The sequence below is a fragment of the Hemibagrus wyckioides genome, linkage group LG17 (assembly GCF_019097595.1).
Source record: "Hemibagrus wyckioides isolate EC202008001 linkage group LG17, SWU_Hwy_1.0, whole genome shotgun sequence".
NCBI classification, from domain to species: domain Eukaryota; kingdom Metazoa; phylum Chordata; class Actinopteri; order Siluriformes; family Bagridae; genus Hemibagrus; species Hemibagrus wyckioides.
The window spans coordinates 3826132-3898220 of record NC_080726.1 but is presented as its reverse complement, the minus strand read 5'-3'; the positions used below and the strand labels follow the sequence as shown (position 1 = coordinate 3898220).

Below are 72089 nucleotides of genomic sequence, written 5' to 3'. Positions count from 1 at the left end.
AACACTGTATTGTTATTTCAGCTGCCATATTATTTTGCACATCTCAGATTATCACTCTTCTTCTTGCCCCACCTCTCGTACATTTTTTTTTCAAACTGTTTTTATTTTGTTTAGTATTTATAATATAAATTTTTATAATATACAATATTGTATAATACCTTTTTCATTTCCCTGGCCAACATTTATCCTAAATAAGTAAATAAAATTAATTAATTAATTAAAATAATAATAAAAATACATATAGATATAATGAATAATAAAAAGGTTGAAATAAATAATCACTTTACATTGACAGTTGTTGTGAATGATGGTACGATCCCCATCATTTGTACGATTCACATCAGACTGGGATTTACAGTCATTTTTTAAATGATTTGGAATTCCCGGCAGTGTCCAGCATCACCTGACCCATGTTTCTGAAGGACCGGGTTTGCTTTGAGATAGAATTTTATTACACCTGCTAGATTTATAATACTAGTGTTTTGTCAGTATCACGTCTTGTTCCGGACATCTGCTCTCATCTCTGCTGTATGTGGCTCTTAAATCTAGATTTAGAAAGTCTCCTGTATTGACGTCCTGATGAGAAGGAAAGTTCCCTCACCTTTCTGTGTCAGTGACCGGGACTTCCTGTTGAGTGACAGCACCTGTTTGACCTGTCATGTGATGTTTCTCTCTCTCTATCTATGTCTGTCTGTCTGTCTGTCTCTCTCACTATCTATCTATCTATCTATCTATCTATCTATCTATCTATCTGTCTGTCTGTCTGTCTGTCTGTCTGTCTGTCTGTCTGTCTGTCTGTCTGTCTATCTATCTATCTATCTATCTATCTGTCTGTCTGTCTGTCTGTCTGTCTGTCTATCTATCTATGTCTGTCTCTCTCTCTTTATCTCTCTCTCTCTCTCTTACTCTCTTGCACTCTCTCTTTCTCTCTCTCTCTGTTTCTCTCTGTCTCTCTCTGTCTATCTGTCTGTCCATCTCTCACTCTCTGTCTGTCTCTCTCTCTCTCTCTCTCTCTCTCTCTCTCTCCTCGGTCTCGTGAACCTGAGCAGTGTGAGGATGTGGGTGGATGGATGGATCTCAACGGCTGCTCGTCTTCTCCCTGTGTGTTCTGCCCTCGCTGGGTTGTAGGTTGTTCTCTGGCCTTGGAGGTGGTCTTGAGCTCAGCTCTGCTCTGCGCTGGGTCCTAAACTCCTGCTGTGTACATTGTGTGTCTGGGAGCATGGGGACTGGACGTGACTCTGGGTGAATGTAGTTTGTAAAAGCAAACAGATCTGAGAACTTTTAGAGGAATCGACAGACCAGTTTGGTTTATTTACAGACATGACAATGAAAAGTCTCCTGTTTTTATTATTTGTTAAAGTTCTTCCTCTTCTTCTCCATCTTCCTCTTGTCTTGCAGTTCTATTCTTGTTTTGTCTTTTTCTTTTTCTATCTTTTCTTCTTTTTGTCTTCTTTCCTTTTTTCTGTCATCAAATTATCTTCATCATGTTGTTTAACATTTCTTCTGAGTTCTTCATCATCTTTCTGTTCTGTCATTTTCTTTCTTTAGATTTAAATTATCTTTGTTTTCCTCATCTTCATCATCTTCTCCATTTTTTTTCTTTATCTTGTTAATTTTTTTTCTTTTCTCATATTATCATCATATTGTTCAACTTTTCATCTTTTGTTTTTCTTCTTTTCTTTTTGTTTTCTTCAACATCTCCATTTTCTTCTCCTTTTTTTCTTCTTTTTTTCTTCTTCTTCATTTTTTTTTTATTTTTATTTATTTTTGTTTTTTCCTTCCTCTTCTACTACTTCTTTTTTTCTTCTTCATCTTTTTTTTCCCTAGTTTTTTGTTCTTCAACATCTTCTTTTCCTATTTTTTTCTTTAACGCCATTATCTTCTTCATCTTAGTTTTTTGTTTGTTTTTTGTCTTCTAACTCTGTTTTTTTTCCTTCTTTGTCTAAGTTTTCTTCTTCTTCTTCTTCTTCTTCTTCTTCTTTTTCTTCTTGCCCAAGCTCAGACGTGTTGAGTCGGTGTACAGAGACTGTTGGATTCTGCTGGATTCAGATTAGTCGGTGGTTCAGTAATTGCACTGTTGAGGTTAATTACCGGTGCTTGGACCCCTGCGCTCGCTGCTTGCCACTGTGTTATTAGTGGTTGTAGCGGTAGGTAGCTGTTATTAGCAGTAGCTAGCATGTGCTGTTATTATGTGATGAGTGTGAAGCTGTAGTTACTCTCTTCAGCACTCTTTCCAGGATACCGAGGAAGATTCAGAGCTTCATGCTTCTGTGGACACGTTGTGGGGAAACGTTAGGTTATGATCTGATAACAGCATTTTTCCTCAAGTTTCCGATTCTGTAGTAGATTTGAATTGTCTGGTTGTACGCTGTTACGTCTTTACTTATGTCTTGTGGTTTATAGAAAGATTTATATATGTGAAGGAAGAAAGGCTCCTTGCCTGCTAAATCAGCTGGAGAATTATCTTCAGATTTGTGATTTTAAAATGAATTGTGGTTATTTTAGTCATTATTGTGCAGCACTTTGGGGCTGCTTTCTATTGATTTTATGGTTAGAATGTCCTAGAATGGATTGTGTAGTGTGTGTGTGTGTGTGTGTGTGTGTGTGTGTTTAGTGCTGGGTGTTGGCTCTGCAGTCCTCAGCAGCCTGCACAAAGAAAGCGATATGGAAGAACAGTAACTGCAGAGCAAGCACTACGGCCCTCCACTTCCTGTCTTGCATCGACCCACCGCATGGCCCTCGGACTAGCAGCACGTCTCTCTCTCTCTCACACACACACACACACAAATGAATGTGCATTAATCTTATCCGTTTGCTAAACTGGTGATTGTCATCAGAGCTAGACTAGGCCATTTTACCCCACCCTTTTTCCTCATGTAACCACACACACACACACACACACACACACTGACATTTGGCTGACCTTGTCATCTGACTCTCTCTCTCTCTGTCTCTCTCTCTGGTGTGTGTGAGCTTGGCAGGCCTCAGTGCAGGATGTTTTAATCACATCTATCGACTGCTGCTCTATTTACAGGCGTTGTTCTAGTGGGCAGGGTGGCACAGGCAAAATGGGCGGGGCTTCCGATGGTTAACTCCACCTTGTCACCTGAGACACACACACACATGGAATGACAAGGTTAATGGATGTCTCTGTGGTAACAAACTTCATCTGTGAGGTGAAAATTGCACATTTTATAAAATTCCTGAAGGATTTGTTAGGATGAATCATGGTTCAAACTCTCTACTTAGGTTCTACCTGGAACTTTTTTCACAGGTTTAAATTAATATAAAAGCAAGAGACAGTTTACGACTGATGACCAGAATTGACCTTGACATCTAATTGGAATGATTGTATTCCTGAATAAATGGTCTCAGTTACTTAAACTGTCACTTCAATCACCGCAGATTTGGACTTAATTTAACAAAATGGCTTCCACATGGATTCATTCCACACGCTCAGCTAATAAAATACACACCATTCAGTCACATGATACTAAACTCATGAATTAGTATAATGTTATGCAGGCTGTTTTGTTGTGTTGTACTTCTTGTGGATGAAATTTACTATTTTGGGTAAAACAATGCTAATGGTTTTGTTGATTCGGTGCATTTGTAAAAAAAAAAAAAACGTCTGAAGGATTAGCTGACTCGGCCAAAAAAATATTTGAATTTATAAATAAAAAAAATCTATTAATATATAATTAAATTTTATATATAATTTATATAAATTTAAATTATATAATTTATATCTATTTATATATAATTAAAAACAATTATTAAATTTCTATATTAAAAAAAATTATTCTGTCTGCATTTTCTATCCATTTTCTATCCTTTTTTTTTTTTATTTTATTTTATTTCTCACTCCTATAGGCAAGTGCTGTGTTTAAAGCTGGTGGTTTCCATCACCATGGTCTAGATTTTTTGGGAAAATCTGAAAGATGCAGCCGGACTTCAGCAGGTGTATAACCTGACTCTGAAAACACAGACGTTTCCTCAACATGAATAATGCCAGACTTTAAATTTCGCAGACTCTAAATACCTCATCAGTTCTAGCAACATTTTAATGCAAGTAAGCTCTCAGTGTGTCAACATGATGTATTTTGTCATATGTTTTAACAAAAACATTAGACTGGCTGTTTATTTTGAAGTGTGTCCAATTAAAGGAAATTGAACATGCTGCAGGTTCAGGAAGTGGTATATTTTTCTTTGAGATTTGTGTTGGACATGTGACAGCGTGTAGAGGAACAGGACAGTCTCTATCGATCATAAAAGAACGTCTGCTGCTTCTCTGTGAGACGTCCATCGACAAGATTGCTGAGAGAAAGGAAAGAAAAGAGCCTTAATATGATCCATATCGTGTCTGTCATTCCTGGTCTTGGAGAACGGACTAAAGAGGAGTGGACGAGTAGAAGTAGGAATAGAGGAAGAGTTCCTGTTGGAGTTCTCGAGGTTTCTGGCTTGGTCTTCAGGGATCCAAATCAACATCTAGATTTCTATAAAGCTGCTTTGTGACAGTGTCTGTGGTTAATAGTGTCATCCTGACTGTTCAAACTGAATCGAATTGAACTGAGAGGAGGATACGAAGAGAAAGAGGAGTGAGGAAATGAAAAGAGGGACTGGAACATCTCAGTCCACTGGGAGCTTGTTACAAGCTATTAATTTTGCAGCGCTCTTAGGATCAGTCGAGATAGAGCGAAAGAGAGAGAGAGAGAGAGTAGGCTTTTAGGTTTTATAGCCTCTCGTGAACTGCAGCACAGATAGAAATGAGAGCGAGGTTGAATCGTGTAGCTTGTGAATTCCCAAATCCACCTTATCTGCTCCACCACCTGGTTTTTGTGTGTGGAAAAGCTGGTAAGTTATCCAGAGACAGATGTATGCGTGAGGCCTTGTTGTTTTTCTCTAAGAGGCGATGGCGTGATCAGATTTCCACCCACACACACAGCATCCCTCGTCCGCACCAGAGGGTAGGCTGATGGTCAGAAGGTGGACCGGACTATCCAACTCCGGCGGGTACGGAAAGCGGGGGATTGTTGGGTGTCCGTGTTCAGAACCGGGGCAGATGTGGCCTCCCAGGTGGAACCGGTGTGTGTGGCCTCGTCTTTTCATGTTTTTCACAGCTATAAGGCGCAGATGGCTGCCTGACCTTTTCCTCAACCCACAGCAGTGCTTCGGTGTAACTAGCCACGTTTGCACAGTGCAATATGGCCACGCTGGTCATTCAGGACATACAGAAGATTTCCCTCTGTACTGGAAATTAGATTGTCAGCAAAAAAAACCAAACATGCCTTCTGCTTTTATTCCTTTTATTTAATATATTATTCATAAAGTACAGCTTTATTACTACACTACTCTCTCTCCAAAGAAGGGAAGGAGTCTGCTTTTAGAGTCTGAAAAATCACCTTTTCAATGCTTTTCAGATGTTCACAGTAGCCAAATGTGATGTTTCAATAAATTGAGTCCACATTTATTTACTTAATTTTTTTCCCCAGAGGTCAAAAATGGAGTTTGTTTTTGTTGTGTCTATGTTGATGATTGAGTGTCTTTGTCATGGTCCACTCCACAGTGTTGGTTAATATGAAGCTCATATGAAAGTAGACACTCAGGACTTTAAGAATTTGTAGCATTTCAGAAGGATTTCTGTTCCGTTTTTAGCCTGCTAAGGGTTAATATATTCATAGAAAAGGTCCAGAAAAACAAAAACAGTTATTTTCTCCCACGCAAATGTTTGTATCTTCAAAGTAAATGTTGATATCAAACCCATTTCTGCTCCATAAGATGCTCTGAGTTGCTTGTTCATCTAAAAAGCAGCTCGAATTTCATCTTCAACCAGTAAAATCCTGTGTAAGGTTCTCCAACAGAGGGAAAAACACACGTCTAAAACACACTGAAAGCCAACAGACTCGTTTTAGATCAGACTCACAGCCATTCATTCAGTCCGTAAAGATAAATTCCATACATACTAAACATACTGATTGTTGATGTAGGGGCGTGGCTATACCAGTTGTACTTCATCATTCATAGGTCACATGACCACATTTCTACAGGTATGTAGAAATACCTGTACTAGGAATCCAGTAAAACACCAAAAATAGTGATCTAGTCATAACTTCTCTGACATTTTTTAACGCCTGTCATATATTTTCATTTTATTTCAGTCAGTGAAAGCTGTTTGGAAAGACTCAACCCACGATACCATCTCTACCTCAGCATGCGTTCAAAAGCTAGGCGATTTTTGGGGTGTTTTTCTGTTGACAGATTGGTGGTGTGGGTGGTCTGTTCTATTTTTATCCCAAGCTTGGTGGCACGACTTCCTGTGAGGAGCCTTGACATGGAATGCTTGGCTTGGGTCAGTTCTTTGTAAGCAGCCATACAGTTTACATACGCTTCGTATTGGTCATATTGCTCATATTTTTGGGCGGCTGGAACGGATTATCTGCATTTACATTATTTCTTATAGGAAAATTTGTTTTTCAGTATACATATTCACCTTAAGAACTCACCTCCAGAACCAATTAAATTTGTACGCCAAGGTTCCACTGTAATCTAAAGCACCATCTGGGATGCAGCTATAATGTGGTGCTAAGGTCTGCTGCAGTGTAAAGCTACACACTCACTGATATTCAGATAACTGTAACATATTATGTAGAATTAAAAGGAATTTGATAAGCCAGGGCTACAATGTCTGGAACTTTCCGTCACCTTTTAGGCTTTATTGGTTTCAGAGTATGACAGTTATGCTAAATTCTGCCATTTCTGCTAAAACTGTTTGCTAAACTACTTTGGATTCGTGTGTGTGTGTGTGTGTGCTGCTAAATCTTGGCATGACACCTTATCCTGCAAAAACGCCCAAATACCCATCTCCGCCTTTCAGGTCAGATTTCCGTTACACCAGCGTACACACACTCAGGCACTGAGAGCAGCCTGTTAAACCGAACTCACTTCACACTTTAGCAGTTCTGTTGTTTCTGACAGCACACACACACACACACACACACAGGCGAGGACAGTAGGCTTCGCCGATTCTCATTTCCTCAAGTGCTGAGTATCGATGTAACTGAATACACAAATTAGGATTATGTTGTGAAGGGATTCCTGAAAAACCCGCGGGTCTCAACAAAATAGTTGCCGAAGAAACTTTCATGTGGGTTTGAGCGAATCCTTCCAGGCGAACAGTTTACTTTTGCTAACGAACACGACGGCGCTGCAGGATGCGGTTCGGTCATTTATCTTTAGTTTGGTTTCGAAGTAGTACCAACTAACTGCATTAGACAGAAACAAAGCCAGAAATAAATAAATAAACCGAGCCTTCGGGTCTCTCACACACGTCTCTGTCAGAGCCATGCTGAGATTATCATCATCTCCGCGAGGTTTTCTACTAGGTCCAAGCCAAAGAAAGGAGCCAAGAGGATGAAAACCTTTCTGAAGCATCTGAACCTTCCACTTGGTTTAGATATTTGGAGATACACATACTCTCAGGTGGTTTACACACTGAGGTCTGAACCCCAGTGTGTTTGTTTCCGGTTGCTCTGCAGCGTCGCTCTGGTTTCAGACTCGACCCCGGTGTATTTGTTGCTCATCTTGCATCATCTCAAGCATTTATTATTACTGTAGAGCTGTTATATTATGCGCAATGAGGCTTCTCCTCTGTCTCTTCAGTGTTTCACAACGTTTCTGTCTCACTCATGTTACACGTTCAGTAACACACACACACACACAGAGCCTACTTTACTTCCTAAATAAGTGCAGACCCGAGTACAAGTCGTGTTCACGTGAATCATGATACAGTTCCAACTCACAACACATTGTACAGGAAGTCTCGGGTCCGAGCTGCACTTCCTGTTCCACATCACAGCTTTTTGAACCATTACTGATATCGAACCTGTGCTCTGTTTCAGACTAAACTGTAGTGTAAAAGCCTTCTTAGACGCTTAGACCTTTGAATCTTAGCAAAGCATTAACAAACAGATGAGGTGTGTGAGTGTGTGTGAGTGTGTGTGTGAGTGTGTGTGTGCGTGTGTGGTTGAATCTAGTGCTGGAAATCTACAGCCTGCACCTGTTATTAAAGCGTGTTGGGGTTGTGCAGGTCAGCTGGAGGTCACGTGGGCGTTACCACACAGGAAGGTGAAGCTCAGTTGGAACTGTCTGCAAAATAAAACATTCTATTTGGAAATGGAAATTTTTAGATAAAAAAATAATTAAAACTAGACGGCATAGAAAAACTTTAAAAAGGTTATTAATAGCAATCATCGCTGGGGATCTGCACATTTCTGCCCGGGTTTTTGTCCTGTGTGGTGTGTGTTTGTTGCAGTATTACACTACAGTGCTGTTTAATTCTTGATTCTGACTGGTCAGAACTCTGTTCGTTTGTCATAAGAGAATCTGACAGTATGGAAATACGTAGACTTATTTGGAGGATGTTCAGGCTGAGAGTCTGATCTAAAAACGCCTGTTCTTTTTCAGTGTGTTTTAGACGTGTGTTTTTCCCTCTGTTGGATAATCCTACACAGAAGATCAAATTTTGATCAGAAGATCTTGGTTGAAGATTGAATTTGAGCTGCTTTTTAGATGAACAAGCACTTGGAGCATCTCAGAGAGCAGGAATTGGTTTGATATCAACATTTACTTTGAACATACAAACATCTGTGTGGAAGAAAAATAAACTTTAAACTTTTCTATGAATATATTAACCCCTAGCAGGCTAAAATACAGAAATCCTTCTGAAACACTACAAATTCTTAAAGTCCCGAGTGTCTACTTTCATATAAGCTTCATATTAACCTCCACTATGGAGTGGAACATGACAAAGACGCTCAGTCATCAACATGGACACAACAACAACAGGAGGAAACTCCATTTTTTGGTCTCCACAACATTAAATGTCACTATATATATATGATGTGGTGTTTTTTTTACTATATATAAACATGTATTTGTAAGGAAATTGTTGTGGTTTGAAAGAGACCTCACTCCATTGCTGGTTATTTTCGTGTATCGTCCCACCATGGACATACAGTATAAACCCAGCGTGTAAGCTGTGACAGACGGTCAGATGGTTCTAATCACATGCACTAAGTAGCGTTTAGGGTTTGGCTGCCTAACCAGTGAGTAATTCAGCATGGAGGACCACTTTGTTGTAGTGGAGTGTGTGGATGATGAGATGGGTCTGTTGTGCCGGATGACTCCCTCAGCGAGGGTGGAACGTGTCAGAGTGGAGCTGCGCCGATGATGCCATGCGTTGGCTTTCCTGACTCATCATTACTTTAATTGAGCTTTTTCCATCACGAGGTGTGGAGAGCCCCTCAGCCTCCTCTTCAGCTGTCTAAAGCAGCGTCTCGGGTTAATCCCGATCTAATGCCGGTGCGCCATCGCACGCTAACGTTCTCACACACATTCACACTCCGACCTGTTGGCCTGTCGCGCACAAATAAACGACGCTTTCGCTATTTTCATACTTTCCATTCTATCAAGGTCCCGAAGGTGTCCTCTCGGCGTAGAGCACTCGTTCCTTCATCTCCTCTTCGTTTGGTCTTTCCGCTTCGTCAGACTTCTCCCGATGAGCATGAATCACCAGCCAGGGCTTGCATCTGTTCTCTAAACTCCCCACAAAAAAAAAAATCTAATCAGGGAAAACAAACGATTACCACTGGGCTTTTTCAATCAGTGCTGCTGGCGAGCAGGCGCAGGGGTAGTCGGGTGGGCGGAGGAGATAATTAGACAGAGTTAAAAATAACCTCGCTCATTGTTTGTGCTGTCCCACATCCTCCATCACACATCACACACATCGCTGACTGTTAGGACGAACCAAACGAACCAGACAGTCGGGAGCCGCAGCCTCATTCGTAGCCGGCTGAACAACTTCCTTTAACGTTCTCTGTATGTTTTGTGGTAAATAATATTTCGCAGCTGAAGGAGCTTCTTTAGTCGTAATGGCAGGCTGGTAATTGGTAGCAATTATGATGGCCTCAATTTGCAGAGCGCTGCGCAGCAATGCGCTTGGTAATTGTTGGGAAAAGCCGCGTTCATGCGGGCATATTAGGTTTAGTAGAATATAATGCTCACAGATTGTGATGTCTCATAAAGACAGCTGTTTACAGTGATTAACCCCGAGTTAGCCCTTAAACAGTGTGTTATTATCACTCAGCGACATCCAGCTTTGATCATGAGCTTTTAAATGAAATCTGAGAAGCATTTTGTGAACTTGAGTCTTATTTTTTTTCTGTTTCCACAGCCCTCACTTCCTGTCCTTTACACCCTGTCCAGTCAGGCGACTCATGAGGCAGTTCACCTGCTCTGTAGGATGCTGGTCTTTGACCCGGTGAGTGCTTCAATTCAGCCTCATCATGAAAGTCTGTAGCATACAACTATTGTGTTTTTTTTTTGTTTTTTTTTTAAATTTTATTATTATTATGTTTTAATTAATTAATTAATTAAGTAATTTATTTATTTATTTATTTATTTATTTATTTATTTATTTATTTATTTGCTTTAAGGCAAAGCATAACAGTTAAATTGGGTAATATTTTAATATGATTTTATTATTTTATTTTAATCTTATTTATTTATTTATTTTCTTACTTATTAGACTTATTTATTTATTCCTTTATTTATTTATGTGCTTTAAGACGAAGCATAACAGTTAAATTGGGTAATATTTTAATATGATTTTATTATTTTATTTTAATCTTATTTATTTATTCCTTTATTTATTTATGTGCTTTAAGACGAAGCATAACAGTTAAATTGGGTAATATTTTAATATGATTTTATTATTTTATTTTAATCTTATTTTAATATTTTACTTAAATGAAATAAAAATTTAAAAGGAAAAAATAATTATAAAAAAAGTCATTTTTTGTTAGTTGATTGCTGGTGTTTTTCCAACTATTTTATTCTATTAGGCCTTTTTAAACATTATTTTTTTATGCAATTGAGCCAATTTTATTTTTCATTAATTTGAATGCATTTAATTATTTTTTAAGTTGATTTAAAGTTAATTTCTATGTGAAGATCAAGACTTATTTAACCCAGAGAATATACATTTCTTGTCATTTTTTATAGAATAAAATCTAATATAAATCCAAGAGTAACCAATTTTTTTTGAGAAATTCCTTTTAAATTTTATTAGGAACAGGAATGAATATTCATAAAGGCAGGTCGTGTCGAGATTTCTGATTCTAAATATAGATATAGCTGATGTGAAATTAATGTGTATGTGATCATGACACATTGCCATGGATACCAGGAAATGAGCTGTTTGGAGATGTGATTATGTCCAGTTGTCGAATCTGTATACCTGTGTCGTCTTGCTGTAAAGGCAAGGATTATTGGATTTATACGCCTCCTCGCGACTCCAGGTTAAAAATCTGATGTGTTTCCGGCACACTCCGAGAACAAAAAAGTTTTTTATTTATAGGTAAAACTTCACAGCTAACTGAGGTAGACATTTTTTCCTCTTTCCAGTTTTCTAATCCAAAGCTCAGAAGGCAAACCTTCCTACTTACAGACTAATTTAGAGCAATAAAGAATCTGCATTGTGCTTGGAAAAGTTTAAAAATAACACAATTTAATTTCGGATAAATAAATCCAATGTCTTTACACCCCAGGGGAATTTTTCCACATTTTGTTGTGTTATAGCCTGAATCCTAAATCTTTTGATTTCCACAAGATATCTTATACTTATTTTAACACAAAACTCAATTATACAAAATAAAAGCATCAATTTCTTGGATGGATTTTAGGATTAATATTTGCTAGATCCGTCTCTGGCTGTAGTTACAGCTGCAAATCTTCGGGGATATTTCTCTGTCAGCTTCACACATCTGGATCCCGATATTTCTGTTTGTTTTTCTTGGAAAAATTGCTGAAGATCAGACTGGTAATATGATCTTCTACTTTATTATGAAAGTCTGTATCATACAACTATTTACATTTTATTTATTTATTTATTTGCTTTAAGGCAAATCATTACCTTTAAATAGGGTAATATTTTAGTTTGATTTTTTTTTTTATTTTATTAGAATTTTATTTTAATATTTATTTATAGTTTATTTATAAATTAAATAAAAATCAGTCATTTTTGGTCAGATAATTGCTGCTGTTTTTGTTCTAAGTATTTTATTCTTTTAGACCTAATCTTTTTTTTTTCATTAAATATGCATGAATTTAATTATTATACTTTCTTTCTTTCTTTCTTTCTTTCTTTCTTTCTTTCTTTCTTTCTTTCTTTCTTTCTTTCTTTCTTTCTTTCTTTCTTTCTTTCTTTCTTTCTCTTTCTTTCTTTCTTTCTTTCTTTCTGCCTTTGTTTCTGTCTGTCTTTCTTTCTTTCATTCTTTCTGACAATTACATTTTTCCATTAAATATTGTGGCATATTAATCAATTATTTTTTAAGTTGAATTAAAGTTTATTTCCGTGTGAAAACGGAAACAGTTTTTTAATATAAACATCCTGTCAGAGATTCTGGACTGAACCGTTCAGTTTCAGGTTCTTGGTTTTGAAGGTTCTTGGTTTTGTCTACTCCGGTGGATGTTTTGGTAGAACATTTAGACTCGTCGTCTTGTTGGAAGGTGGACGTCTGCCTCTGCAGTCTCATGATGCTCCCACCAGCATGCTTCACAGGAGCTGATGTTCTCACAGTGATGAGTCTTAGCTCTTTGTGGCCAAACTGTTCCATGGTGATGTCATCAGACCAGAGATCCTTTACTAAAGCTCTGTTCATGTCTGAACCTCTTCCTCTGTCCAGTCTAAGAGGATCTCGGCTAAAGATGCTCTGGCTCACCCGTACCTGGATGAAGGACGCCTGCGCTACCACACCTGCATGTGTAAATGCTGCTACACCACGTCGTCTGGCCGAGTTTACACCAGCGACTTCGAACCTGTCACCAACCCCAAGTTCGACGATGGCTTTGAGAAAAATCTGACATCAGTGCGGCAGGTCAAAGGTACGGACTTTTACATCTCAGTTTTTAACTTCTTCTCTTTCTTCCTGTCTTTCTGTCTTTTCAGCATTTATTCCCTTTTTGTTTAATTGATTAAATTATTTATTTATTTATTTATTTATTTATTTATTTATTTTCTAGCATAAATAATAGCATAAATATTTCTCTGTTTTTTTCTTGCAGTGTTTTACTTTCTTGCTTTCTTTCTTCCTTCCATCCCTTTCTTTCTTTCTTTCTTTCTTTCTTTTTTTCTTACATTTTCTGCGATTTTTTGTTTGTCTAAATTTCTGACTTACTCTTCTCTTTCTTCCTGCCTACAAGTTTTCTTTTTTACTTTCCTTTTTTCTTGTTTTGTCTTTTTTCTGTTTTTTACTCTCTATCTTCCATCCTTTCTGCCTTTCCACTACCCTCCCCTTTCTTTCTTTCTTTCTTTCTTTCTTTCTTTCTTTCTTTCTTTCTTTCTTTCTTTCTTTCTTTCTTTCTTTCTTTCTTTCTTTCTTTCTTTCTTTCTTTCTTTCTTTCTTCCTTCCTTCCTTCCTTCCTTCCTTCCTTCCTTCCTTTCTGTCTAATTGGATCAGATCAGGGAGTATGTACCCATCATGCCTCTGTGTGGTCCCTCCTGCTGCTCGCTCTCCCACTGCTGCTGTTTGTTTTTTTCCTCCTCTCGTTTTCCCCCTCCTTCCTCTGCAGCCCCTCCATCAGTGGTGGCCTTTCACTCAGAGCGGCTGTCAGAGGCCTGCAGGTTTAGAAGCAGGCTTACCCTGCGACCGGCCCAAAATAGCCCTGCCCTTCCTCCTCCTTCCTCTTCCTCATGTCCTGCATGCACTGTGTTACTGCTGGAGGATTAGCGAGGGTGGACGTCAGCTGCCTGGAGACTGAAAGCACATTAGGCCATGTAGCCAGGAGAGGAGAGGAAAAGAAAAGAAAGAAGGGAAAGTGGATGTTCAGGGCAGTGTGGGTCTGGAATCAGACATCACTCGCTTCTGCATCTGGCTGAAATCCTGAGGCTCTGACTGATAGAACATGTAGATTTCATCTCCTCAGATTTTCATCTTTAAAAGATGCACAGAAATAAATACATGTAAAAAAATTTACCTAATACTAAACTCTAAAATTTTCTCCTTTTCTTTCTTTCTTTTCTTGCTTCATTACTTCTTTCTTTCTTTCTTTCTTTCTTTCTTTCTTTCTTTCTTTCTTTCTTTCTTTACTGATTCTTTCTTTTTTTCTTTAATGATTCTTCTTCCTTCCTTCCTTCCTTCCTTCCTTCCTTCCTTCCTTCTTTCCATCCTTCCTTCCTTAAGTCCTTTCTTTCTTTCTTTCTTTCTTTCTTTCTTTACTGATTCTTTCTTTTTTTCTTTAATGATTCTTCTTCCTTCCTTCCTTCCTTCCTTCCTTCTTTCCATCCTTCCTTCCTTAAGTCCTTTCTTTCTTTCTTTCTTTCTTTCTTTCTTTCTTTCTTTCTTTCTTTCTTTCTTTCTTTCTTTCTTTCTTTCTTTCTTTCTTTCTTTCTTTCTTTTTCTCCTTCCTTCCTTCCATTTTACTTGCGTTCTTCTATAAATTCTTTTTTAGAAAAGAAAAGAAAACTACTTTTCTTCCCTCCTTTTATGTTCCTTTATAATTTTGGTTATTTGTCACATTTTCAGGCTTCTTGTTTATTGTATTTTGTTTGTTGTTTATATTGTTTCTTTCTTTCTAAAAAATAAATATAAATGCTTTTTTACATAATACTCATGGGACTCATCAGTTTGGTGATGTATCTTTTATATAAACATTATGAAATATATTATGTAGGTATAAAAAGAATAATATTAGTAATAGGTACACTCTTTCTTTCTTTCTTTCTTTCTTCCTTCCTTCCTTCTTTCTTTTTTAAATAATCTCTCCATTCTGTGTTTTTCCTCTCCTCACAGAGATCATTCATCAGTTCATCCTGGAGCAGCAGAAGGGGAATCGGGTTCCTTTATGTATAAATCCCCAGTCCGCTGCTTTCAAAAGCTTTATCAGGTAAGAGGATGAACCAGAGACTCTTTTGTTTTGACCAGAAGAGGGCGCCATTGCCTCTCACTTAAACAGTGTCTGTGTGTGTTCGAGAGAAGGTTAGATGTAGAGATAAACACACAGTGATCTATTTATTTATTAATTTACTTCAAATTCAAATCATTTGGTCGAAAATAATACAGCATTTGATCAGAATTTGAGCTTTCATTTCCTGACATTTAATTTTATTAAAAAGACGGCACCATTGGTGACAAACCACCCTATTTGGGTGAGCAAAAGTATGGGAACAGATTGGATAATAACGCTTATTAATTAGCTGTATATCCTTTGTTGCAATAGCTGCATCCAGACAGTGACCCAGTGACATCACCAAACCGTTGCGTTCTTCTTTAGTGATGCTTTTCCAGGCTTGTAGCAATGCTTCTATTAGTTGTTGTTTGTTTTGGAGAGTTTCTCCCTTCAGTTCTGTCTTCAGGAGGTAAAATGCTGCTCAACTGAGTTAAGGTCTAGTGATTGACCTGGCCAGTCTAAAGCCTTCCATTTCCCCTGATGAAGTCCTTTGTTGTGTTAGCAGTATGTTTTGCTTGATGATGTTTCTCCCAACACATTTCTTTGTAAATCCTCAGACAGAATGTTTCTGTAGACTTCTGAATTCATTCTGCTGCTACCATCATGAGCTCCACCATCAATAAAGATTAGTGAGAATGTTCCAGAAGCAGTCAAGCAAGCCCAAGCCATAATTCCACCACCACCATGTTTCACAGATGAGCTTGTATGTTCTAGATCATAAGCAGATTCTTTTCAATTCATTTCAGTTTTATTTGTATAGTGCTATTAACAACGAACATTGTCTCAAAGCAGCTTTACAGAACATAAAAAAAAAAAACAGTTGTAGATGTTAGACAAAATCATCCCTAGTGAGCAAAAAGGGCCGGTGTAGAAGGTTTCATTCCAACCGAGCAGAAGCCACACCTGAGTCTATTGAAAGCCAGGATCAGTTGATTAAACAGGTGGAGTCAGGTGTGGCTCCTGCTTGATTGGTATGAGAAGCTGCACCCACGCCGGCCGTTTACGGAAAAGACCAGCCACTCCTGCTTTAAACAGTCAATCTAACAGGACACACCTGGACAATAATGAGCACCTGCCAGTTTTGTTAATTATGAACTTGAAATAACTTGAAATGTAGGCGGTGTCAAACAAAATGTGCTTGTTTCAAACTTCTCACTTACAATCTCATTTACATTTAGGGAATTTGGCAGATGCCTTCATCTGGAGCGACATACATTTTTATCTCACTTTATATAACTGAGCAATTGCGGGTTAAGGGCCTTGCTCAGGGGCCCAACAGTGGCAGCTTGGTGGATCTGGGATTTGATCTAACAACCTTCCAATCAGTATTCCAGCATCTTAACCACTAAGCTACCCCACGTCATATTCTTCAGAAGTAGAGAAAACCTTTATTATTGTCACATGTGGTATCTGGATGCGATAGCTTAGTGGTCAAAGTGTTGGATTACTGGTTGTGCATTCAATTCCCAGGTCCACCAAGCTGCCACTTCTGCCAAATGGCAGAAATGTAACTGTACATTACTGCACAGTGAAATTCTCTCTTCTTCGCATATCCCAACTTTGGAGGTTGGGGTCAGAGCACAGGGTCAGCCATGATCTGGAGAGAAGAGGGTTAAGGGCCTTGCTCAGTGGCCCAACAGTGGCTGCTTGGCAGTGCTGGGGCTTGAACCCAGAGCCTTAACCACTTGAGCTACCACTGCCTCTGTCTTTAGTGTCTTTTTAAAAAGGTGTATGAAGAATAATGATATTACAATCTAAAAGGATAATATCGATGCAGTATTAAAAGCAAATACAAGTTAATATTACAGATTTAGAAAGAAAGATGCGAACTGTTAATATTGTTTAGTAATAGCATTTTTTCCATAAGGGTGTACAAACTTTTACACTGCACTTTTTGCCTCTCCCAGAAACGACACTCCATGTGTTTTTGAGGGATGAGATCTTCCAAGCAAGTTTCTGATGAAAGCACAAGACATGACGTAACTCTCTCTCTTTCTTTTTCCTTTCTAGCTCGACAGTAGCTCAGCCCTCCGAGATGCCTCCGTCTCCTCTGGTGTGGGAGTAGCTAACGATGAACCATGAGCATAACGATGACGACGGCGATGATGACGAAGACATGAAGGCGGTGATGGTGGTGGCGGCGGCGGCGTTGGCCGTCCACCCCACACACATACGAACACACACGAACACACACCTCCGGACTACTGATGCCCCTTAAAAAGAAAAAAAAATAATAAAACCCTGCGTAGCATTTCACTGGAGTTAGCACTTAGCCGAGCGGCTGACGTGTGTGTGTACTGTAATACTAACTAAACCTAAATGAAGTTGTAAAGAAGCAACCACTGCTGATCGGGTTGAGGAAGATTTGTGAATAAATATATATAGAGAGAGGGAGAGGGCGGGCGAGCGGCCGGGGCGCGTCACGTACAGTAGAAGTATTTCCACTACTCTGTAGTCTGTACAGTGGTATGTGTAGGTATATGAGAGAGAGAGAAAGAGAGAGAAGTGTGCACACAAACACACAATCGAAACACAATCGCGCGCCGACGGATGAAGACGGACGGCCTCTGTGGACTAGATCGTGTGTCCGATGGAAGGAAGGCTGTTGCCATTCATCTGCTCTGTACGTCATGCTTTATTTATTCACCCATAGAGGGAAACGGGTGCATTCGCTCCATATAGCACAGAGGGCAAAAGCGCACTCTCTACCTCTCTCTCTCACATACACACACACCCCCACCCACATATACACACACCCCTGCCTCCTAGCGCATTTTCCAGCTCATCACTGTTCCATTAATTTATTGAATTATTTACTAGTCATTTATTTCATAGCTTGTTCTTGGTTTTTAATTTTTCTTTATTTTGTGTGTCGTTTTAGGCTCTTTCTCACACTCAATTCGAAGCAGCATAAGAAATCAGTATTTCAGTACATCTGATTGCTTTACAGTGCAGAGATACTAACGGCAAAGCCACTTACGAGACCGCTGTACACGGTGGGCAGTGACAGTAGTTCCTGACAGTAATGCATACTGAAATATAAAAGGAGCGACAGGAATCCGGGCCCAAATAGTGAGGCGTCTCAGATAAACGGGCCAAAATCGAGAGCGGCGTCCCTCAAGGTTCGATGCTGGGGCAAATCGAGAGCCCAGCAGTCACACTAGCAAGCGATAAATCTCTTGTGTCGCTTGTAGTTGGATTCTTGTGGGCTTTTTTAGTTTTGCTGAGAAACAGAGGTGTATATATTTCTATCTTTTAAAGGTAACTAGCTAAATGCAAATAAATAACATGCTAATCGGTGAGGCGTTCGGTCGTCTGATCTACGATACCTGCTAGGATTTGTATCAGCAGGTATTCTTTTGTCAGATTAGATCAAATTAGCTAAGAAAGGTAACTGTACAAGTTACATAGCCTCGCTGGAGAATCCCAACAATCTACTACTTCCTTTCAAGCTTTAATTTTTTTTCATGATGCTTACAAATTGTTTGTTCATTTTTGCATCTCGAACAGTAAATGTGAATGAACTGCAGGTCAGAACTGCAACTGAAGAAACATCGGATCATTCTCTCTTGCTTTTTCTTTCTCTCTCTCTTTCTCTTTCTCCATTTGGTCGGTCTGAGGGATCGTTTGATTCATCTGATCGTTTCAGTTTAGTCGCTTTACTCTCTCTCTATGCTTTGAGGAAATCTCAATTCAGATGTCATTCAGATGCTGAGGGAATCTCGAGCGGTCGCATGTGGCTTTGTCGTTTGCTAGTGTGAACATAGGCATTAAGGTTAAATGCTGAGGTAAATAAAAAAGTCCTGCAAATAACTAAGACGGCATGCTTCAAGGTTCAATGCCGGGGTAAATGTCGTTTCATGAACGAAAGGCGAGACCACGACACCATGGGGTGAAAATACAAAACAAGTGGTTTTCGAGAGACCGAGACTTCTTTCTTTTTTCTTTTTTTTTTACGTGAATAAGCATGAGTAGCGCTGCCGTATATCCTCCATCAGAAAATATGACTGAGCTCCGCAATGCCAGTAGTTACGTAACAGCTGATAGAAAAGGAATATGGATGTCTATTGTTTGTTATTTATGAACTGAGGACAGCAGTGATTTTTTTTTTTCCATAAACACGATGCGATCAACAGCCATTCCATTATAACCACGAGAAAGAAAAAAGCAAACCTTGTTCTTGAAGACAAGAGTGCGAGCGAATGTGCATGTCCGAACCCAAAGCATGTGTTTCCGCCTGCCTGAAGCGTCGCACCGGCGATCGCTGAGGTCAGTGACGTCCTCAACCCTGCAGTCTTTTCTTTTTCTTTCATTTTATTTCTTTTTGTTTTTTGTTGTTGTTGTTGTCGTTGATGTTGTTGAAGAAGAAGAAGAACCCAGGGAAGGAAGGAAGGAAGGAAGGAAGGAAGGCATAGTTTCACTCTTTCACACTGTCCGTAACATAAATCTCTCAGAAAGGAAAAAAATTTTTTTTAAAAATCTCTCAAAAATAAACAATATTTAATATATTTTTTAGAGGACTATTTTGTTAATTTCTTCCTTAAATGTGCTATGGCATGCTTTCCTCATGATCCACTGAATTATGGTATGTAAATAAGTGAGTAGTTGATAGATTTCCATGGCGAATAAATCTACAGTGAAACGAAAGATGTGCCGTACAAAAAAGAAAAATTAAAAAAGAGAAAGAAAGAAAGGATGGAAGGAGACTCAAACACAAAACAGTACTGCTGTATAGAGGTCGGAATTAGCCTGCACATTTTTTAGGGCTGTGAAATTTGATTTTATTTTTGAGACTTGCATAAAATTGTACATATAATTTTTTTTTTCCTTTTTTTTTTTTCCTTGTTTTTCGCTGCACTAAAAAAAAGTGTAGACTTAAAAAAAGAATGAAAAAAAAAAGACATAATCCAGAACAGTATGATTATGGAAACAAAATGACACATAACCAATTATGTTAATTGTCTTGTGTGTACTGCAAAGCTGTGGATATGAGTAGTCTAATGAAGTAGAACCCTTTATTATTATTATTATTATTATTTGATTTTTTTTCTTTAAGGAAACACTGAACTGTTTGTGTATATGTATATAATGAATTCACATTGTTGGTCTCTACCTCTGGAGCTCAGTGACTTGGTTGTTTACCTCCACACATTTTTAATTTCATGTGGAGATTTAAAAACTTGAATGTCCCTTCCAACTTTTATATTCCTAGAAAACCCTGTGCAAAAAAAAAATCACAAAAAAAAAACAATTAAAAGAGCAATTGGTTGGAGGTGGGCCCATATCCTTGTACAAAATTCCATATTTCCACGTTTTTTCCCAACTCAGTGTTTTTCTGACTGTTAGATCACACCAATCATTTCCGTCACGCGATACAAACCCACGCCGATCCGGACGAGACGATCGGGATTCTTTACCGAAAGATTGGAATTCGAAGTACCAATACATGGCAGTGCTAAAAAGAAAAAAATAATTTTTAAGCAGGTATAGCATGTCGTAGATAACCATGCCAGACTAAACGGAGTGTGTTTTCAAGAAAGAGACTAACCTTGTAACATGCTTTTGGGCCAACTCGAGAAAGAAAAAACAAAAGGTACTACTCATGCTGTCAAACATTTTTATAAGATATTTGAAGTTTCTACTCAAAGGTAATGGTATTTGCATACATTTTATGATATATATGCTTAAAATAAGGAGATAGCTTTGGATGGATGGCATGAATACAGAGGTGGGAATCAGAAGGGACCGGAACGACTCCAGATGTATTATGTGTTTGAAAAAAAAAAGAAAAAAAACGAAGAAAAAAAAAATAATAATAAAATGGCCGGTCTCTTAAAAAAAAAAAAAAAAAAAAAAAAGTGTAGATTTGAAGTACAGTGGTGAAGCTCATTAAATGTTGACATTTAAGAAAATGAAACTGTGGTGTCTCTGGGGGGTTTTTTTGTACAACTTTTCATACATTTACAATTTTTCATACATGATATAGTATGTTTTTAAAAGTTTGTGCACCCCTGATTATCACACACATTTGTTTGTTCTTTATCACATTGATGCTGCAATTTACTGGGAAAGGAAACCAAACCAGTTTGGGATTAACGATGCCTCGTGCACAAAGCGAGCCCTGTTTGCTAAGAATGGTGGGATTCTCTCTGGATAATCTCAACAATCTACTACTTCTTTTCAAGCTTTAGGGATCGTTTGATTTGTCTGACAATACCCCTGTGTACGGAGCAAGCTCCATTAAGATCTGGTGTGTTAGGGATGTAATAAAAGAACTGGGGTGTCCTACACAGAGCCCTGACTCTGACCTTTGGGATGACTTTGCCCAACATTCTCACTAATGCTCTTGTAACTGAATGAACCCAAATCCCCAGTCATGCTCCAACGTCTAGTGAAATCCTCTACAGAAGAGAAAAATGGAGTTGTACTCCAGCAAAAAGGAAATAAATCTGGGATGGGATGTTCAATGGATATATGGATGTTATATATAGGGGTACACAAACTTTGCCATATGTCTATACACTGATCAGGCATAACATTCTGAGCAGTGCCAGGTGAAGTGAATAACACTGAGTATCTCCTCATCATGGCACCTGTTAGTGGGTGGGATATATTAGGCAGGAAGTCAACATTTTGTCCTCAAAGTTGATGTTAGAAGCAGGAAAAATGGACAAGCGTAAGGATTTAGTTTGACGAAGGGCCAAATTGTGATGGCTAGGCCACTGGATCAGAGCATCTCCAAAACTGCAGCTCTTGTGGGGTGTTCCCGGTCTGCAGTGGTCAGTATCTATCAAAAGTGGTCCAAGGAAAGAACAGTGGTGAACCGGCGACAGGGTCATGGGCGGTCAAGGCTCATTGATGCACGTGGGGAGTGAAGGCTGACCCGTGTGATCCGATCCAACAGACGAGCTACTGTTACTCAAGTTGCTGAAGAAGTTAATGCTGGTTCTGATACAGAATACACAGTGCAGGACGGGTCAGGGCTGTTTTGGCAGCCAAATGGGGACCAACACAATATTAGGCAGGTGGTCATAATGTTATGCCTGATTGGTGTATATGGGGTGGGTCCCATTGGGTACCCTGGTAGAAATGGGTCAAGAATTGTGGTTTAGTGTCTATACAATCTGGAAAGACCAAACCCAGTAGAGTATAAGGAGATTAAGGAGGATATAAATTGTGCAGGTTATAAATATTATATAAATGTCATGTTTTACATGACATCACCATGTAATATCATTATCATTTCTAGTCTAGTCCTAGGTTTTTATGCATGTAACATGTACCACATAATTCATTCTGGTAGTACTCCATGCTAACATGTTAATCTCTGTAATAATATCTAATAACCTCTGTGACAATGCTGCACACTGTATGCTTTTATCACTTATTCATTCGTGGAAAGCCAAGCGAAGCCAGTTTATGAATTTTACGCATTTGTTTTTCAGTCAGCCTTCCTGCTTTAGCTCAGCTTCACTGAAACCACTTGTTGTTGTTGAGTGTTAGCAAATGGTTTGAATAGACAGAATTAATTACGCACTGGAATTGTTATTCCTAATCACAAGCTTTGACCTGGCTAATGACCTTCCTAATGAGTCGATTAAGACAATCAAGATCATTTAGTTCCAGGACTTTACAACTGGATGGATGTCTAAATAATTATACATGCACAAGTTGCTGCAGCTGTTTTGTTTTACTTCACAAAACCACAAAATCATGTAATTTGATGTATGGGTGTAACACATACTTGTGGTATTTTAAATCCTTCAGCTGCTTTTCCTATAAAACATGGTATAAAATAAAAGATAACAGACAACCTAATAGAATAAATGATTTACTGAATAAGTCTCAAGCAGCTCAAACAACAGTAATATATAAGAAATAAGGCATGTTAAAGGAGTATCATTCAGCCTGCGTCCACTGCAGCCTCAGGTTTCTGTTCTTGGCTGAACGAAGTGGAACACAATGTTCTGCAGTTGCATGAAAGTATAACTCTCCCACTCGCATGACCTTTTTTTTTCCACGTAATTCACACCTCCTGCCTTAAACAGATGTCCTGTGTGGGCAATTTTCTAAGAAATAATAATAATAATAATTATGGTAATAAGGCTCCTGTACTGAAATTACACAAATCATTGTAGGAATTCAGCGAAGCAGAAGTGATTATACATGAGATGAAATTTTTTACTTAAGGCTAATTACAGAAGCTCTGTTGCAACCTATCACTATTCCATCCATCTGAATTCCTTTCCTGGATTGTTTTCAAGTGGGATATGATATGATATGATATAATCATTCATTCATTTATTTATTTATTTATTTATTTTTGCCATAGACATTCATTCCTAATTAACATTTGTACAAATTATTCCTTAAATGGTTTAAAAGAAAAAAATATTACAATGACTCTCATAGTGCTAAATAGTACACATGAATGAGAAGGTGTATTTATTTGGAACTGCATGTGTACAATACTGAATACTGAATTAAAAGAATGTTCAAGATGCTTGGAAGCACAGGAATGTTCCGACACGACAGACAGTTCCATTCACAGGCACACGTTTATAACCTATCATTAACGAGCCTATGACAACAGTGATTGATAAAAAAAACAATCAAGAAAGCTCACCGCATGCGTTAATCCCACTGGTGATGACAGAAATAGTTACACACACACACACACACACAATGTACTCAGTGTCTCCATTATCTCATTTAATATCAAAAGATGATCTTTTTTTTTTTTTTTACTGGTACAAGCAGAACATCGAGTTGCCGTTATTTATAATGGACTTTATCTCTTTCCTTTAATAATATAACATGTTGTTTTGTTTTTTTACAGTAAATTCAGCAGTACAGTTCGATATACATCCTATACCAGTATGTAATATATAAAATATAGACATGGCACCCTTTGTTTATTTCTCAGTAGCATCTAGACCACCATCTCTATCTATAAATCAAAAACCCCTTGATTCATTTTTTATCAGTTAAGCAACTCTTCATCTTTCTTGGCTGATTTTTTTTTACTAGCAGCCATTTAAGTCAACTTCATGCATAGGATCATAAAATAGCATCTGTAAGAGACAGCAACATGAGAAAAAAATCGAAGAGAAGAATGATGGTCCATTGAGCTATAAGGGGATTATAACCTCTGGGCTACACAGTTTCTGCTCTGATTTCACATTGAGGTTTTTAGGTGCGTCAGTTTGTGCAAATCTGATTTCAATCTATGACTCATTTCATGGTATGAGTAAGACATGCACATAGACATGCACAAACATTTGAGACTGTTGAGCATGAAAATCCCAGGTGGTCTGCAATTTCTGAAGTCTGGCACTGAAATGACTTTTCTTTCCCTTCATTCTTCATCATTAACATTTAACTCATGACTTATGAGAATTGACATCATTTTTCACTGCCACCAGATGATCAGCTGATTGGATACACACATACACACACATGTATATACACAGCTCTGGAAAAAAAATAAGAGACCACTGCAAAATAATGAGTTTCTTATGTTTTTTTCTTCCAGGTCCATGTATTGGTGAGATGAACAGTTTTGTTTCATTTTTTGTGAACTGCTGACAATATTTCTCCTAAATTCAGAATATAACTATTTTTATTTAGAGTGAATATTTAAAGGAAATGACAACACATCAAAATAACCCAAGGTCATGCAGTATTTGCAAAGCTTTAATAACTCAAATAAAACAAAATGCAAATCATTTGTAAACAAATTGTGTTAATGCTTTACACCACTCACAAAAAGTTAAGGATATTCGGTTTTCGGGTGAAATTTCAGGATGCACCTAAAATGCACTATAACCTTTCCAGGTGACCTTAATTTGACCTTCTCTACACTTTTGAATGCACATGTCCAACTCTTTAGTGTTTCAGTTCTTTTTGCAGAACTTGCTGTTCTCTAACAAGGTGCTTAACGGCAAAATTCACAACTGGTGCTTGATCCATGAATCGACCAGTACATTTTCTGGTTCAATTAGAATTGGTATTTAAACAGTCCTCTTCATCATGCTGTTCACATTTTGACATCATGAGACCAAGACCACACCTAACAATTGATCAACAGTACCTCACCATTGTGAGACTTCAAACAGGATGTTCTCAGAGGGAAGTGGCCACTGAGCTTAGAGCGTCACAGAGTGTCATCAGCAGGTTGTGAGAGAGATACAGAGAGACTGGAAGAGTCACAGAAAGGCATAGAAGTGGATGTCCTTTAGCCACATTCCACATTGATGACCGCTTCATTGTGAACAGTGCCCTGCGGAACCGGATGATGAATGCCACTCAACTCCAGGCACATTTAAGGGAGATGAGAGGCACCCAAGTGTCACGTCAGACCATTGCAAGGGTACCTGACCACACCACCAGGCATCTTGCATGGGCCAGGGAGCATTTACACTGGACGAGGGACCGGTGGGCCTCAGTGCTGTTCTCTGATGAAAGTCGATTCACGTTAAGCAGAAATGATGGCCGCCAACGATGTTGGAGACGTCAAGGAGAGCGCTATGCATCAGCCACTGTTGTGGTGGTGTTACAGTCTGGGCAGGTGTGTCTACTCAATACAGAACTGCCCTACATCTTGTGAATGATACAGTGACAAGCCAATACTACCTGAATAACATCATTAATCCAGTCATTGTGCCCCTGCATGAACAACACAGGCCTAATTTCATCTTCATGGACGACAATGCTCCTGCTCATCGAGGTCGCCTCATTAGGGAACGGCTGCTGGATGCTGGGTACCTCAAATGGAGTGGCCTGCACTTTCTCCAGACCTGAATCCCATAGAAAACCTATGGGATCAGCTGATTCGCCGTGTAGAGGCTCGTAATCCTGCAGCCCAGAACCTCAATGACCTGAGGGCCGTCCTTCAAGAAGAGTCGACTTGTGAACAGGATGAGATGTCATTGTCAAGCTGTAATTGATGGTCAAGGGCACATGACAAATTATTGAGACACTGACATTTTTTGTTGTGGTATACCCACCACTGTACCAACATGTACTGTACATAACTTGTTTCTGCAACAACAATTTTCATTACATTTTTAAAAGGCGTGAATGATAACAAAAACACTGTACCGCCCCTGGCTCAAAACAGGAGGTCACTTGTCTTGGCTTGCTCTGAAGCATGGCTGACTATCACTTATAGTCTTATATATAGAAATAAAATTATTCCCAGTCTGATTCCTGAGTGTGACAGAACCAGGCACCTTCTGCTTTAATAATAAAAAAAAAAATTGGGAAGCTCAATCAAGAAGGAGTGAAGGAGGTCCCTGTACCCCAAGCAATTAAGGCAAGTAAAGTTTACTATGCAAAAATATCATTTAAGCAATAACAGGGGTTATTAGAAATCAGTCAAGGTAGAAACTTGGTACATATTATAGTATAGTCTTATAAATTCACGCACATTGCATCAGATTGTGTTCTATTTTTTCCCCTCTCTACAGGCTAAAGAGAACAAAATCAGCCAGTGCTCCAAGTCATTACATATCAGGAACTTTGAAAATGGTTCAATTCACCAGGACACACTTTACCACCAAGCGGTCAAGGAGTGTATTTTCATTACATTTAAATCACAGACTGCATCTTACACTAATTCCGAAACGATTAAAAACTGCACTGCGCCTTAAGCTAGCTAGGAATTTTATCTTATCATTGTATTTTACCGCATAAATGTCTTACATAAAACACCATGCAATGTAAACCCTGTAGCTTATCAATCATTCTTAACATATGAATGTGAAAGATGAAAGATAAGATCAAACGTGTAATTAGACGAAAAGTATGCAGCAGGGCACTTAAGTGGATAAACACAGATGATAAACAGATAATTGACGTGGTTAAAAAAAAGAATGAGGTGAGCTAAAGGCAGAGACAGGGCTGACTGGTGAGGTGGAGTGCTGGAAAAGCCTGGGTGGAGCTATACAGAGATTATGATGTCGAAATTATCATTGCATATATTGTGTTTGTTTTAGGAAATTTGTCAAGGACAATACTGATACTTATACTTTTTTCCCTTTTTCTTCAGAGTCAGCTGAGTGAGGGCTCCATATTGACCCCACAGTCTTTAATGCACTCTTTGCATGTTTCTTTGCAATTCCTCCGATGAGCTTCTCAAACAACAACCAGTGCTCCAAGTCCTTTAGGACGTAGGTTCTACTTCAATGACACAAAATGAATTAAACTAAGGCATGTTGTAGATCTAATACCATTTAGTTTCCGCAATTCTGAAATGGACAAGTATCTAGCCCATGTTAATGAGGTGACCCGTGAGATCGATGCCACTGGAACTTATCAGCTCGCCACAGAGGAGCTGAATTTTGGAGCCGAACAAGCTTGGAGGAACACTCCAACGTTAAATATTTTAACTAACATTTAAAAGCTCAATGTTGCAAAATTATGAATCAAATGAAATATTTAGTTAATCAAATAAAACCCATTCTTTCTATTTTCCTTGTTTTTAGCACAAAATTGGATCTAGTTCCAAAATACCAATATCTATTGAGAACCATAGGTCTTTTTTGTTTATTTGTTTGTTTGTTTTTTTTACTTTTGCAATTACAAATTTAACATACTATTTCTCTAATCCATGTTGCACGTTTAAGGGTTTCATTTACCTTTATATGAGATCTTGTTTATCCAGAGGTGTTTGATGCCCGTAAATGCAGCACTACTAAAGAAATTCCAGTTCTTGTGTCCTCACCTTAAGTTTGCTACAAATGGAGGCATTTATTCTATTTTATAACCAGGCATGTAAGCATCATGAAATCTTATAGTCTGGTTAATGCTATATAGTGCTATAATCCATCCATACCATTTGTATGTTTTATGTTCATTTATTTGTTTGATATTTTACAGCCATCACTATGTTCAAACTGACAGCATGATTTCCGGATTTGGAACAGTCGACTCATAAAATATTCAGGCTATCCGATAACAGATGGCAGTGTTATGGGGGACCCTGCGAACCTGGAATTCACAGAGGTTCGCACAATTTTAAGAACAGGTTTAACATCAACTTTAGCAACTTTAACAACTTTAGAATAACTTCAGGATATATTGGCGGGTCAGGAGGCCAAGAGGAGCCACAGGAGCTCACTTACTACTAAAGAGGCTTTATGCGTTATGTGTGAAGTCGGAAACGTGTAGTGATCATCCACAACTGAATTTAATACACAAATAGCATGTTTGGTGTGATCTGTACAGGCTGCTATGTGGTTGCATGCTTCTATCTTGTATGAGCAAGTATTATTCATACCATCTATGATTCTATTTTTTTTTTTTTTTTTTTTTTTTATGAGTGGTTCAAAGACCTGAACTTCAGATGGTATGCTTTGCCTACAGGTCTTATACCTCGGCACTGAGCTTGGTGTGAGGGACTTCTGTGATACACAACACTACAACACTCTTGAGGTAAAACTATTTCATGAGGTATGGGATCCATCTATCCCTTTCTATACTGCTCTTCCTACACAGGGCCTGAGGGGAACCAGGAATCTTAGAATAGTTACTTAAAGCCATATTTCTGTTTCTGATCTACAGCAGGTTGGTTATTGTATGGGGTTGGATACACACAAGCTGTCATCACTGTAGAAATATGAGGCTCTGCTTGCTGTCATTGTTGCTGTGATTCATAGTTTTCAGGTACAAATTTTTTTACAAAAACTCTGAATAAAATCAGGTGATCCAACTGTGAGTAATACTCAAATGTCTCTTTCATCAACTTGCTTTCACTTAACTCTGGTGTTCATCAACATATCCTAGGGTTACTGCTAAGAGAAACACCAGAACCCACAAAGATGATCCAGAACCCAGAAGGTCTAGGTATAGGAGAAGCTTGTGTCAGCTCTGGAAATTTCTTTTCCAGTTTGTGTGCAGAACCTGATAGTTCTGATAGCCATTCTGGTACTAAATACACATAAGAGCATCCATGTATTAGAACAAAGTGTGTTTTATTCTGTTGCTTGCACAGACGTTTAATAATATTTCACTACATGAGTTCAGATCTGGGATGCTACTATTCAGTAGACTACTACTATCCTTTTCTTCCTGATATCTCCATTATGGGGTTAGGACAAGATACCTTCTCGAGCACCTGCTCAACCTTCTCAAAGAAGGCCAAATAATTCATGTTGTTGAATGCAAATACATAAACAACAGTCCTCCCTGAGATTCAAAGTTTTATTGAGGAACCCTTTTGTTCACTGGGAAATACCAAAGTGTAAGGCCCTCATCCTGGGACAGTTGAGTATCACCACAACTGCGTGAAGTTCCTCTTGGTCCTCGAAGTAACAAAGAAACCACTCATATTCAGTGGGTCTGGGACTAGACTATGCATTGTGTGTGGATGTAAAGCTTACTATACCTGACTGCATCTTTATCTTTAAGGTGAATGCCCTGACAAGATCATTCCACAAAGCAATTTTGTGCTCAGCCTAATTTCACTAAGGTTTTTTTGGCTGAATGGGCATAAATACACTTGCCTCTGGCCATTGTAATTAACAGATTAAAAAGTTTCTTTTATATGTAGGATTTTATTGCTGGGTTTGGCTTGTCCCTCCCATGTCAGGCTCTCTGACTCCTGTGTTCCACCTAGAGATGATCAACAACATTGTTTCACCCTTCTTTTACTACGAGGTATCACACACTATGCACCTCTTACCAAAACAGTCAATAAATGAAAAAATATCTTTTTTTTCTCTTTTATGCTTTTTGTTTAACAAGTAACACAGAAATTAAATATTGAAGATCATAGCTCTATAAAAGATTCAATTCTACAGTTGCACCAAAATTTGTTGAAACACATACAGTGCTTTCCTTCTTCTAACACACTTTTGCTGTTGTTTCAAACCAGATCCCTGGTTAACACGTTTGTAAAGATGTGACAAAGGAACTAAGGAGACATAAAAACGAATGAGTTTTAAAGCGCTAACAAAGTAAGACTATTTCACACTTCTCTGCTTCTTAAAATTATGCTTATTTCAGTACTTCTTCTACATCACATTTTATTTTTTACATGGAATATGTTAGGGAACAATGAGATGCTGACCAAGTGAATTCTGATTCTCCAAGGCAGTGGTCTTCTCTCAAGATTATCTTTGCTACTGAAACTGGCAAAGCTCAAACCTTTGCTAAGAAGCTCAATTCAATGTTCAGTTGTGCCTTTCAATTCAATTTTATTTGTATAGCGCTTTTAACAAAGAGCATTGTCTCAAAGCAGCTTTACATGAGAAACAACATAAGAAAACAACAAACATATAAACAGACAAACAGTACTAGGTATTATCCCAAGTGAGCAAGCCTGAGGTGACTGAGGCGACTGTGGCAAGGAAAAACTCCCTTAGATGGTATGAGGAAGAAATCTTGAGAGGAACCAGACTCAAAAGTGAACTCATCCTAATTTGGATGAGATACAGCATGTGTAGAATGTTATGTAAATCAATAAGGAGGTTGTCATCCACAGCGCTGCTTTGAATACCCCAATGCTCACAAAGCAGAACCCGGCTGGAACAGTAAAATTCTTTTCTTCGCATATCTCATCCTTGGTGGTTGGGGTTAGAGTGCAGGGTCAGCCATGATACAGTGCCTCTAGAGCAGGGTGGGTTGTTGGCCTTGCTCAAGGGCCCAACTGTGGCAGCAGGTGTTAGGGCTTGAACCCCGATCTTCCAGTCAACAACCCAGAGCCTTAACCACTTGAGCTACCACCACCACCTCTCATTTGGGACCCTCTCAGAAATTGAGTGCAACCTGACAGCAGCATCACAGATAAAATCTCAGGTACCTTGTCTAATGAGTTATTAACATTTTAGCTCTTGCAGTTCTAATGAACATTACCATGCTCAACAGCCTACATGTTTTGTTTTTACAGCTCTCTCAGCATTCCATTCTAAAACCGTGTTTCCGATGAAGTTGAAGGGGAGAAAGAGTCTCCAGAGTGCTGAGTCAAGGTACGTTCTTGGTCTGATTACATCAGACTCTATTGATGTATGAATAGACTTTTCTTGCTTTAAAGTTCAGTATGTAATCTTGTTTTTCAGACACTCTACTTTATTAATAGAACTTCAGGGGAATGATGAAAAAGAGGCCTTGAATTATGAATCAGGCGACCATGTAGGCGTTTTCCCAGGGAATCCACCTGAGCTGGTGATGGGCATTCTGAAACATCTCACCAACACTCCTCCCATCAATCAGACTATCTAACTTGAATACCTTCCTGAGTCCTGCTCTGGTAACATTCCTACTAAATCCCAGCATATAACTAAAGGATAAAACACATCTTGTAGGTCATCATTAAAAAAGATTATGTTGTCTATCCTGTTAGGGTTTAATTTTGCAATACTGACTGTAGTAACTGTTGGTTCCTGTTACCAGAACTGAGCAAATCATTAAGCCATTTAATATTATTTTATGTGGTTGTGCAGCAGTAAATGGATGGAAGAAAGATTCTCGTCTCCCGGCTCGTTCTCTAACCCATGCTCTAACTCACCTCCTGGATATTTCCACACCATCTTCCCAAAGCTTCTTATGCAAGCTGTCACAATTGACTAAGAAAGAAGATGACCATCTGCACCTGCTAGAATTGGCAACAGTATGGTAAGTCTATATTTAATGTCTATGAACACAAACAATTTTCATATGTTATTCTTAATGATGTTTAAATGGGGTATACAGCAAATTATTAAAAGTAAATGATTTTGACTTTTGAAATCGATGTGTAGGACTTATTCAGAATGGAAAGCATTTAGTAGGCCTAACTTCCTGGAGGTTCTGAAGGAGTTTCCTTGCCTGGAGCTCTCGGCAGCCTTTCTCCTCAGCCAGCTACCCCTGCTGAAGCCCCGCCTCTACTCGGTTAGCTCCTCCCCTGAGCTATACCCTCATGAGCTTCACCTCACTGTGTCTGTAGTCAACTACCACACCCAAGGTAAAGGACAAACTGTAACAGTGTTAACCAATATGATAACTGTATGCTGTGAAGAAATTTAAGCCACCTGGTGGTCCAGTGGCCAGATCCCATGCTCACATTGCCACGGCCCAGGTTAGATTTCTTGGCAGGGAGGTAACCCAGCCACTGAAGAGTTAACTCTCAGTTCTGGTCCTGAGCCCGGATAAAATAGGAGGGTTGCATCAGAAAGGGCATCTGGCGTAAAAACCTGTGCCAAATCAATACATGTGGATTAATAATGGTTTTTGGTTTCATCTTCCTCCAGATCCCACAATCCCAACTATCTTAATTGGAGCAGGCAGTGGCATTGCTCCTTTCTGCAGCTTCTGGCAACAACACTTCCATGAAATTAAACATACAGGTACTCCCAGATCCACACCTGAACAAGTTATATGTTATTTGTTTGGTACTATGTCTAAAGCAAAGTGTCTTATTGCAGGTCTTGAAAAGAGTCCAAGGATGCTAGTGTTTGGATGTTGTGGTGCAGTCATGGTTCACCTCTACAAAGAGGAGACTTTTAACATGAAAGAAAATGGCATGCTGAAGAGCATCACTCCTGCATACTCTCATCAGCCTGGTCACTCCAAGATATGACTCATATTGTACATTTCATGTCCTAGAAGTGACTTGTCAATCCTTATATTTAAGGACCTTAGACTTTAAGCTTAATATAATATCATTATGCAGGTATACAGCTTGTTATTGTAACTGGAAACTAGCACATTTGCACACTTGTACAGGAAATACCTAGTGAAATTTACTGTAGTTTAGCCAATAATCCACTGATAGGATTTTAGGAGATGGGAGTAAACAGGAGAAACCAGAGGAAAACTACGCATAGGGAAAATATGTGAAACTTCACACAGACATTAACATGAGTTTAGGGTTAAACCAGATACGTTTTTTCAGGTACTTATGAATAAAAATGTGATTGTTAGTTAATTAAGGCTGTGATAACGTAAAACATAAAGCCAGTTTTTAATCGTTTCTTCTACCATGACCACACTTTTCACCTAATTTGACACACTATCCTAAACCTGTCTTTCTCTTTGACTAGATGTCCTAATAGAAGCAGCTTAGTGAAGAGGTTCAGGAGGTCTTGAACCAAAATTCTGGTCATGTTTAAGTGTGTGGGAGCATAAATATGGCCCTGGATGTCAAACATGAAATACAGGAGATCCTGGCTAGCCATCTGGATATAACACGTACACAGGCTGGGGAATATCTGGAACAGTTATAGGTGAAAGATCTATTATTTACTTAATGTGGTGTTGAGATACACTGATGTCAAAATCAAGCCAAAGTAAAACAATAAGTCTTTAAACGTAATTGTGATTTTGTTGTTCTAAAGGCTGAGAAGAGATACAATGAGGACATCTTTGGAGCTTAATTCATCCTATCTGTGAAATAACTCCAGAGAAGATTTGCAGTTTGCAGGTCATGACAACTTCATCAATAAATGAAGGCAAAGCATTAGTCTGACTTTTTAGGCTTATCAGTAATGGTGGCATATCTACTGTATAGCCCAGCTATGTGGGGGCATTATATTGTTTTTATACTTTAGACTCAAATTTCTGCCTCTTTCATCTACCTGATTTATCTTCCATCCTTATAAACTTCATAGAGCTTTATTAAGTTATATCTAGCCTTATCATATATGGTATATTAAAAATCTAACGTTTAACTAGAATGAGCGAAGGAATCATCATTTTAAAGATATACTTTTGCTTAAATTGGTTAAAATGGTGTGAAAAATTTGTAAAAAATGTGGGTCATAATTAAAATGATGTTATAATACTACATATATACTTAAATAGATTAAATTTGTTTTGGAATGTTGTCAACCTGAGTGTATATAATTGCTAAGTGCTGTTAAAACCTATATTATAGCGAGTTAGAGGCATCTTTGCTAACTAAACAATGTATTAACATGAGCTAACTAGCTTAAACCTAGCAAGCTACAGAAACCCCAACAGCATTGGGGCTAAGATAAGCAGGCAGTTAATATCTTTATACACTGTAGGTAATCAAGGTGGTGTTCCCTTGAGCATAGTTCACAGGGATACTTAACACGATTCTTCAAAACTGACTTAAAGAATATTACTTAAGAATATTTTTGGATTACTCGTGTCAATTTCCAGACCTAAAATAGCACAGTAGGCTGAAGGTTGTGCGCTTTGTGTCCTGCTAATAGTGTGATCTTAACAGGTCTTTGTGACCTGTTAATGTGTTTCTTAAGGATATGGTCTCTTTGCACTTTATGGAAGTGTGAGTCACTGTTGTGTCTGACGAATGGTTTTGTTCAAAAAATAACTATGTTTCTTCAACTGTTTATGATTTTCTTGCCACCTAAGGAAATATCTTAAATGTCACAGACTGCAAAATGTTCCAGTAGCTGAGCTCTGGTCAAGACAACTATATATTTCACTCATCAAACCTGTCATTATGAGACCTGATGAAAGCAGACAAATTTTTAAAAAAATCTTCAGAACCAAACAAATAAGCTTTGTTTCATGTAAATCCCATGTGAGCTAAAGTTTCTTAAGTACACAGTGCATAATATGTAAAATATTGCTATGTTAAACATCTTATGGTATGTACAGTAATATACAATATTATTGCTCTGTTTCTTAATAGAAGGCACTGGTGGCTCAGTGGTACTGTAGGTTTCTCGCCTGCCATGCGGAAGGCCTGGGTTTGATTTCCAGCCAGTGCCCAAACCACAGCTACTGGATACAGTGCCAGTCCCAAGCCCGGATAAAAAGGGGAGGGTTGCGTCAGAAAGGGCATCCAGCATAAAACCTGTGCCAAGTTGTTGTGTGGACCAGTTGGTCCACTGTGGTGACCCCTCACACACACACAGGGAGCAGCCGAAAGAACAACAACATTGCTATGTTTCTTAATCATTTTCACTGCCTGTCAAAGAACACAAAAAAACAACAAATGACACCTACATGAATGAACAACCTGTCTATCCAGGCCGACACGGGTGACAATAAACCAAATCTAGCCTTTACTTCACAAATGATTGATTTTGCTCCATACTGATCATGCCTGATTGTTATGGCATGGAGAGAAGCTATGTTTTGTTACATAAATGTTTTTAAATGACCTGGCAGTGTGCTAGATGTCTATAATGATAGCAAGCAGCTATATTACATCTACAGCAGGGTCCAAATATTTGAGTCTTCATTCAAAATACAAATTTTTAGTATTTAAGATACAGCACTATTTTAGATCCCTATTTAAATCTTAGCAAATATGTGATATTGATCTTGATAATCTCTTTAATCTCTTCTTTGGAAGCAATTGAATTTCTAAAATGAATCATGAGGTTTGGAAGAAATGTGTAGAGTCTGTGCCAGCTCACATACTTAATACTAAGGAACTGAAAGTGTTGTTTAAAGTAACTTGTAATGAGAATTGTTGTATTAAGCTTGAAATGGTGTCAGATTTTTGGTCCCCTGTGTCACATATACTGTATAATGTATTGGAAAAACTAACTAACTAACTAAAATCTCAACCAGATGTGCTTCCTTTTCCCAAAAACATTGGTATTAAAATTTCCACCCTTTGATGCTATGACAGCCTCCACTTTCCTCAAAAGACTTTGGATGATAGCGATTTGTTCCTTTTCAGCCACACGTGCATTAGCGAGGTTGGGCAATGATGTTGGGTGAGAAATCCTGGTTAAGAAAGTGGTTGATGTTCTAATTCAATTCAGATGATTCATCTATAGCTTGGACACCAACATTGGTGTTTGTGAAGGTGGGGCAAGAAGAAATCCATTACTTTAAATAAAAAAAAATGGCATGTGAAATCCTGTGTGAGGCTCAAAAATGTTCTCTGGACTGATGAGCCTGAAAGTACCAGAAAGTGTGTTAGAAACCCAACACCTGAAAGCTCACTGTTCTCACTATGAAGCATGGTGGTGGTAGCATCATGTTTTGAAGAGTGAAGAGTTTTCATTAACAGGGACTGGGACAACACAAGACAGACAGAGCCGAATCTCGGAAGAAAACCTGGAGAAATCCTCTTTCTGTTCAAAATGTAATTCTTTACAATGATCTATTATGTATTATTTAGTGATTCTCAAACTTTTTAACTTTTCTTCAATTGTACACATCATTTCCCGTATGCCCTCAGCGTGGATTTATTATACGAGTGTTAAGTACAATTCTATTAAGTCTTTTTATTATAGCTGTAGAGCTCTCAGTTCTTAAGTCCATTTATTCATAGGCTCATATTTTAAGATTTGGATTAAAACCCATTTGATTCAACAAACCATTCAGAACAATAACTTTCAATAACAAGAACTCAGCTATCATTATAACGGTGGGTTGTTATTTTTATTGCTGTAATGAAATTAAAAAATCACAGACACCCTGGATATGCTTCGTAGACCCCATTTTGGGAACCGCTGCTTAAAGTAAAGTGAATGCGGAACGTTATCAGTGAGAAATAACATACTGTTGCATTGTCCTCTAGCTGTAAAAGTTGGGATTTCTGCCTTGATTTAAACACTGATACTTTCTACCATATATTCATATAAAATATATGCATCAGGAAAAGCTTACCTCATAACAAACTCTCCTCTTTAAGGTGTAAATTATTGTATGTCTTCTTGACTTCATGAATATGCCTCACTCTGGTGTTTAGACTGATCAACTGCAAGGTCTCAGATTTCCGAATATTTCATCTGACCTGTCTGAGAAGGAAACTCGGGTCATATATCTTTTCGTGAAATCTTACAGTTCCATTGTAAGGACATGTGATTAAAATCTGCAGTTTTGTTTTGCTTTTATTTTCCTCCAGTTTCGTTCCCTAGTCACACTTAAGGCACCAATTTGAAGTAAAATGCACAGCAAAATAAATACAGTAGTTCTCTTCAATCAGCACTTATTATTTATCGTCGAATGTAACATGGTAAAGCATACTTACTGCAATAAAATTCATAGATCAAACCAATTTCAGTAATAAATTTAAAAATATTATTTCTCACATACACATATTTCTCATCATACACAGTACAACATGCAGTGAAATGCTTTTATGACTGTCCTTTAAAAATACAGCTAATTAACGCAAGGTAAAAATAATAATAATTAGGTAAAGGAATAAAAATAAGACACTAATAAATACCGTGAAGTAGAATATATAGGGCATATAGGGGAAAATACGGTGGAAAAACTTTAATAGAAATATTAATATATCAAAAATAGGGAAGGTAGTAATTGAAGTATTCCAGTATTCCAGTAAATGGATCTAAATATGTTACAGTGCATGAATTAAAGTATAGCATGTTATATTTATTGGAATGTTATTTATATTACCATATGTTTGTCTATCAGGTGTAACGATAAAGTAATGACCATTAAGTCGTATCAGTCATAAAAATATAATAAAGAATTTATTCCTCATGTATAATTCCTGTGATTTCTGTGAAAGATTTTTTTCATTCCCATCTGTCAACAAAGGCTTCAAACTGTCAACCTGTTTTAGTAGTCGAATCATAGCGAAGGCGTGGCATGCTAAAATCAAAACAAACGTGAACTATGCACTACTTCCTTTAAATGCTCCATCAAAAAAGTTAATAGGAACAAGGATATTATTATTAACCAGCAGAAAACACTATTCAGCTCACATCCTCTTTCTCATATATACAATCTATTTTTAAACCTTTTCTCAACATATTTTCTTACAGTTCTGACTTAACCAGGAAAACTTTGTGGGTAAATACTGTACTGGACTGTAAAAAATCAGACAGAAGGAACTACAGAAATATATGAGCTGTCCTATAAACTCCATTGACCTGGGTTGTTTTTTTTTTTTTTTATTTGAATTCATTATGGTTTGTGAATAATCTGCCAGATAATAAGAAAAATAACACAAGGTATTTCTATTTTATTTTATATAAACTATTTTAAATCAATTATTTTTCATTTAATTTTTAATTTGTAAAACTTTTTCTGTTAGAGAAAGTAAGTACTATTCTGTAAGTTCACTCTGAAACACTTTAAATATATATTTATTATAAACATATATTAAATTATAAATTATTATAATTATAAATAATTTTTTATTTAACTTTTAATTTAGAAAACTTTTTATGTTTGTCTGTATGGCTTACAAGCTCTTACAGATATAAGTCCACTCTGAAACACATTAAATATATATTTATTATAAATACATAATAAATTATTATAATTATAAATTATTTTTAATATAACCTTTAATTTAGAAAACTTTTTTACTATAGAATATATTATAGTATATATTATATACTATTTATTATAAATATATATTAAATTATAAATTATTTTTATTTAACTTTTAATTTAGGAAACTTTTTTTTGTTAGTTTATATGGCTTACAAGCTCTTAAAGATATAAGTCCACTCTGAAACATATTAAATATATATTCAAAAAAAAAATATTCAATTCAATTTAATTCAATTTTAATCTCAAATATAAGGGATAAAGATCGTGTTTAGACTTTCCAGTGGTGATGTTAATGCACACTGAGTTATGGCAGAGACCTGGCTTGGCTTATGAGATGAAATTGACTGCAGTATTAGCACAAAATCATTGGAGGCCGATCTGCTTGAGCTTAGTGTACAGATAAGGAGGGGAAAGAACTGGATAGACTAAAAGATTAAAGTGCTGCTGCATCACGCTCATGTTAATGATGAAGCAAAGGAGAAATCCCTTTGCACCACTATCAGCAAATATTCAAATGACATTGTGGGTAATGAAGAAATTAGAATTTCAATACAAAATAAATCTTAGATGAATATCAAGTGTTAATTTTTAAGTAATAAAATATACAAGTCATTCAGGTTGGAGAAAGGTTGGGGAATGGATAATTAATATTTATTTGAAAATTATTATAATTTGATCATTTTATATCATTATCTACTATTATCTCTATTGGCACAGTATTATGAAGGTGCTCATGTAAATTCTCTAGGATCATATATGAAGACAGAGAAGATACACTATATTGCCAAAAGTATTCGCTCACCCATCCAACTAATCAGAATCAGGTGTTCCAATCACTTCCATGGCACAGGTGTATAAAATCAAGCACCTAGGCATGTAGACTGTTTTTACAAACATTTGTGAAAGAATGGGTCGCTCTCAGGAGCTCAGTGAATTCCAGTGTGGAACTGTGATAGGATGCCACCTGTGCAACAAATCCAGTCGTGAAATTTCCTCGCTCCTAAATATTCCACAGTCAACTGTCAGCTGTATTATAAGAACGTGGAAGTGTTTGGGAATGACAGCAACTCAGCCACGAAGTGATAGGCCACGTAAACTGACGGAGCGGGGTCAGCGGATGCTGAGGCGCATAGTGCGAAGAGGTCGCCAACTTTCTGCAGAGTCAATCGCTACAGACCTCCAAACTTCATGTGGCCTTCAGATTAGCTCAAGAACAGTGTGCAGAGAGCTTCATGGAATGGGTTTCCATGGCCGAGCAGCTGCATCCAAGCCATACATCACCAAGTGCAATGCAAAGCGTCGGATGCAGTGGTGTAAAGCACGCCGCCACTGGACTCTAGAGCAGTGGAGACGCGTTCTCTGGAGTGACGAATCGCGCTTCTCCATCTGGCAATCTGATGGACGAGTCTGGGTTTGGCGGTTGCCAGGAGAACGGTACTTGTCTGACTGCATTGTGCCAAGTGTAAAGTTTGGTGGAGGGGGGATTATGGCGTGGGGTTGTTTTTCAGGAGCTGGGCTTGGCCCCTTAGTTCCAGTGAAAGGAACTCTGAATGCTTCAGCATACCAAGACATTTTGGACAATTCCATGCTCCCAACTTTGTGGGAACAGTTTGGAGCTGGCCCCTTCCTCTTCCAACATGACTGTGCACCAGTGCACAAAGCAAGGTCCATAAAGACATGGATGACAGAGTCTGGTGTGGATGAACTTGACTGGCCTGCACAGAGTCCTGACCTCAACCTGATAGAACACCTTTGGGATGAATTAGAGCGGAGACTGAGAGCCAGGCCTTCTCGTCCAACATCAGTGTGTGGCCTCACAAATGCACTTCTGGAAGAATGGTCAAAAATTCCCATAAACACACTCCTAAACCTTGTGGACAGCCTTCCCAGAAGAGTTGAAGCTGTTATAGCTGCAAAGGGTGGACCGACGTCATATTGAACCCTATGGATTAGGAATGGGATGTCACTTAAGTTCATATGCGAGTCAAGGCAGGTGAGCGAATACTTTTGGCAATGTAGTGTATCTTGAGGTTTCATAAGTGACCTCTGATCCAGGAAGAGGCCATGCAAATGACACTCAAGAAATAATACTTGGTTGAAATCTTGTCTCAGCAGTTTACTGATCTCTGGATTCAACAAACATGTTGAATGTGACTCATTCTTTATGTATTTAATAGCAAATTACTATTCTTAATTTTTTCTACCTGAAACGCTCACAAACCCGTCCAATCCCCATTCTCTTTGCCGTTATGAAACCTGCTACAACACATTGTTTTTCCCATGCTTCATTTGGCAGCATATTACTGGAATGTTTTCAGCTTGACTAGAGTTCTGACTATAATTAAAAGAAATAATATGGTTGAACCCAAAGAGTGATTCTGAGAGGCAAAGATCAGGTGATCAGCAAACAATGAACAGTAGGCAAATCAGTGTGAACAAAAAATCAAAACAGTATCGATAGCAAAGAAATCTTAACACAAAGCAAAGGCTTGGCTGGTGACAGACAGGTAAACACTGCAGACAATAAGGACATGGGAGAAAACAAGCACTGACAGGATGTGAGTGAAGACAAGACCAGGCTCAATACAAACATAGACATAGAGAAGCAAACAAAAAACACAACAATGTGGTGCAAGGGGGGAATTCCTGACCACACCCCTCCACCCCCAAAGGTTCTGCTTTGGCCACACCTACTAGCCCCTATGGTGGTCTTGCCCCTCTGGGCAAAATGTCCTTGCAAAATTCTCTGTCATGTGGCAGGCATTGTACACCATGCTTGCATACTTTGGAAAAGATGGGAAGTTGGACAGGGAGCAGGCTGTGAGTTGGGGACAGGTTCATCAGGGTTAGATAGCAGGTTAGCTGGAGTCAGGAAAAAAGCTTGTGAGACCACACTGTCAGCCTTATGGGTACTTTATGTTTTCAGCCTCAGGTGTGAGTTGGACTTGGGAGACTGTGATGTCTGGCTCAGCAGTGTCAGGAAATTTACATATATCCAGAATTTTTTTGTATTTTTTTTTTCAAATAATTCTATTTCTCTTTCTTTCTTTCTTTCTTTCTTTCTTTCTTTCTTTCTTTCTTTCTTTCTTTCTTTTATTTAATTCCACTCTGTCTCTCTGTCTCTCTGTCCCCTGACCACACCCCTTCACCCCCAAAGTTCCTGCTCTGGCAACACCTACTAGCCCTCATGGTGGTCTTTCCCCCTCTGGGCAAAATGTCCTTGCAAAGTCCTTGGTCATGTTGCAGGCATTGTACTCCATGCTTGCATACTTTAGCAGAGATGGGAAGTGAGTTGGGGACAGGTTCATCAGGGCTAGATTGCAGATTTGTTGGAGTCAGGAGGCAGGAACAAGACTTTGGGAGACTACACTGTCAGCCTCAGACAGGACCATGACATGGAAGGGTATGTTTTCAGCCTCAGGTGTAAACTGGACTCGGGATACTGAAGAATACTGAAGGTGAAGCAGTATTAGTCTCCAAATATGTCCTCATGGTACCTCTTCTCAGCCTCAAAACAGAAAATGTTATCATTTAGTACATGATGTGGATGAATTGTCTCTGTTCAGTAAATAACACTACTGAAAATTTAGAACATTGTATAAACATTGTCACAGGCGCGCCGGACTCCACCCCTCCTCAGCGCACTCTCACTCCTTATTGTAATTGATTGCACCTGCTCCTTGTTTTCTGTGTACACGCTCCCCTAGTTAATCTCCTCTCCTTCATGCCTTCGGGGTCTGATCTCGGACGTAGGGTCTTGCATGCGGACTCACGGAAGTAGGGTCTTGCATGCGGACTCACGGAGGTAGGGTCTTGCATGCGGACTCACGGAGGTAGGGTCTTGCATGCGGACTCTCGGAGGTAGGGTCTTGCATGCGGACTCATGGAGGTAGGGTCTTGCATGCGGACTCTCGGAGGTAGGGTCTTGCATGCGGACTCACGGAAGTAGGGTCTTGCATGCGGACTCACGGAGGTAGGGTCTTGCATGCGGACTCACGGAGGTAGGGTCTTGCATGCGGACTCACGGAGGTAGGGTCTTGCATGCGGACTCTCGGAGGTAGGGTCTTGCATGCGGACTCTCGGAGGTAGGGTCTTGCATGCGGACTCTCGGAGGTAGGGTCTTGCATGCGGACTCTCGGAGGTAGGGTCTTGCATGCGGACTCTCGGAGGTAGGGTCTTGCATGCGGACTCTCGGAGGTAGGGTCTTGCATGCGGACTCTCGGAGGTAGGGTCTTGCATGCGGACTCTCGGAGGTAGGGTCTTGCATGCGGACTCTCGGGCGTAGACTCTGACCCCCTTTCTTTCCGCTCCCTATCACTAGCACTTTCCTTAGCGTTTCTCCGCTACTCTTTTCCTTCCTCTCTACTCCTTGCCCCAGAGCGTTACTCCGCTACTCTTTTCCTTCCTCTCTACTCCTTGCCCCAGAGCGTTTCTCCGCTACTCTTTTCCTTCCTCTCTACTCCTTGCCCCAGAGCGTTTCTCCGCTACTCTTTTCCTTCCTCTCTACTCCTTGCCCCAGAGCGTTTCTCCGCTACTCTTTTCCTTCCTCTCTACTCCTTGCCCCAGAGCGTTTCTCCGCTACTCTTTTCCTTCCTCTCTACTCCTTGCCCCAGAGCGTTACTCCCCTCGCTTTTCCTTCCTTCCCTTCCCTTCCCCTTCACTCCTTGTTCCAGAGCGTCACCCCGCTCTCCCCTCTCCTTCCTTTGTTGTGTATTCCTTAATAAACGTACCCCTCCGGAGGTTTATCTACTTCTGTTCGTGTCTGTCATTCAGCTACAGTCCGCCCGTTACAAACATGTTTTCATTTTCATAATTACCAGTAATGACTGGTAATTAGCTGAAAAGAAAAAGAAATATGCATGACAGGATGTACCCTAGTACCAGGGTTGGGAACCTGGTGTACCACAGTGTATGTTGTTGTTCTTTAGACTGCTCCCGGTTTATTTAAAAATATTATTTCTCACATACACATATTTCTCATCATACACAGTACAACATGCAGTGAAATGCTTTTATGACTGTCCTTGATATAAAATACAGCTAATTAACACAAGGTAAAAAGAATAATAATTATGTAAAGGAATAAAAATAAGACACTAATAAATACCGTAAAGTTGAAGTAGAATATATAGGGAAAATAAGGTGGAAACATTTTAATAGAAATATTAATATATCAAAAATAGGGAAGGTAGTAATTGAAGTATTCCAGTATTCCAGTGAATGGATCTAAATATGTTACAGTGCATGAATTAAAGTCTTTTATATTTATTGGAATGTTATTTATATTACCATATATTTGTCTGTCAGGTGTAACAGTAAAATAATGACCATTAAGCTGTATCAGTATTCAAAACATAATACAGAATTTATTAACTGTGATTTCTGTTAAAGATTTTTTTCATTCCCATCTGTCAACAAAGGCTTCAAACTGTCAACCTGTTTTAGTAGTCGAATCATAGCGAAGGCGTGGCATGCTAAAATCAAAACAAACGTGAACTATGCACTACTTCCTTTAAATGCTCCATCAAAAAAAGTTAATAGGAACAAGGATATTATTATTAACCAGCAGAAAACACTATTCAGTACTACTCATATACAATCTATTTTTAAACTTTTTCTCATCAACATATTTTCTTACAGTTCTGACTTAACCAGGAAAATTTTGTGGGTAAATACTGTGCTGGACTGTAAAAAATCAGACAGAAGGAACTACAGAAATATATGAGCTGTCCTATAAACTCCATTGAACTTGTTTTTTTGTTTTTTTTTTGAATTCAAATTCAAATTCAAATTCAGAATGACAGAATTCATTATGGTTCGTGAATAATCTGCCAGATAATAAGAAAAATAACACAAGGTATTTCTATTTTATTTTATATAAACTATTTTAAATGAGTTATTTTTCATTTAACTTTTAATTTGTAAACCGTTTTCTGTTGGAATATAAATTCACTCTGAAACACTTTAATGTTTCACATGTTTCACATGTTGCAGGCATTGTACTCCATGCTTGCATACTTTAGCAGAGATGGGAAGTGAGTTGGGGACAGGTTCATCAGGGCTAGACTGCAGATTTGTTGGAGTCAGGAGGCAGGAACAAGGCTTTGGGAGACTACACTGTCAGCCTCAGACAGGACCATGACATGGAAGGGTATGTTTTCAGCCTCAGGTGTAAACTGGACTCAGGAGACTGAGACACCTGCCTCAGCAGTGTCAAGACTCCAATATTGGCCTTTCACATACTTCTCACTGCTGTTGCATACTTCCAAATCCAGCTTGTTTTTTTCTAACAGAGCCATTAACAAATTTATTTTTATTTAGGATATTATCACTTAGAATGAGAGTTTCATATAGTCCTCCAGTTTCAACTGATACAGCTCAGGATCTCAGCCATTGGTCTACAATTCTACTGCCTACACATTAAAGAATCGGCCCTTTGGCTTCTGTCCAACATACATAATCTTTCTATTCACAATCTTTTATCTGATAGCGAGAGTATTCTATTCAGGTTAATAGTTCAAACCTGGAAATCAAGCAATGCATCATTTCTTTGAAGGAACAAGTTCTTCTGTTGGTTACACCTCACCAGGAAAACCTATTAAGGAATTAATAAGGAACAGACTTGTGAACTTTCTACCATTCTGGTTAGATGATCTGTTTATCAAGTAAAGTGGATGCAGAAATTGTTTAATGTAGACTGAATCTTCATTAACTAAACACACAACTTGCTTTTGCCAGAATTAGTTCAGTTTTTATTGGGATATATAATCGACAGATAAATAATCCGACAAAGCATTTCTAAGCAAAATAAATCTAACTTCAGATTTCAGTTTTAAGGCTTAGTAACATGGGATATGTTATTTCTAAAGGTTTGTTAAGAAACTAAGAGGGTTAATGAGTAAGGTTTGCAGATAATAATAATAATAATAATACAGATAAAACAAACAATCTTTTAAACATAAACAAAAAATTTTAAATTGGGCCTAAAGTGTATACAAGTTGAATACCACTACTAAACTGCTTTTGAAACCAAAGCAATCCTAGCAAGTTTCTGAAGTTTCCTGCTGCAGTGTGTTGCTTTATTTGCCAGCAAAGTATTGGAGTGCTTTCCGTTAGGCTATAATTTAACAAGAAGAATAAATTGTGGCAGTTCAAAACCAAGCCACCACTTGGTGCAATGGGGAGAAATGAGTAAAAGGTCAAATATATCAAGAAAATGTTCAAATAAATGGTAAATACAATACTCTTTAAGTAAGTCATTCTTCAACCACAAAAAAGACACATTAGGATATATGTTAACATTGCAGTATTTTGTTCCCAAATATCCCAAATCAGCTGGCTTCTGTTCTTCACAGGACGAGACTGATGGAGAATACTGAAGGTGAAGCTGTATTAGTCTCCAAATATGTCCTCATGGTACCTCTTCTCAGCCTCAAAACAGAAAATGTTATCATTTAGTACATGATGTGGATGAACTGTCTCTGTTTAGTAAATAACACTACTGAAAATTTAGAACATTGTGTAAACATGTTTTCATTTTCATAATTACCATTAATGACTGGTAATTAGCTGAAAAGAAAAAGAAATATGCATGACAGGATGTACCCTAGTACCAGGGTTGGGAACCTTGTGTACCACAGTGTATGTTGTTGTTGTTCTTTAGACTACTCCCTGTTTGGGGTTGCCACAGCAGATCATTTGGTCTGAATGTTTCGATTAGGCACAGGTTTTATGCCAGGTGTACTTCCTGATGCAACCCTCCTATTTAATCTGGGCTTGGGACCCCGCTTGGGAACTCTTCAGTGGCTGGGTTAGCTCCCTGCCCAGGAATCGAACCCAGGCCACAGCAATGAGAGTGTGGGATCCTGTCGCTGGACCACCAGAAGGCTTGTGTACCACAATGTATGTACTCGCAGAAAATTAGCTGATTGAACTAAAATCACTTCTAAACAATTTCTAACCTAATGTAGATCAGTTCTGTTTTATCCAGATTGAGCTTTCATGGATCTTGTACATAATGCATGAAGAATAACAGTAACAAAAACTGATATGTGTTCAATAACATGTATTAATATCAGTAAAAACAGATTAGTGTAAAAATTATTGTTCTCATAAACACAAACACCAAAGATTTTAATTAATATAACAGGATATAATTCCTGCACCCATACTGGCCCTTTGTGGACACTGGACACCCCTGATTTACGGTGTTAATTTTACCTAATTTGACAAACTCTAAAATTGTTATTAGAATCAAGAAATGGAAGAGTCATTAAAAACACCTTTAACCAAATTGGCAGATGCTCTAATGAGAGTGTTTCTGCTTATTAACATGTATTGTATTGTACTGTATAAATATACACTTGTTAAGTCCTTGCTGTGGTAAAATCTGCAACTAACCATACCTTTAATTGATCCAGATATTCCCCAGCTTGTGAGAAAGTTATTCCCAGACGATTAACCAGGATCTCTTGTATAGTGTGTGCAACATCTTGGGCCATGTTCATGCCCCCACACACATATAGGTGTCCAGTGCTCTGGTACAAGACCTGCCAAACCTCTTCACTAAGCTGCTTCCTCAGGACATCTTGAACATACACCTACGGCCAAAGATATGGATAAATAAGCATAATGCTTAATATCAAATAGATGGCAGATTATAGCCTGAATTACACAAGTGTAATTTGTTTGCTTGGATTCAGCCATTAGTCAGTTCTTGGAGGCAAGAAGTGCAGAGCTCTACCTTGGGGAGACCAGCCTGGCGAGAGTATGCTGGAGTGATGCTCTTCAGAGTGCCATTTTCTCTCATGTACAGAGTCTCCTCTTTATAGAGATGATCCGTGTCTGCACCATGACATCCAAACACCAGCATCATGGGACTGCCTTTCAGGCCTTGCAGACAAAATTTACACATTCTCAAAATAAAAAACTCTTTAGCTGATGCAATGGAGAACTAATAAATAATTCTGTTTCAGCAAATTGCCTGAAACTCCATGAGTGGATCTGGCAGTACCTGTTTTTTTCATGTCATAGAAGCGCTGTTGCCAGAAACTCCTGAAAGGTGCGATACCACTCCCTGCTCCGATTAATATAGTGGGAGAACTGGGATCTGGTGGAAGGTGGAACCCACTGGATCTGTAGAAGATCAATAAGCAAATGTTTTAAATAGTGAAGCCAGGAAAGGCTCAAAGAATGAACTTCTGATTAGTACCTGTGAATAAAGCATGGAACCAGTTGGCCTTCTTTAAGGGTGTTGAGCCATGTGCTGCAGACACCGTAATGCAGAGGACCCTTTCCCTCTGGAATTAAAACAAAATGCTAGAATTCATGGATTTCTATGGATTCTGAATTTTATACTTTAGGCCAGAATGAAGCTTAAATTTCACTAATCATGCTCTCCTAAAGCTGTACGTGGTGGTTAGTTTTCCGAGCCCTTTACCTTGGGTGAGGTAGTTGACCACGGACACGGTTAGGTGAAGCTCGTGAGGGTGGAGGTCTGGGGAGGAGCTAACTGAGTAGAGGCGGGGCTTCAGCAGGGGAAGTTGACTGAGGAGGAAGGCTGCAGAGAGCTCCAGGGAAGGAAACTCCTCCAGAACTTCTAGGAAGTTGGGCTTACTAAATGCTTTCCATTCTGAGTAACACTTGAAGTCCTACAGAAAGATGCCATTATTTATGAGTAAATAAACATTACAATTAAATCAGCAACTGGCACTTAATGACTCTCCTTCAAGAAAATTTGGTAAAAAGGGTCTGAATTGATGACCACCTTCTAAGTTGAAAACACAAATCATTGCTAACATCCTTCAGCATTTAAAGAACGTAAATTTTTAGTGGTAGATAGTCTAGTGTTCAGAGTGAATACTGGACCTACTTATCAAATATATTGAAGTATTGAAGATTTATTGAATAATGAATGTTCCCAAGAACCCATATACAATATAATAGCATGTTGTACACTCCCCTCCAAAACTATTGTTTGTTTGTTTGTTCATTTTTTGATCTCAAACCCAAATGTTTTCAGCCTACAGCAAAGACAAATGAATTCGTCTTGCCTTCCCAATAGTTCCAGGATTTAAGCAATGCTTATACTTAATAATCTTATAAATAATCTTATAACAAATTTGAACATTTGTAAAACTTATATAATGCTAATCGCTGTCCCCTGGTGGTCCAGCGGCAGGATCCCATGCTCTCTTTGATGCAGGAGCTAACCCAGCCACTGAAGAGTTAACTCTTCAAGCCCAAATAAAATGGGAGGGTTATGTCAGGAAGGGCATCCAGTATAAAACCAGTTCCAAAATCAAAATTGTGGACTAGATGATCTGCTGTGGTGACCCCAAACAGGGAGCGGCTGAAAGAATAATATTTAATGCTAATCTCTAAGCATATTTTACATGACAAGAAATGTATGGAGCCCATTATAAAATACTTGAGAAATCACCACAGACTGTCAGAATATTTGTCAGAGTTACCTTTGCAAGAGCTAGCAAGCGCTGTCTGTCATCTTCCTGCTTAGTCATGTGTGAGAGCTTGTGCAAGAAGCTTTGAGACGGTGGGGTGGTGATATCTAAGAGGTATGTAAGAGCTTTGGCCAGAGGGCATGCTGGGATACGTGAATCTGTTTGCCATTTCCCACTCCCTGCAGGACAAGGTAGAACAAATCATTCAGTAGAATCCCCCAGTAGGTAATAAATTAGCATTGTAACTTGAATTAAAATGGACTACCTACCATAGCAGGACTCAGGAAGGTATTCAAGTTGGACACTCTGATTGGTGGGAGGGGCATTAGGGAGGTGCTTCAGAATGCCCATTACCAGCTCAGGTGAATTCCCTGGGAAAACGCCCACATGGTCACCAGGAGCATAATTCAAGGCCTCTTTTTTGTCACTGCCAACCTCCAGTTCAACCAGTATAGTACATCGACTGAAAACAATGCCACATCACAAAACAAAATAAAAAATACACCTTTGAAATGTCACCAAACTCATTTAGGTAAACCTATGTATCAGGTTTGAAAGTCAACCTTGATCTTGAACTGTGTAGATTCTTTCTTCTCTTTAGCTTCATACAAAACACAGTCTTAGAGTGGAGTGCTGAGAGAGCTGTGAGAATAGGCAAGACACCAGACATTTTAGATTTCATAATATTTCCCCAGTTATTTTAAAAGAAAATTGTACAATCACTGAGAACGTTCCTGAAATTATACAAGATACCTGTCATGCGTTCAAAAGAGCTGCTGTCAGGCTGCACTCGGTGTCTCAGTGGGTCCCAGCTGTCTGTTAGATGCTCCACCCATGTGACATAACTCTCAATGCCAAATTCCTCACATGCAGCCTATAAATGTAAACCATTTTTATGAACTACAAGCAGTTGCTGCCAAATGTGATTTTGTGTCCAAAGGTGAGCAGTCAACCTTGAACACGGTGCAAGCCCAGATGGAGAAAGACTCTTCCTGCCCGTTGAGCTCATCACCTTCTCCTATTGATCCCACTCGTTTGGCTCCCAGTTCTGCAAACTTATCATCTACAGCATGGGCAAACGCACAAAACTGTGGGTACACACGAGAGCCAAGGCCAAAAACACAGTACCTGTGTGATAGAAAGAGACTTGTCAAATATTAAGTTCATTAAAAAAAAAAAAAAAAAAACTTCTTCCATTGTCAGAGAATACTAACCTGAGTTTGTTTTTGAGGTTTTTAGTACTGAAAAGGTACTTCTTGAACATCTTTAAAGGGAGAAACGGATTAAATATGTATTATTTATACATTCTATTCAAGGTCATAATGAAATAACAAGCTCAAGAGTGAGAATCATTTGGATACCTTCTTGTGAACATGCACATGCATGGCAAGACCTTTCAGCAAAGTCAGATGATTATGTATGACCCTTTTTGCCATTTATCCATCCACATATATACCATATGGAGACATTTGCCTAGCAGCTTGTAACTATGGTCAGTGCTCCTGTCCTGCAAAGCTGAGGATGGCTTTGTCTCATCTCTTCTAGCCCTGTAATTGTATTCTTTGTACATTTATACAACACCTACAGGGTGTCCTTTGACATTGCTGGAACATATCCTACAGATTGTATGGTGGTTATCCAATCCTTAGATCAAAAGTTGATGTTTCATGAAGTAGAGACCCAGAGAGCTTAAGGGTCTAAGCAGAGTCTGGCTCACTGGGTGTTGGACATAATCACCACAATCTATATACAGCCTGGATGCCCAGGCCCTACTGAGATATGCCACTCTACGAGAAGATCTTCCCCTCATTTAGAGGTGTGGTGCTCTGCAAAGTCTGTTCTGCTATGACCTGGGTACGACAGGTTTCACAGTGTTAACATGGCCACCTTTCTGGTTAGTCAGATTGATCCTGTTTCTTATAATCTTGTCATGAATTATCCAGAAGATCAGAAGTGTTCTAAGTTTCCAATGTGACCACTTCTTTTTTCCGTTCCTGCCTGATCCACCCCGGTTGGAGTCTTGTTGCTTGGTGGTGCTCACTGCTGGTGGGGATAGATCTGCCTGGACAGCCAGGCGACTGCTGTGGATAGAACCACTCGGAGACTATTGCCATCTTTGAACTGCCATTGCTTTAGTCAGCTTTCGGCAGGCAGGAATTAGTGTTAAGTCAAAAATGTGCTCAGAAACTACACTGACCTATTAGTTTCTTATGAGCTTTTGGTTCCACAATTCTTTGTAACTATAAACTGTTGAAGAAAGGACATTATTAACATTAGCATTATTTACTGTCCAGTGTCACCAGGCATCATCTCAGGGAGTTTTTCCTCACCACTGTCACCTCAGGCTTGTCCATATATATGTTCACAAAGATATTCAGGTGATTCTCACCAGCACTTGCAGTTATCCAGGGCAGCAATTGATCCCATACCTGTCCGTTTCCTGGAGAGTCTCCATTGCCGAATGTGCTGGTCACCACCATTAGGAGACACTCGTTCTCAAGCTGCAGGAAATTGTAGTCCTCCATGCAGAGTAGCTGTATCCCAAACAGACAGGAAATGATAGTTCATTCAGTCCATACCATAATGTTTCTATAGATAATTTTCATATCCATTTAAACCATTACCCTGGGATTAAAAGCACAAGTGAGAATTGATTTGAGCTTTTTGGCAAAGGTCTGTGATTTTCCTGTTTCAGTAGCATAGAGAATGGTGCAGGGCACTCTCTTTACCAGAGCAGATTTCATGAGTATTTGAGAGAAGACCACCGCCCTGGAGCAAGAGAATTCACAAAAACTCAGCATGCAAACATTGAAGAATCTCAAATCATTGTAATTAAATGATTAGATATTAGCATGCGGTATGCATTTAACGGGAGAGAGTACTTACATTATCAGACCTTTGAAACTTATTCTTTGTTGCTTCTTCAATCCTTTTTTTTCATCTTTCCATACATGGGTTAACCAGGGATCAGGCTTCAAATAAAGATCATTATATTCATGAAATAAGAAGCCTGTAGTTTCAGAAGTTAGGCGTTTAGTTCCCAAAAGATCAGTAGCAGATTATATACATTTGTTGCAACTGTATTTTATGATAATCCCATATTTGGTCTTGAATAATCATGCTCATGTTTGCTACCTGGTAGTAATAGAAGGGGGAGAGTATGTAGCTGATCATCTCCTGGTGGAACACAGGGGTCAGAGAACCAGACATGGGAGGAACAAGCCAAACCCAGTCAGCCGGACAGCCACCACGCACCCGCAGCTCACTCTCCATGTGCTTCATGAAGGACTCAGTGGCAGAGTGATGGTCTGTAATGGTCACCTTATTTTTCTGCAGCACAAGACGACAGAAGAAGAAATTTGTATCAAAGTTAGCAATCGATCAAATAGAATAGAAGATTTAATTTTAAAAATGCCACCTCAGTGACTTTCTTGCATTATTTCCAGCTCAGTGTGAATGATAAACACTGTATGGCCATAAATAAGAAATGTGGCTTGTGTTTAATAAAACATGTATAGTTTTAATCTAATCAAACCTTTGTATTTATTAAATCACGTAACTCAGCATCACATTTTTTCTTCGCTTGCATTTGGTCAGCTAAATTTACTTGCACTTGCCTGCAATTTTTAAATCAATTACCGTTATTGTCACAGTTTATGAAAATGTATATTAGGAAAGTTGAAGGGGAAAGACAAAACTATATCAGCACAAATTACTGCATTCTTTTTTCTAAACGTTATATCTGGATTTTAATAACTTGTATGCAAACCCATGGGTCTCAAGGTGGGTAACACCCTGGATGGGGTTGCCAACCCATTGCAGGGCACACACACAATTGGGAGATGCTAATCAGCCTACAATACATGTCTCTGGATTGGGAGAGACCAAAGTACCTTGAGGAAACCAACAAAATGTAACCCCCCAGGTCCTACTTGCCACAGCTCCAAGCGGGTCTCGAACCCGGGCATCTCCAGCATGGGAGGCATGCACTTTAACAAGGAGGATAAAGACTGCTGCCTCTAGCATTAGTCGCTAGTTTGCCTCTTGAGATCAGGGGAGTGAGGTTTACCTGCACAGCACCTACAGCTGGTCTCTGTTACACTCACCCCCCTAAACCTCACTCACATCCGTGTCATGGTACCAATGTAACCCCCCCAGGTCCTACTCGCCGCCGCTCCAAGCAGGTCTTGAACCCGGGTCTCCAGCATGGATTGCATTATTTTTTACCTGAAAACTGTGAATCACAGCAACATTGATGGCAACGAGAGCCTGATCCTTCCACAGGGATGACAGCTTGTGTGTATCCAACCCCATACAACGTCCAACTTTCTGCGTTAAAAATAGAAATTAGTTTTAAACTATATAAACCTTACCTCTTGTATCATCCTAATAATAATATCATTATAGATTTACCTCCAGAAAGTTGTAGCGCTGAGTATCGCAGAAGTCCCTCACACCAATCTCAGTGCCCATGTACCAACCATTAAAGGGGCATGCTGTGAACTCAAGACCGCCAATCTCCAGCAACATGTTGGACACTGCAGGTACTGCATACCATCTGAGGTTCAGATCTTTGAACCATTCATAACTGGATTGAAAAGAATGCACTAATCAGCGTAAGGTATTCAGGTCTGACTATAAAAAATACTAATATAGGAACAATCGTTTGTGATGTTCTTTATCAGCTTATCATTTGAGGATGATAGTTAAAGAGAAACATGCATGTCCAGTTGATAAATTAACCTGAAAAAATGTTTTACAGCAACAGGAAAGAATACTTATGCAAATTTTCCATATTATGGCTTATTTTGAGTAGATTCATGGTGTATATTCCCAATATAGTGTATATATAACCAGTTCCTTGTTCTAACACTAAAATAGCTTTATGCAAAGCTTTGTACAAGCCTGGTCTTGTATGACGAAAAATAACTACTTCAAGATGAAGTGGCCAGATTTTCCTAGAAGGATTTTGGACGTACCTTGTTGTAAGATTTCAATATTGATAGTTGCATCTTATAGGCTCCAGCAGTCAGCACTTCACTGAAATCCACATAGTGCTTAAGAAAGCTAATATGTGATGGGGTGATTCTGGTATGTTCTCACGAATGAATGGGGCAAATGAGTGGTTTTATGAAGGACAAATGGCTTTTCCACTTCTCCCTGATCTTTAAGTTTTGAAGTATTGGTTGATTTAAAGGTTCTTTTACTGCAGACCCTTCAGAAGCAAATGGAGTACTGGGAACTTTTGTGTTCTTAAAGCTTTGGATTTACTTGGATTTTCAAGCTTAAGTAGAAAACAAGCAGTGAAAGAGACCTTTAAGCACCCCAAGTGAAGAGTCTTGGTGCTCTGCGTAAACATCATGAGGTAAACAGAGACAAGTAATAAACATATTGATTTGCCACTAGAATTTAGCTTGGAATTTTTCTTCTCTTATCTCTTCAAATATTCCACCAGGAAATATTTTCCTAAAAAAGATATATATATATATTTACATTTTAGACAGTGTGATTTGCATATTCGAATCACAACGTGGTAAAGAAACTTTGTTTCTGAATACTGCTTCTAAAATACTACTATGTTTATTTATATCCACATCATGGATAATACTGCCTGTTTTGTTGAAAAAACCCTGCCATGATATATTTGCATCAGGATTGTTAAATAACTCTCAAACTAGCCTTTAATTTAATAGACCCACAGTCCTCTAGTTTAAAAAGAAGTTAGAGCTATCATGAAAGTAAGGAAATGTTTATAAGGTATTTAGCGCTTACTGTGGGTGCTCGATTTCAACATCCAGTATCAACTCTGCAGGAATTTCGTACAGCTCAGGATCTTCTCCATTGGCCTGCAACATCAGTGGCAGCACATCAAAGGAGCCGTATTTTGGTGTCCATCCAAGTCGGACACAAATCTGTTGGAAGGCAGTGATTTCAATTAAAAAGGAAGAAATTGCCTCAGAGAAATTAGTGTTGCTGTCAATGAACAGTAGTTAATTGACATTAGATGACTTGAGGATACCTCAGTGAACTCCACATTAGCAGGGTCTCCTATAATTTGTCCGTCCGCCATCTGATAGCCAGCGTATCTAATGAGCTGACTGTTCCAAACCCGGAAATCATGCTGGCCATCGGTTCTTTGAGGGAAGATGGTGATGGCTGACCTATAAATGGATGGAGACTTCAAAGCACCTTTGTACATCGCTCTGGATAAGGACGTCTGACAAATATGTTAATGTCAATACAATAATAAGAAATATATACAGCACTGTTTAATCCTCAAATCTCAAGGCAAATCACACGTATACATTAATGTGCTCATTGTAATGCATTATTGTTTTTATAATAATAGCTCAGTCACAGAGACTTGTATGGTGGATGCTGTTATTTTTAAAAAATATATACAAAAGTATTGGACTAGTAAAGCCAATTATTTTGTTTTTGTTAAGACCTTTGGCTTTGAGATGAATATGATGAAAAGATAGATATGAGACAATATATTAGATTTTTAGTGTTTGCTGGCAAAGTCTGTAGTGTCACTGAGGAAGAGACAGGAGACAGTGTTGGCCTATTGATTGGAAGGTTGTGAGTTCAAACACCAGCTCCACCAAACTGCCACTACTGGGCCCCTGAGCAAGGCCTTTAACCCTCAGTTGTATAAAAAATGAGATTTTGAGAAATTGTAAGTTATTCTGGGTAAGGGTGTCTGCCAAATGGTGGACATGTAAATGTAGGTTTTATGCTGAAAGAGGTTTATTCAAGATGTAATTCTCTATTATCTGTTCTTTGCAATAATAAGCATCATCATCAAAATCTACATACCTCACATTGCCTCCATTCGAAGCAAATTTAAGATGCGCACACAGAAACTGGAACATGTCTTCTGTTGTCCTGCATTTCCGTGCATCAAACACCTAAAGAGGAGAGAATCCTTTTATATGTATACTGATCATCAACTTCAAAGTTGAATATGAGCTTCAAAAGTCTCAAACCTGCAAATTGGACCACTGAATTCTGCCAATGCACCTGGGCGCGTTCCTCCAAGCCTGCTTGGCTCCAAACACGAGTTCTTCAGTAGTGAGCTGATATGTTCTGGTGACATCAATCTCTTGAGCAACCTCATTAACCCGGGCCAAGTGCTCGTCTATTTTAGAGCTGTGTTCAACGATGAATACAAATGAGTCAAGAATCAAAAAGCATTTATTGTCATTTCAAACATATATAGCTGACGCAGTACACAGTGAAATGAAACGTTTCTCCAGGACCCTGGTGCTACATAAAACAACACAGAGCTACAGACTTAAAGTAAGTAACCAACTTATCTGGAGATGCCAGGGATTGAACCCGGGGCCTCATACACGCAAAGCATGTGCTCTACCACTGAGCTACATCCCCTTGATTAACCACCTTGAACTCATCCCCAAATGATTTGTGATTAGGCTTGTCAGCCAAATCATGCTTTCAAGGTATAAGTGATCCCAATAGCAATTAAATTCAAAACCATTGCCCATTTTTCCCAAGCTGGTGTGATTAAAAATGGCCTGGAAAAAATGCTCAGATTGGCAACCTTGATTAACATTCCATAGATGTAAACACACACCTTTAAATAATGCCTACCTTTTAAAGGATTTGTAGTACTGGTTAATGAAGTCAATAGCCTGCGTGAGGAGCTCATTGGTGGAAGGTGGGGAAACGGGAGGAGAGCGAGTTAGAGGCTTCGGATTCATTATGGAGCCCTCACACATTTTTGGCTTGCAGCACAGACCCTGGAATTTCAAACAGTCACAGCTTAGGAGAGTTTGTCTAAGACGGGATTAATCTAACAGATAAGTGAGTGACACAGGAATGTGTGTGACTTAACAGTGTATATTATAAACAATGAAATTGTATTGGTTCACATATTTTGGATATGCCTGGAACGTGCATTATACTGGAATCTTTCAACACCATAATATCAGGTCAAGTAGTGAACCTATAATGAATTAAATACTACAACATATTAATATAGTAGAAATCATGCCATGTTAATTAAAGCAAATAAGCAGTATTGTACAAAATTGAAGATATTAATAAATGGTACAATATTCAGTGTTCTTCTAAAGTAAGTCATATAAGTACAATATTACATTGTAAATATAACTAAAAATGATGATAAAATGTATTCTATAGTAATATACACTGGATAAAAGTACCATATTAACTATGACTGCTGCTACTACTAATAATACATCATAATGAAATTTATACCAATAATAATAATAATAATAATAATAATAATAATAATAATAATAATAATAATAATAATAATAATAAATATAACTAGCTCTACAGCAAATATGTGTATGGTGTAGCATTAAATATAATTAACTTCTAAATATGTTATGGTACTATATAATCTCTCCATCCATTCTATACACCTCATATCCTACACAGCGAAGACCCCAGAAGATTTGGGGCACATGGTTACCCCTGTACAGGATGCCAGTCTATCAGACTCACGGACTTACACACTAGGGACAATTTAGAGATGCCAATCAGCCTACAATGCATGTCTTGAACTGATGGAGGAAACCTGAGAGCCCGGGGAGACCCTGAGGCACGGAGAGAACACATACAGGGCGGAGTTGGGAATTGAAGCCCCAATTCTGAAGGTGTGAGGCAAAAATACTAATCACCAAACCACCAGGTACTATATAGGGCTTAGTGCCTAGAGTACATTATATTCTATAGTAATATATGGTAAGAAGCACTGAATAGTAAAGAGGACTAAATAGTGCCATAGTTAATAGTATAGTGCTAAATAGTACAGCATTAAATAGAACAGATAAGTAAAGATTACCATAGTTAATAGTATTCTATAGCAACATAATTACGGTGAGTAAGTAATATGTCACCATATAGTACTATTTACTATGATATTATTTAGTAATAGTGAACTATTTAATATAGATACATCATTATATCATTATTTACTATAGAACAATTTTCTACTAATTATATATGCTGTAAATGATCATTAATGTGGTACTTTACAGTACTAATGTATTCTTATGGAGCAAATGTAAATAGTCGACAACTGTGTGATATTAAATAAAAACTATTGCCATTGTAAATAGTGCTGTAAAATACCACAGTCATTGTTGCACACAGAAACTGGTATAAAAGAATGCCATAGTAAATGATAAGATATGTTAATATATGTAACATTAAAGAGTAAATATTACTAAATAGTACCATAAAAAATAAAGCAGTAGTCATGTAGCAAAAAGTAACTATGACTAAATAGTACAGTAAATGGAATAAATATTTAATAGTAAATATTACTTAGTAGTGATTTTACTTCAAAGTATTCTATTGTAACACATAGAAAATAGTGATATATAGTATCATAGGAATTAAAATAGTAAAATAGTACTATATGGTGAATCTTGTGATATAATACATGATATAAATATTACCATATATTACTAAATATTACTAACTATTACAGAAATAAACATCATTCTATAATATTACATAGTAAACTGGATTAAGTAGAATTAAAAAGCACATATGTGTTTTTTTTTGTTTTTTTGTTAAGGCTATAGGTTTGTCTCAGGTATCTGGAATGGGACTGACCTTGACAGCTCTGTGATAAAGCGTGTCTTGGTATCGTGAGCCGGTTTGAAGATTCCGCACATGGAGCTCTACAGGACTCCGGATGCTCCGGTTTGCTGCCTGCTAAATGACCATCCAAAACATTTACATCCCTTCTGTGTAAGTTGGATTACTTCCTTTTTAATTAAATTATCTTGTACATCATATTAGCAGAAAGTTAGTTCAGGTTACTGACCTTGTATAGCTGAGTCTGCTGGAGCTCCTTTCCTTTACTTTGAAAAAGTTTCTTTCCCATAATTTTATCAAGTGATATCTAATCTTATAAGAAATGAGCATGTCAATAACTAGATGTATAATAATAATAATAATAATAATAATAATAATAATAATAGACAAAACAAGACCTTCTTCTTTTTCTTTTTCTTCTTCTTCTTCCTTTATTTAGTCAGTAGTAGTTATACATTCATAAAAAAATCACTTATTTGCTTAGATTTTCGATGCAAGCTCATCATCGGTGTGCAGCATTGTGAGCAAATTACATTTTTTTGCCCCTTTTATATGCTGCATCTGCTTCGGATTGGGGCAGAAGGGGCAGCAAAGAAATGCCAAACTCTTGAGATGTCAAGCCCATGAGGAGAGGGGGATAAGGAGCTGAGAGCACTACTCTGAATGGTGGGCTATTTACATTATGCAATAACAGGAAAAATAACTGACAATGGGAAAATTATTAGCATTACTTTACTTTAAAAGGGATAAAATGTAAAATAAACAAACAAAACATTTAGATTTCATTTGGTAGTATTTTACTGTTTTGGCATAAATTTTATCCTCCAAAACCATTAGGAGACATAAATGTACTTAATTCATGAACATTGTTTACATCAGTATGAGTCAGTAGTGACAAAAATGCATAGAATTTGGGTCTAAGCACCAAAAAGAATCCTTAACATAATTCTACCTTTTTCTATTAGGGGTCACAGCGCTGATGAAGGAGATAGGCCTAATGTAGTTGCCGATTTTCTTGCTAGCTTTCATGGGGATGTGGTTGCTTAGTGGTTAAGGTGATGGGCTACTGAGCTGAAGGTTGTGAGTTTGCTTCCAAATTAACTAAACTACCACTGCTGGGCCCCTGAGCAAGGCCCTTAACCCTCAATTACCTAGACCTATAAATGAGACAAATTGTTAGTCGCTCTGGATAAGGGTGTCTACCAGAAATGTAAATGATACAAATAATGAAGCATTTGTCAAAAGCCTGTTTGCTCTCACTAGGCAAAAATGCTTAGAATGTATACATTTTACGAAATTGGTTTATCATGTATTGCCAATGCATCATCAGTATTGATGGGTTTGATGCATGATGTACATTTATCCCTGAATTCACTCAAACAGGGAACCCATCATCAAGGGACAAAATAGAACAGGTTTTTAAGTTTATATTCATTGACTAGAAACTGACATAGATCTTCTGTTTAACTGATTAATGTAGTGTGTCTACTAAATGACTTTTCTACCATCACTTGTTTAAATATTAGAGACATATTGGATAGGTGTAAAATAATTCAATTCAATTTTATTTGTATAACGCATTTAACAATGGACATTGTCTCAAAACAGCTTCACAGAACATTAGAAACATAGTACAAAACGTTCAGGATTAATGTTAGACAAAAGGTTCAAGATTAAAATTGGAATTATATGTAAATTTACTTGTATTTATCCCTAGTGAGCAAGCCTGAGGTGAGTGTGGCGAGGCAAAACTCCCCAAGACGGTAAGAAGAAGAAACCTTGAGAGGAACCAGACCCGAAAGGGAACCTCAGCCTCATTTAGGTGGGTTTAACAAAACAAAACAAACAAACACAATGCAAATACACAATGCAAAGAAAATAAATGTATGTATAAATATTTATTTCAATTGCAGCAAGAATCACTGGACAATCAAGTTAAATGTCAGTGATAAAAAATTTAACTGCTGTATAACCCAAATGTATTAGGTTTAAGATGTAAATGGTTATCAAGTTATTATTCACAGCAGTGGTAATATTTAAAAGGTAATAAATATTTATTTAAGATTCAAAATAGGAGACCTAGGCAATTCTGAGTCATGGCTTTAACATTTAATAAATCACATAGATCATGTTTGTTGTGAGTCTGAAAGAAAATGAATATTTACATAATCGGACAAAATGCTGAGGAATACTTTTATTTTTAAAATTATTATTTCATTATTAAACATTCAACCGTAATCAGTGCTGACAAAATCAGAGTTCATTATATTTATTAAATATTTAATGTAACCAATGGAAATGAATACAGGTGCATCCAGAGAGCTAAGCTAATGGCATGGTTCAGCTGAGTGGTTAGTTTGACATTTTCACACAAATATACAGTTGGTCAGTGAGCACCAATTTATTTTTATGGACAGTTTGGTACATTTCTTCCCTTGAAAAACTTGGCCTACAACAGTAACAGGTAATAAACACGATTTAACTTTCTTTGAGCTTCAAGCAATCCAGTGTAGCATCACCTTCCATCAGAGTTACTTTGTTGTGTTTTATCCTGACTTGGAGATCCTGATTTTTTGATATACTGCCAAAAAAAAAAGAAATGGAGACAGATTAATTCACACTGATAAGATGTTAGGAATAAAACATTATTAATTGAAACCACAGAAATAATTAATTGAAATGTTTTTAAAAAATGAAAATTAAATGATTAAAAAAATCAACAGAAAACATCTCATCACAGTAAACATCATATCAAAATGACTTTTTGATATATTTTTGATTTTTTGAAATTAAAACAACTTTACAGTGTTTATCAGTAGCTTCAAAAAAAAACATTTATATCCATAATGACCCTCTCTGTTCAGAACTCTTCAAGAATCACAATCAAGTAGTTATATGATTTTTCTTGTATCTAGCCACTCTAGTGTTTAAAGTTGACCTTGTTTAAAATCCAGTCAGCATCAGTAATAGCTCGCTGGATGATCATACGAATTCGTTCGGGATCGTCCTCATCTGCGTGGCTATTGTAACTCTGTAACAGGACAATCAAGTTATGAACATGCAAATGAGTCTGTGATTTCATCTGATATGAAGCTGAAGCATTAAGAGTTCCTTTCACTGGAACTAATGAGCCGAGCCCAACCCCTAAAAAACAACACCTGAATTCAATGATTTAGAGGAACGTCCCAAAACTTTATATAGTGTATGTGACATAGTTTGCTATACAACAATTCTCTTGTGTAACATTTGATATTTAACAGTCCTTATGTAACCTGGTTTGATATACAAATAATTATGAATTAATTCAATGAACTTTAAATGCAAATTAGTTTATGACGTCATATGGGGACATCTAGAGTCTGGACAAGCCGTTTCCCCCTGAAGAAATGTTTCTACCAATGCCGTAATCACAAAAAACTAGGCAGACGAATCATATGTCCAGTTTAGTTTTTGGTCTTTGTTTGTAAAATTACACACACTGCACTGAGTTACTGTGTTTATTCACTCAGGGGTTTCAGTAAAAAGCGCTCAGTACCTGCCGGACAGTGTGTCGGTAGTGTGTCTGCATGGCTGCACTGGGCAGCAGTCTGCAGCAGCGGAGCAGGTAGCGGTAAAGCTGCACCGGAGTCCGCACGAGCTCCGCACCCGGAAGTGGCACCATTCTTCCTTACCGGCTCACACTCACTCCGATGACCTTCACTCAAAAAACACAGGAGAGCAAGATAAGGCTAGAACATAGCCCTGAATCGGAATTATTATTTTTCGTGTTTAAATTCTAGTATATTTTCCCATGCGAATTGTACGCGCTGTTAGAGGACCGAATCACAAAGAGATGTTTTATTCAGATCCTCTGATAAAGTAGTGACTTCTGCTCCATGCCTAGCGCTTTATATGTGCAGTAAGTGTGTGTGTGTGTGTGTTGGGATTCTCCCGAAAATACCTTCCGGTGTTTGGGTAGCTCTGTAATAATTTCAAACTAAAAGTCTCGTTATTTGGGCGTTAAAAGAAAAATACAAACTACTACTACTACTATAGCTTCCAACACCAACACTACTGCTACTACCACCACCACAATCACTACTACTATTACTGCTACCACCACCACTACTACTACTACTACTACTTCTACTACTACTGCTACCATCACCACTACTATTACTGCTAACACCACCACTACTACTACTACTGCTACCATCACCACTACTATTACTGCTAACACCACCACTACTACTACTACTACTACTACTACTGCTACCATCACCACTACTATTACTGCTAACACCACTATCACTACTACTACAACCACCACCACCACCATCACCACTACTACTACTATTGCTTCCAACACCAACACTACTGCTACTACCACCATCACTACTACTACTATTACTACTACTACTACTACTGCAACCATCATCACCACCACTACTACTATTACTGCTAACACCATCAATACTACTATTACTGCAACCATCATCACCACCACTACTACTATTACTGCTAACACCATCAATACTACTATTACTGCAACCATCATCACCACCACTACTACTACTACTACTTCTACTACTACTGCTACCATCACCACTACTATTACTGCTAACACCACTATCACTACTACTACAACCACCACCACCACCACCACCATCACCACTACTACTACTATTGCTTCCAACACCAACACTACTGCTACTACCACCATCATTACTACCATTACTGCTACTACCACCATCACTACTACTACTATTACTACTACTACTACTACTGCAACCATCATCACCACCACTACTACTATTACTGCTAACACCATCAATACTACTATTACTGCAACCATCATCACCACCACTACTACTATTACTGCTAACACCATCAATACTACTATTACTGCAACCATCATCACCACCACTACTACTATTACTGCTAACACCATCAATACTACTATTACTGCAACCATCATCACCACCACTACTACTATTACTGCTAACACCATCAATACTACTATTACTGCAACCATCATCACCACCACTACTATTACTGCTAACACCATCACTAATACTATTACTGCAACCATCATCACCACCACTACTACTATTACTGCTAACACCATCAATACTACTATTACTGCAACCATCATCACCACCACTACTATTACTGCTAACACCATCACTAATACTATTACTGCAACCATCACCACCACTACTACTATTACTGCTAACACCATCAATACTACTACCCATTATTCAAACTCATAACCTTCTTATCAGTAGTCCAACACCTTTACCACTGAGCAACCACTTTTCTACTACTATTTCTTGTTGTTGTTGTTATTATTATTATTATTATTATTATTATTATTATTTTCATTATCTTTCTTTCTTTCTAACACGTTCTTTGCAACAGTTGTAGAAATAATACATTTCTACCAGGGCACTGTATCTCGTCTTGATTCTGATAAGCTCTGACAGCAGTGCAGCAGTAAATCAGGTTTATATTCATGTGCTATTATAGAAAGGGAATGAAAGAGAGACTGGTGAGGGAGCAGCTTTTAACTGATAGGAGTTAACTTGTTTCCTGGTCATTTCATAATATTAATTCAAACTATAAATAGACAGAGATGTGACACAGCATTCCTTAGTAAATGAATAATTATAATAATTGCCAAATTTCTGTGGTAAAGATAAAAAACACTTCAGTTACTTCAGTAGTTAGTGGTAGTGTTTCATTAAAATGATGTGTGGTGTTGAAAGAGAAATAATGAAGGGAAAGAAATGAATAAAATGATGAATAATTGTTGATAATTAGAATTAAATGGTTTATTATTTAATTATTAAATTTATTAATTAATCAGTTTATTGAATGTATTAAATTATTAAAATATTTTTTTAATATACTATAATTATTTTTTTGCCAACTGTAAAGAGTTTTGTTTTTCTTTTTATTTGATTTATGACAGAATTTTATTCAGTTTTCTTATGAAAAGAACTACATTTTTTTTTTTTTTTTTTTTAGCTCTGCTTCATTTTAAAAATACAGCAATTATTATTTTGCAGAGGCAGATTTGTTATATTTGTGCTACATAAGGAAAATGTATGTGCTATATTCCCAGCTAATTATCTAAGGCTAATCTACTGAAACTATAGTACACTACAAAATATTACAAAAGCTGTTATTCCATCCTTCGTCTCACGTACGTAAGGAGGTCTTTGCGGTTCAACCGTGGAAACACACGTGAGTATGCTTTTGATGTGGCCCATAAATTCAGCCTCAGTGTTGGAATAGGTCAGTGGTCATTCCCAGGATTCCGATGCCAAGCGTCCGACTGGATCGGCGGTTCATAAGTGTCCAGCTGGCAGAGTGAACAACGCAGTGTTAATGTCATCAGTGAATGCTCACATTGTTCAGGAGGAGGAAAACCCCAATGGCATCAAAGCTGCTAGTCAGCGTGGTGTTGACAGAGTGTCGCGAGGTGTACGTGACTGAAGAAATCAACACACCTACCTGAAAAGTTCCCAGCCTTTTATGAAATATTAGACTAACAACCATGGCCTTTGGGTCTTGAAATGTAACCAACAAACAGACTTAGTAGATTATTATTATTACCATTAAAATAAAAATGAAGTATTCTAAAATTCTATGGTATGTTTCAGCATTTTGCATGTGGTGAAAGCTTCATGCTTATCTAAAATTTAACATGGAAGGAGTCTCCAGTGCGAGCACATGCTAAGAGATTTCTGACTGACTTTTTTGTTGTGTTAAGTACAATATGTTGGACTACAGATCAGAAGGTTGTGCGTTCAAATCCCAGGACCAAAAAGCTGCCACTGCTGACCCTTGACCACTTAGTTCCTCAGTTGTATAATTGAGATAAAAATAAGTCGTTCTTAAGTGTAAATGGTCTGATGTCAGAATTTTCAGTAAACAACTTGGAACACATTTGCATCTTTTTTTTTGTACCCACCCATTTTTCAAGTTCTCCAAAAATATTGGAACACACCACTGACAGGTCTTTCTTTTTTCCAGGGTGTGCCTTGTTAAGCTGATTGCTTCAACAATTAATAGCCCATGGTACTCTTGGATTGAGCCCTGAGGTTTTCCTGTAAAAAACATGTTTATTGTTAAATAGGATAAACCAGCATAAAGACCGGCGAGCTGTGTATGGGAGAAAAGCGTCACTCAGAGCTGTTGCTCAAGCATGATGCTCATACAACAATGCAACAATTCGGAAAGTCCTGAAAAGGAAAGAAACACCCGGTTTTTTTCTCACAACCAGACATGGAACAGGTCGACCGAGGAAAACAAAAGCAGGTGATGTCAGAACATATAAAAATAGTCAAATATGAGCTGTAATATGAAACTATATACCTATAGCATGAGTCAACTACATTCTCCAGTGTGAGGCAAGGCTGTGTCTGATCGATTTCCATGTCTGGCTTTTATGGTTCAACCAAAACTTCATTTGTTGGACCTGTTTTAACCTCAGGTTATTTCCTCGAGTGATTCACTGTTTGTCTCTTATTGAACTCTCCCTTTCACTCTCTTTGCATCTGCAGCAATGACAGATGAAGACAAATGAAAAAATACCTTTTCATGTTTTAATTGTGGTGCATTTTATCTCCAAAACATGACACTTTGGGGGTAATTGAACAAAGCTTCTGCTTTGCCACAGCTAGCAAAGGACAAATAGGCTAGAATAAATAATGGAAAACGAAACACTTGGAAGCCTGTTGTAATGGGCAAATAATCAACAATGTGGAGTGTCATGAATGGGAGTTAGAGCATCTATCGAGGTGTTTTAGTACTCTTATACCACAGCAATATGACAAATACCAATGTCAACCTCAGTGGAGTTGAAACAGCCATTTCTTTTCTCGTTTATCTTCTTTTCTCTCTTCAAATTAATAAAACACAGCTTGCCATGTTACAAAGAAACCACAAAGTGTAAACTTCTCTGTCCTGAAGACTTTCCCCCATATTTCAGTAATGAAATCTGTTCAGATATCAATAATGGAGACTATTTAATCCCAAATTAAAATTTGATTTGTCACATACATAACCATGCACAGCATGATGCAGCGAAATGTTTTTTATGACTGTCTTTGTTAAAAGAAAATATTCAGACTGCTAAAAATAGTCATAAAATGGACATAAAATAAAAAATAGAATATTATAAGGACATATATGGAAATAAAGAGGCATTTGCAATAAAGTGGTATTGAGCTTAACAGAGCAAATAGCTGAAATATGGACGATTTGAAACCATGTGAAATACAGTGATATGTTGATATGAGTAAATGAGTATGAGCAGAGTATCTTTATATTTTGTTATAAAGTGAAAAATGTGCAATGTAAACCAAATTGGAAACTGAGATGTGCTTAAAGTATAAAGATAGATAGATAGATAGATAGATAGATAGATAGATAGATAGATAGATAGATAGATAGATAGATAGATAGATAGATACAGCATGCACACACACTACATAAAACTAAGAAAACCCCTTATAAATAGAATACAATTACATGTAGTAGTACAGATATGAAACATAGTTGTGGATTTAAACATATTTACATCAGTATCTCCATCACATGTGCAAACTGGCAGTAGATAATGAATATGAAGAACCTTAAGAATCTAGCTATTTATATAATAATATTAATAGTTGTAATGTTATGTTAAGTTGAGGTAGTGGTTAAGGCTATGGATTGTTGATTGGAAGAAGAGTGTTCTGAGTTTGTTGCTTACAAGCTACAGTTGTACAATGTTATAGCAAATGGTCAGAATGATCTCCTGTAACGTATCTGTGATAATGAATCTGTGATAGCGAGCTCCACTGACTCTGCAGTGTGTTGTAGAGAGGGTGAGACTGATTGTCCACAATAAAGAGGTAGTTTGTGTTATGTGGCAACAGGATTAGGGTTAGGGTTAGTCCCAGTCCCAGCCCCCAATCCCAGTCTGTTGTTGGGATAGCTGGAATCCAGGAGATGCAAGTCCCTTCATCAGTTACTACAGTGTTGGAATAAGTGCATTAATATAAACCTTCTGGAAAAATTTTCAACTCCTTCCATCCAATCAGAATAGAGAATTCAACAGCGCTGTTAAATAAATGCAATTATTTATTCTATAAAATTGTGATAAGTAATAATTCCTTGTTTTTGGTATTAATGGTCATTTAATGGTAAATATAAAGAAATTCTACTGTATATACAACTATGCAAGTGAATATAAAATATAGTAATATGGAAATCTTCTATAAAATAAGAATATATTAATTTTTTTTCTTAAGAATTTTATTACACAATATTATTATGTGTAAAGATACATAAAGAATATTTATTTATTTATTTATTTATTTATTTTTTGGACATTTTATTGGGAATGGTACTGATTACAGAATTGTAATATTTGATTTAATCTTTTGGCTAGAATAAGCTTCTTCTTCTTCTTTTTTTTTTAATAAAATGGTAAAGGATTAAAGTACGGTCCACATATTTCACGGTCTTTGGATGAATGTTTATTTTACACCCGTATATTTTTCATCTAAACATCTTTCATCTGTCATCTTTATGTGACAAACGTGCTAGACAATGACGAACCGGTAATGGTTCAACATACTTTCCATGGCTGTGCTGCTGATTAAAATGAAAGATATGTAATTCTTATTAGTGACACAACCTGCTTCCAGGAAAGCATTTTTTTCACACACACACACACACACACACACAGACACACACACACACACACACACACACACAGATGCACGCAAACACACACACATGAATTTACATGAATCTCAACTACAAGTAATTTAGCAAAAAATGTAATAAATAAAAAATGTAATTAAATTAAGTTAAATAAATAAATAAATAAATAAATTAATTAATTAATTAATTAAACACATTTTAATATTTTATCTAAATACAAATTTTACTGCTTTAGAATTTGTTCCTGTAATAATTTAAGGTATAATAATGGTTTATAATAATGTACTCTTTTGAAAATGTTACTGTTTCTATGGTAACAGCACGTTCACATGGCCTTTGGCGGATATTCAACATAATCTAAGACATTTAGATCTAAGACATTCAGGAGCATTTTCTTTAGCAGGAAATGGAAGGTATCTTCAGTGTCAGTGCTTTGTAAGAGTCAGTAAAATTTCCACTACTTTTGTTTTGTTTTGTTTGTTTTTGTCCTATTAATTTGTCAGCTCGAGTCTTGAAGATATTTTCCTCTGAATTCTCTCATTAACAAGACGTTTTTTTTGCCACTCACTATATGAGGATTTTTTTCCACACAAATCTGTGTAAACTCTGACGTACTCAAACCGGTCTGTAAAGTTACTAAGATTGCATTTTCCCCATTCAGATGGTTAATCAGATTTTTCCGAAGCTCTTGACCTGTACCTACAGTACATGCTCGATCATGTTTTTTTTTTCCTGACATTTCAGAAAACTTGCTACTACTTTCATTTTGTTTTCATTTTTAAAGATTATACAAAAAAAGACATTGTTTTCAGTAAGTGAAATTAAATGACCTGTGTTTTAGGATAAATTATATATACACTGATCAGGCATAACATTATGACCACCTGCCTAATATTGTGCTGGTCCTCCTTTTGCTGCCAAAACAGCCCTGACCCATCCTGCACTGTGTATTCTGACACCTTTCTATCAGAACCAGCATTAACTTCTTCAGCAATTTACGCAGTCGCTCGTCTTTGTGTTCAGTGTTAAACCATTGTTTCATTCTTGGACCACTATTGATAGATACTGACCACTGCAGACCGGCAACACCCCACAAGAGCTGCAGTTTTGGAGATGCCCTGATCCAGTGGTCTAGCCATCACAATCTGGCTCACTCAAACTCACTCAAATCCTTATGCTTGTCCATTTTTCCTGCTTCTAACATCAACTTTGAGGACAAAATATTCACTTGCTGCCTCATATATCCCACCCACTAACAGTTGCCATGATGAGGAGATCATCAGTCTTATTCACTTCACCTCTCAGTGCTCATAATGTTATGCCTGATCTGATTCTTAGCATTTACATTGAAAAGTTTGTCTTTATTCTTGTAAATAAGGAAATGTTGTGAACTCCATGTGATGCTCTGAAAGAATGAAATAATTATTGTGTTGATGAACTTTGTTTTGAATAGATCAAAAGACTAAAGTAAGGGTAGGGCCTCATTAAATGCTCGTCAAAATTTACTACAGAAATTATGCGGACTATTCAGATCTCAGACATAAGTGCTATTCAGACGGTTTCTTGTGTGGGTTGTGTTTGCTGAAAAACAAAAGTTATGTACAATCGTGACCTTGAAATAAATTCCCTTCTTCTGACTCAATACTGACATGCATAGAAGTTCTATTCACTCATAATTTATAAGCCTGTTATCCAGTACTGAAGAGGATATGTTCCAGTCTAAAGGTTTCTTCCTCAAGTGGTCTCAGGGAATTTTTCCTTGCTCAGTGTCATCTATGGTTTATTCATTAGGAATCTAAATCATTCCGATTTCCGTGAAGCTGCTTTGTGATGCTGAATTTTGTCTAAAGTGCGAAAGGTTCAGTGAATTGAGGTAGAAAGTATGTTTAATAATACATTTTTTAAACAAATGAGCTTTCCACACTGCACTTAACCCCGGGTTATTGTCTTTCTAAATCCCGTTTTTAATCCCAGGTAGAGGAAAGTGTCACAATTTATAAGCAGGGATAGTGCAGCTTTTGTCCCAGGTTTATATATACAGTATCTCTGCTCTGAGCACAGAATTAGCATGGCTTTTGTGGTTTTAACCTTACATTGCCACAGTAGCTGAGGTGTATAACCATGTATACCTCATGGAAGTGGTAGCTTAGTGGTTAAGGTGTTGGACTACTGATTAGGAGGTTGTGAGTCACCAACTGGTGACTGGTGGAACCTTGAGTTAAGTTAAGTTGTCTTTATTTGTCACATATACATTACTACATAGTGAAATTCTTTCTTCACATATCCCTTGAGGGTTGGGGTCAAAGCGCTGGGTCAGCCATGATGCAGCACCCCTGGAGCAAGGTGGGTTGGGGGCCTTGCTCGCAGGTAGCTTGGTGGTGCTGGGGCTTGAACCCTGATCTACTGGTCAACGACCCAGAGCCCTTTAACCCTCAATTGCTCAGTTGTATAAAATGAGATAAAAATGTAAGTCGCTCTGGATATGGGTATGTGCCAAATGCCAGAGATGATGCAGTGTTAAATTGTTATAGATGCTTAGCAACACACACCCAGTCAGAAATTGAACAGCATGTGGCTCATATATGTTGGGCATGTATGTACATCCTTGTATGTTGTCTTAAGAGTATTTGCAGCATTTGAGAGAAACACAACAAGGTCAAATGGTGACCGAAAACACATCATTTAATCTCAGTGAAGAGAAACAAAATGGCACAGACAGAAATAACTGTATATTGAAGGAATTGACTGAAAATCTGTCACCTAATGTGTCATATGGGACACAAGCTATAGGTTACTAATGAGAACGTGATTATTTTACACTGGATTTATCCAATCAGGGTTGTTAATGCACAAATATGCAAATAAGTAGATGCTAGAAGAATATGCAAATGAAAAGAAGGTTAAGGCGGGGTTTAGGAATGTAGAGTATGAAACAGATTATGAAGTGCCAGGATTCAGTGTTAACCCCCAGGGAAAGTAGGAGCAGTGTGAAACCTCTAAGTAGAGAAACCCAGGATTCTGTATAGAATGCCCCTATTTCAAGTGTGAGAAGCTCTAAAGCTCAGTGTATCTGAGGCTTCCCTATGCCTTCATGATTAGACTTACTGAATAACAATAACACTTCAAGTTAAACTTTTATTTTATTCGAAGCTTGAATATGACTTAAAGCATATACAATATATTTGTTCATATTTGAAATATTTAAAAGAAATAAAAAGTAAGCCAGCGCTTCATGAAGAGGAAGTGTATTCATAACTAAAGCTTTCCTCTTCAACATAACCCATCATCTTTCACATACCAAAGCCACTTCATAGAAAAAGACAAGTTTTCCTTGTTTACTTGAGTTAAATCACTCTTCAAAACACATTAGTGGAATTTCCTGCTTTAATTAAGTATGATTATATATTTTATCTAATAAGGTCAAAGAAATCTTTAAAAAAACAGGAATATAAAATCTGCTGGAACTGGACTTGGCTGTATTTTTATTTATTTATTTATTTCATGCAGTTTACATGGTAATATAATTAGGATTCAATTTGAATTTTTTTTTTACTAGACCTAAACCATCCAGGATAAAGACTAAAATAACCAATTTTGTAAAACAATTGCGTTAAAATACAAATAGAACTACAAATCTCTGCATAGTTCATGCTTTTTTCCTCATAAATGCAAATTAATACACTTAAAAATAATCAAAATAAAAACCTACATGTTCGCTTATGGGTTTTTACATAAGCCTTACTTATAGTAGCATTCAAACACATCTATTTTACATTATTTTCTTCTTTTTTTTCAGCAATAACCTGAGCAAACCAAAAAATTATTTTTATCATTATTAATTTTATTATTTCTATGTATTTACGTATAAATTACGTAAAGCCAGACTTTTGATTTAATGACAGTGTGCATTAGGTTTGGCATGGTCCACCTCACACATTATTAAATAATAATAAATATTCTTTGTTTAATTAATTTTTTACTTGTACATTTCTGTTTGTAAATTTATTCATTTATTCTATAATTATTTTAACTAGGTTTTGGAATTTTTTTGTTTTGCATCTTCTACAGAACTGCCGTGAGCTTCTAAAATGACTGGAATTATTTGTTTTCTTTCTTTCTTTGTTCTTCGATCTG

The 72089-nt window shown here is 37.7% G+C and overlaps 3 protein-coding genes, 1 non-coding gene and 1 pseudogene across 6 annotated transcripts in view; 2 read left to right on the top strand and 3 right to left on the bottom strand.

The window, feature by feature from the left end:
• The window catches only part of nlk2 (nemo-like kinase, type 2), a 92987-nt gene extending 72730 nt beyond the window's left edge, over window positions 1–20257 (top strand). Inside the window, exons 8-11 of the mRNA XM_058413421.1 lie at window positions 10232–10318; window positions 12744–12942; window positions 14850–14943; window positions 17017–20257. Of these exons, the coding sequence (XP_058269404.1) occupies window positions 10232–10318; window positions 12744–12942; window positions 14850–14943; window positions 17017–17071 (435 nt within the window). The 3' untranslated portion in view covers window positions 17072–20257. The remainder of the gene's footprint in view (window positions 1–10231; window positions 10319–12743; window positions 12943–14849; window positions 14944–17016) is intronic.
• A 9189-nt stretch (window positions 20258–29446) lies between these two features.
• On the top strand, window positions 29447–33317 carry LOC131367679 (nitric oxide synthase, inducible-like; annotated as a pseudogene).
• Window positions 33318–45020: 11703 nt separating this feature from the next.
• Window positions 45021–58764, bottom strand: LOC131367618 (nitric oxide synthase, inducible-like). 3 transcript variants are annotated; one of them, XM_058413024.1, is made up of 26 exons: window positions 58652–58764; window positions 58483–58565; window positions 58269–58370; window positions 56268–56416; window positions 55643–55805; window positions 55473–55564; window positions 54673–54814; window positions 54426–54565; window positions 53067–53241; window positions 52881–52982; window positions 51789–51983; window positions 51540–51625; window positions 51278–51422; window positions 51083–51187; window positions 49868–49917; window positions 49607–49781; window positions 49407–49527; window positions 49217–49295; window positions 48923–49116; window positions 48666–48832; window positions 47633–47843; window positions 47405–47492; window positions 47207–47328; window positions 46937–47085; window positions 46599–46793; window positions 45021–45624 (listed from the first exon to the last, which is right to left on the bottom strand). In XM_058413024.1, the coding sequence occupies exons 2-26, from the start codon at window positions 58540–58542 to the stop codon at window positions 45586–45588; spliced, it is 3246 nt and encodes a 1081-aa protein (XP_058269007.1). In that variant the 5' UTR covers window positions 58543–58565; window positions 58652–58764; the 3' UTR covers window positions 45021–45585. The 3 variants fall into 3 exon arrangements, with proteins under 3 accessions (XP_058269007.1, XP_058269006.1, XP_058269008.1); XM_058413023.1 differs by having other exon boundaries at window positions 58483–58560; XM_058413025.1 differs by having other exon boundaries at window positions 58269–58367; window positions 58483–58560.
• trnaa-ugc (transfer RNA alanine (anticodon UGC)) lies at window positions 55974–56045 on the bottom strand. The gene has a single exon. It is a non-coding gene; the product is annotated as a tRNA-Ala (tRNA).
• A 1035-nt stretch (window positions 58765–59799) lies between the features above and the next one.
• On the bottom strand, window positions 59800–62192 carry lyrm9 (LYR motif containing 9). The gene is made up of 3 exons (XM_058412938.1): window positions 61789–62192; window positions 61192–61284; window positions 59800–60834 (listed from the first exon to the last, which is right to left on the bottom strand). Exons 1-3 carry the CDS (start codon window positions 61912–61914, stop codon window positions 60769–60771), a joined length of 285 nt encoding a protein of 94 aa, XP_058268921.1. The 5' UTR covers window positions 61915–62192; the 3' UTR covers window positions 59800–60768.
• Window positions 62193–72089: the final 9897 nt, after the last annotated feature.

What these genes read in the sequence shown, in the direction of transcription:
- LOC131367618 (XM_058413024.1), bottom strand. Translation starts at nt 58,542, where the DNA reads ATGGGAAAGAAACTTTTTCAAAGTAAAGGAAAGGAGCTCCAGCAGACT. An exon ending in CTTGTGCTTTTAATCCCAGG is followed by an intron (nt 51,188 to 51,277) that starts GTAATGGTTTAA and finishes TTTGGGATACAG; the next exon opens with CTACTCTGCATGGAGGACTA. An exon ending in GCTTGCTAGCTCTTGCAAAG is followed by an intron (nt 47,844 to 48,665) that starts GTAACTCTGACA and finishes ATCTTTCTGTAG; the next exon opens with GACTTCAAGTGTTACTCAGA.
- lyrm9 (XM_058412938.1), bottom strand. Translation starts at nt 61,914, where the DNA reads ATGGTGCCACTTCCGGGTGCGGAGCTCGTGCGGACTCCGGTGCAGCTT. An exon ending in ACCGACACACTGTCCGGCAG is followed by an intron (nt 61,285 to 61,788) that starts GTACTGAGCGCT and finishes GTCCTGTTACAG; the next exon opens with AGTTACAATAGCCACGCAGA. An exon ending in CTGACTGGATTTTAAACAAG is followed by an intron (nt 60,835 to 61,191) that starts GTCAACTTTAAA and finishes TTTTTTTGGCAG; the next exon opens with TATATCAAAAAATCAGGATC.